Source organism: Lepidothrix coronata, unplaced genomic scaffold (assembly GCF_001604755.1).
Source record: "Lepidothrix coronata isolate B3197 unplaced genomic scaffold, Lepidothrix_coronata-1.0 Scaffold126, whole genome shotgun sequence".
Classification (NCBI taxonomy): Eukaryota; Metazoa; Chordata; class Aves; order Passeriformes; family Pipridae; genus Lepidothrix; species Lepidothrix coronata.
The window spans coordinates 2,448,306-2,509,253 of NW_016690306.1; the positions used below are offsets into that span (position 1 = coordinate 2,448,306).

The 60,948-nt window shown below is 41.7% G+C and overlaps 3 protein-coding genes and 1 non-coding gene across 6 annotated transcripts; 2 read left to right on the top strand and 2 right to left on the bottom strand.

The window, feature by feature from the left end:
• Positions 1 to 5,085: 5,085 nt before the first annotated feature.
• On the bottom strand, positions 5,086 to 21,134 carry DERL1 (derlin 1). Its single transcript, XM_017826418.1, has 8 exons — positions 20,818 to 21,134; positions 18,661 to 18,772; positions 15,472 to 15,536; positions 12,868 to 12,894; positions 10,802 to 10,897; positions 10,078 to 10,130; positions 8,843 to 8,953; positions 5,086 to 7,759 (listed from the first exon to the last, which is right to left on the bottom strand). Exons 1-8 carry the CDS (start codon positions 20,968 to 20,970, stop codon positions 7,621 to 7,623), a joined length of 756 nt encoding a protein of 251 aa, XP_017681907.1. The 5' UTR covers positions 20,971 to 21,134; the 3' UTR covers positions 5,086 to 7,620.
• Positions 21,135 to 21,641: 507 nt separating this feature from the next.
• Positions 21,642 to 46,078, top strand: TBC1D31 (TBC1 domain family member 31). 3 transcript variants are annotated; one of them, XM_017826450.1, is made up of 22 exons: positions 21,642 to 21,718; positions 24,043 to 24,189; positions 24,770 to 24,885; positions 26,740 to 26,918; positions 29,850 to 30,001; positions 30,424 to 30,583; positions 31,155 to 31,355; positions 32,536 to 32,712; positions 33,521 to 33,600; positions 33,706 to 33,852; positions 34,122 to 34,255; positions 35,231 to 35,364; positions 35,956 to 36,135; positions 37,166 to 37,398; positions 38,017 to 38,169; positions 39,349 to 39,484; positions 40,411 to 40,503; positions 42,241 to 42,381; positions 43,229 to 43,423; positions 43,845 to 43,995; positions 44,931 to 45,047; positions 45,733 to 46,078. In XM_017826450.1, the coding sequence occupies exons 1-22, from the start codon at positions 21,642 to 21,644 to the stop codon at positions 45,873 to 45,875; spliced, it is 3,246 nt and encodes a 1,081-aa protein (XP_017681939.1). In that variant the 3' UTR covers positions 45,876 to 46,078. The 3 variants fall into 3 exon arrangements, with proteins under 3 accessions (XP_017681939.1, XP_017681940.1, XP_017681941.1); XM_017826451.1 differs by lacking the exon at positions 42,241 to 42,381; XM_017826452.1 differs by lacking the exons at positions 21,642 to 21,718; positions 24,043 to 24,189; positions 24,770 to 24,885; positions 29,850 to 30,001 and having other exon boundaries at positions 26,781 to 26,918.
• A 1,353-nt stretch (positions 46,079 to 47,431) lies between these two features.
• TRNAM-CAU lies at positions 47,432 to 47,504 on the bottom strand. Its single transcript has one exon. It is a non-coding gene; the product is annotated as a tRNA-Met (tRNA).
• A 1,745-nt stretch (positions 47,505 to 49,249) lies between these two features.
• FAM83A (family with sequence similarity 83 member A) lies at positions 49,250 to 59,762 on the top strand. Its single transcript, XM_017826405.1, has 5 exons — positions 49,250 to 49,353; positions 49,439 to 50,048; positions 52,941 to 53,108; positions 54,575 to 54,699; positions 59,216 to 59,762. The coding sequence occupies exons 2-5, from the start codon at positions 49,470 to 49,472 to the stop codon at positions 59,760 to 59,762; spliced, it is 1,419 nt and encodes a 472-aa protein (XP_017681894.1). The 5' UTR covers positions 49,250 to 49,353; positions 49,439 to 49,469.
• The last annotated feature ends 1,186 nt before the right edge of the window (positions 59,763 to 60,948 follow it).

Sequence of the window (60,948 nt, forward strand, 5' to 3'; positions counted from 1 at the left end):
TGCTCAGGCTTTCTAAACTCATGAGGATTTACAGTCTGCAGTGGCATCTGATGATTCCTGTAAGTCTTTCCTGCCTCTGCAGAACGCAGGCAGTGGGTGTGGGTACAATGCAGTAGAGCTGTGAATATCCCTCTTCTTCCTCCTGTGCTATTGTGAAGTATTAAATTAGGCCCTAACACTTTGAGTGAAGTTTCAGATGAAAAAGAAGGAAGGTAGATTTAAATGCAATAATACTGCTCTTACTAAAATATAAAGGAAAACTAAAACTGGGATTGTAACTACCCCAATAAGAGCAGCAGACATGCTAGGAAGCTTTCACCATGAATGCAGAAACTCTCTCCTCAGAAGCTACAGGTTCTTAAACCTCTCCTGCTCAGAGAGCGGAGATAGAAATCTGTTGACAATGATCCAAGACAGGCATTTTTGCAACATGCAAATCCCATCTCAGACAAGAGTCACAAAATTATTCCTTTATTATTTTATTGCAGTGAGAAGCTGCCACCACAACACTTTTAGAAACAAAGGCTGCAGAAATGTTTTGCCCTAATCAAAATAGTAGGCTCTGATTTCAGCTTTTAAGGTTTTATTTGAGCTCTAAAAGCAAACAGAAAACCCATTGTATCTCCTAAGCTAAATGAAGAGTCATTTTAGAAATAAAAACCTGAAGCATTTCCTCCTCAGCAGTATCACACAAATGAATTACTCCCATGTTGCAAACCCCCCCCACCCTCAACACAATTTCTTTCCAACACTATTCCAGTGAAACCTGCACATGCTGCAAGCACACACAAGTCTGCTCTCCAGCTAAGAACCTTCCACCAAGGTTTTACCCCTTTATTTGCAGAGTAGGAGCCACCTTCCCCTCTTCAGCCTTCGGGAAAAGCAGTTTATATCTTCAGGTTTCCCTGAAACACTTTGGGAAAGGCTCTACTACCCATGAGGGGTCAAACCAGAGCCTCCTCAAAATAATATGGCCACTTCGTCATCCTTGTCTGTCCTACTCCCTCCTGGGCTGTGCAAGCCCACCAGTTCAACACAACTGGCTATAGAAAGTCAAACAAAGCAAGCTCACAGTCAGGTCATGCCTCACACTTTTCTCCTTCCTCTTAACCCAGTACCCAGAGATTTTTTTTCAGTGTGTTTAGGTGTGCTGGTCTCCCTGAGGAGCCCCTGCCCCTGGCTATGTGCTACTTGTACTACTAAAGCCAAACCAGATGTTGACACAGCCAGAGAGGAACATCCGTCCCTGTGAACAAGTGAGGCTGCACTTCAACTTGAACATCGCTAAGATCGAACTGTGGAGTAGAAAAAAAGTAAATATTCCCATGCTGGATGACCCAGAGCACCTCTAATTTCTTCAAAAGTTTGAACTCTTGCAAAATTTTTGCACTCCTGCTTGTAGATCCTGACAATGATCTTCTAAGAATATCAATCCCTTCAAGATTTAATCTGGTTTCTAATTTTACACAACACAAGGGCTGAAAGAACAATGCCACCAATTGCTTAAAGCTTTGGGGTCTTCAAGCTTCTTGATGCTGCCCTAGAATCTTTGCTGTACTTTTTCAACATTAACTGGATTTTAATCTTAAATTACCTACCTTGGGGAAGAAGGGTGAGACAGAACAGAACACAGGAGAAGACTAACTTTCCCCTTGTTATACATTAAAAACCCCAAAGCCTCTAGCACCTGAGCTTTGAATCAGCTTTTAAGAAAATTACTCTGTATGTAAAAGCTCCAGAGTGAAAATACCAAAACATTAACATCAGTTACAGTTAACTCCTTAGTTTAAGCTCCTAAAACAAAAAAGGCCAATGCCCAAGGCACACACATGCCATTTTCTTTTGCAATTGTTTAAATTCTTAACAGTAATAAGCACAGGCAGTTCAGTCAACAAACAACGCCTTAAAAAGACAGCTACAGTGGTGTTGCAGGCACATGATCAAGGCTTCCTTCTAGCCAAAGGCTTATCCCTGAGTCTAGTTGTAGATACAAATACCAAGCAGTGTCTCCCTTTGACCCTCCACCCCCTGTAGGATTAAGGATTCAGTAGATGAGGACAGAGAAAGGCATTTCTTTGCTTTGCAGTCTGAACGGAGACCGTCATTTTCTCAGTCCATATTGCAGAAAAAAAGCACTTTGAAAAACATTCTTTGATCAACGAATACAATCCCTGATTAATGTTTTTTCTTCCCATTCTCAAGTCCACTTAAAAAACAATTTCTCAGCAACTTTAGATTCCTTCCTGACTGATTTAAATTATTCTTCCCTCCAAAAAGCAGCACCTTAGGCTTCTCTACCTCATACATCCACCACCGCCACACACAAACTACTTTCATTAAAAAAAAGAAGCAAAGATGTTACCTGAGTTGCATTCCTCCATCACAGTATTTGTTCCCCACAGACTGGGGCTATGAGCACTCACCTCTGCCCGAGTACCAGGCAACAAAACCAGTTTTGATTGCACTGATCTGAGACCCTCTCTGTTGTCTATGAACAGCTTCATGCACGAAGGGCACTGCAGAGACTGCAAAGGGGGGGCAGCAGCCCCTCCAGCTTAATCCCAGCCTAATCCAAAAGGAGATGCAGCCCACCCAGAGCACAGGGTGGGAAGGACAATGGGATGACAGCCCCCTTCATCTGCCATCTTGACTGTGAGTGAACTCTGTAACCATGGCCTGATGGAGGTTTTACAGCACCAACACTGAGCAGTGCCAGGCAAGCAAGTCTTAACGAAGCCAAGTGCTACAAAAAGCCTTCTCAGTTGGAGTAGGTGAGGGAGCTCTGATTTTAAAACAGGCTGAGGGGTCTGGTACGGTTAACTACTAATTAACCTACAGGTTAATTAGGGCTAACTGATACACTAACTTGAAAGCAAAGGGAAACATTACTGCAAAGAAACTTCCTCCATTTAACTACCTACCTACCTACCACAAGGTGACCTGAACTCTGTAGTGTGAAGGGGGAGCAGGTTGGCTCCATTGGTTAGAATATGGTGCTAATAATGCCAAGGTCATGGGTTCATTTCCCATAAAGGTCACTGACTGAAGAGCTGGACTTGATGATCTTTGTGGGTCCCTTCCAACTCAGAACATTCTGTGAATATCTGAGGAGATTCAACAAGCAGCTTGGCAAGCCCAAGGGTTGGCACAGGCAGCATTCTCACACCTCTCAGGACAATGACAAGTGAATCAAACAATTGATAAAGGGATCCACCCGCTGTCCTTTAATTCATGGCCAGTGCAGGGACTAAATACACCCTTAAGGAATACAAATAAACATGCAGATGCAAAAAGACTGCTTCTGATGGTTTTGATTTAAACACTGCCTCCAATTGCCATGATCTTCATCACAAAGACTTATGGCTGGTTTAGTAGTCCAGAGAAACCTGGCCTTAAAAACTGATTTGATTCTAATGGCATTTTTCAAGTGTTTTGTCCTTTGGAGGAGGGGGCAAAATAAAAAAATGAAGCACTAGAATTAAGGTTTCATCATTACTTTTTGCCCCTCCAACATCAACAGGATTCTGTAGAGGCCTTGCCAGTATCCCATAGTTACAGCTCCTTTTATGCCCTTTTGCTCCCAAGCAGTGTAATCACTCCTAGATCATGTTCCAGATGATAAAAGGGTGAGCCACTGCTGCAAACAGAATTTCTTTCATCACCTAAACAGTGTGCTTGAAAAATACAAGCAGCTGAAGTGTTTTCATCATCTCAGCACATCATCACTTTGTTGATTTAAGTATTTCTGCTTAATATGCACATATTACAAATTTTAACTTAATCAAATCATCACAATAGACTCAATTCTGAACTTCAACTCACACTGTTACTATCATTCGTGGCAAAATAAGAATCTACAGATGCATAAAACAAGAAAAGCCATTTACTAGTGAAGGTGATGGCAATGCTGAGAACATCTTCACCAAAATTAGCGCTCTGCCATACTACAGCAAGTGCAAATTGATCCACCATCCTAAGCGTAGTAACAGAACAAGGGAGAATATGAATCATCTTAATTTTATGGATGCAGAACAGGATTACAAAGTCATTAGGTGACTTGTTATATCAGAAGCTTCAGACTGTAAATTAGTGTTATCTCTCCAGCTCACTACCTTAACCATCAGGGCAAAGCAGTCTTCCTCCCTGATAAGGTACACAGAGATATACAAACACAGAATCTTACGTTGTATTGCAAGCAATATGCTACTCTGAGAATTAAACTCTCAGTTTTTCTAGTGTGACCATTAGATGGCAACAGATCCAGCTTCTCATTAAGTCACTGGCAACACCACATCACCGGGCTGTGTTCAGAGAGGAGCTATTGCCAAGACAAAGCAATAGGAATGAAAGATGAAGCATTTGATTTCATATTCTTGGCTCTTCTGCTGACTCTTTTTGCAGCTGGAGCAAAATCAAAAGGCACACACTTGCCACGCTGTTCTATCTGGTGTATTTAGTATGGACCAAGACTTTCCAGTTCAAGGAGCACAACAAATTCACACAGTGCTTTATGCACCAAATCCATGATTTTCTTTGATCCCACTGTGGTAACAAGCAGGAGAAGTGCAGTCAGATGAACAACGAGGACCAGAGGAGTCATTCACAGGATGCCCGATGTGTCTGTCTCCAAACCAGTTGAGGTAAGAGCCTCAAAAGGAATTCTGGCAGCTTTGCACATCTGTCTGGACAGAGAGGGTATTGCAGAATTCCAAGCTTACCCCTGGACAAGTATGTGATCTGTATCAATCCCACAAAGTTTAAGGGTGAGTAGAAGGACGCTTTCTCCCAGAGAACAAAGGATTAATAATCAAGCATACAAAAAACAGCTGTAAAGTGGTAATAGCCCAGGAAGGACACAGACTGTCAAAACTCATGGTATAAACAGAGGTAAAGAAAATGCCTTTACGATTTTGCAACTGATCAGAGAAGACAAGACTCCCACCCAAAAGCAGGTAATTTTCTTGAATACTTTTATCAACAGCAGGAGATGGTGTCACAGTGCAGCTGTAATACAATCCCCAGAGATGTGCAGATCACAAGGCTTGTCTTAAGCTGAAATATGATTTAACAAAACAGAGACAGTAACAGAGATTAAAATTTTAATTTAAAACTTTGCCAACAAAAATTGATTACAAAAAGGGGAAATTATCTGTACAAAATAAGAAAGAAGGTACTCATTCAACAAGAGACTGCCATTGTCAAATGTATGTGGGAGGACAAACAGTGCTTCAGGTCAAGTGACAAAGTGAGAAAGTAACAAAGTGAGCTTGTAATATGGAATTTGAAAGTGAATTTTCCATAAACAAAGTAAATTGACCTGAAGCAGCTCAAAAGCTAATCAAGGCTTATAAGAAGTCTATATTCCTTGCTAACCTTTTCCTCCTAATTTAGAGGAGGAGGATGTACTAAAAAGCAAAACCCAGCACGGTGCAATGGGCCAGGACAATTACTTTTGCTATGCTTTCACTCACTCAAGCCTTCCTTCAGGCCTTCCATACAAAGATACTCTACAATTTGAGTGTGCCAGGGCTTCAGCTTCACTTAACAATTGGGTCCTGACTCAAAATGAAGACAAATGCTTTGGGCACAGTGATATTACTATGACTAAAAAGACCAGCTGTACCATGACTCCTATCAAAATGATGGTTCTCAGACTGTTCAAGTTCACATCAAATAACAGCCGTTGGTCAATGATAAATTTGTATTTACAACACTGCACTCCTCTTTTCTACCTACCATTTTATACACAGAAAGACACAAGAGCATCTTTAAAACTCATCACTGAATAGACAAAAATGGCAAGTGATTGCTGAACTCCAACTTCCTGTAAAAATAAAACTTAAACACACTACCAGTTTTCTACATTTTTCCACGAGCCAAATCAACATAATTGAGTTGCAGTGAAGAAATGGAACATGCATTTATTTCAAGCAGGCCAGCTGAAAACTGTCAGTCCGACTGCTTATTTTCCACTTGGCTTCCCCTCACATAGTATTTACAAGTTTTTACACCTTCAAAACCCAGCTTTTGTGAAGAAACAAAGCAGTAATAAAAATGTTTCAGCCCAGATTGACTTCATCTACTTACAGTTACCTGAGATACCTAAGTTGGGGCAGAACAGCTTTCTGTGCCCTACCTACCCAGTAAAATGACAGACAAGTGCTAAAGGGCAATTCAGTCAGACTTGAAACTCATCCTAGTGACGATGCTCTCCTTCCTCCAACCATAAAACATTCTGACTTAGAAGTCTTGGTTAAGCTTTGAGTAATTGTGTTCCTATGTGAAGTGTTGGATTTAAGTGAACCTAAGCCTCACCTGGCTCACTAGCAGCTCCATCCAAGGGAGGTCAGGGACAGCTGTCTTTAAGAATGCTGTGAGACATGCACAAGTCCTCCTTACAGCTGGGAAAGCTGGGATAAGTAAGAAGTTTGCTCAAGTCCATGCAGCGAGTCAGTAACAAGCTGGCGTTACAGATTCCTGGATCTTAGCCATGTGCTCTGCCCATGGGAACCCAGTGCAAGGAAACTACTGTACAGAATCATTCCCTTTTCCATGTAATAATTTTTTACAAAAAAAAAAAAAAAGTACAGCTACTAATAAACAGTGTACACAATTTCTTATTTGACGATGAAAGAGTCCTGCAGTAAAACAATCTGTTCTATTGTATCTTGACCCTGCAAAAAATTATTTCCAGCTTTGATTCTTTGATGTCTTAAAGCTTTTAAGAGAAAGATGAAGATTCAGTTAAACAATGCTGCAATCAGTACCCTTTGTATTAACCACAATGATATGTTACATTTTCTAGTTTAAGCAGTATTTATGCTACCCAATTTGGCAATCAAAACAGAAACCTTGAAGCCAAGAATTCACAGATCTTAGGGGAAAAAAAAAAAAAAGCCAGACAATTTCAGTTTTAACAGAACAAGCCTTGTAACATGCTATGAAGAGTTCAGAGATTTCAATTCTGTGAATATCTGTTATTGACATTTCAAACAAAAGCCCTCTAGTTCTTAGGCTTGCCCAGCCCATGATGTAGCAGATCAGACAAATGCTGCACAGCAAGGCAAAAACTCTCCTCAAAACATAGCTTAATAACAGAAATGAAACATTTGCAATTTGCTTTATGAATGCACCAGAGAGATATCACTAAAATAATGTTTCCAAAGAACCTGGGACTTTAACAGAGCTATGGAAAAGGTCAGCTTCCTAAACTTAAGGGCTTGTTTGAGCCATCTGCCTCACACTGGATCCTTATTTTACCATGGTCAACAAAGTTTTAACATACCAGGTGAGACAGAACACAATCAGCTTGTTCCATCACATGATGGAACAAGATAGCTAATGGATCCTGTTGTTACAGACAGACAATACTGCATAAAGAAGGCTTATTTTTAATGGCAGAATCAAATTGGACACTACTGGCTAACCTGGAGCAAGATCTACATTTTTTTCCTTCTGGAGTTTTTAGTTTTCTCTTGAACCAGAAACATTCCTTCTAATCAGTTAAATCCAAGAGTATTACAGAGAGCTCAGTTCTTTAGGCATGCTCTGCACCAGGAAGGGTCGGTTCTACATCCAGTTAAAACCCAAGAGTTGATGTTTTCCAAGGGCAGGAGTTCTTCACTGGTCACCTAGTCGGAAACCTTGGCCCCAGTTGTGCCTTCCACCACCCTGCTGATCTTCTGCAGCTCTTCTCATGCTGGCAGGAGGAACACCAAATCCCGACACTCCCCCTCTCCTGTTTGGCAGCCAGCGGTAACTAGGACAAACCAGAAGAGGAGTTACAGAAACAGCTGTACCCTGGGGGTAAATGACAGACTACTTTTCCATGCACTTCCTTTTAGCTGACAGACTTTGCAATAAAACTGGCTTTTCACAGTAGAACTTCAAAGAATCCTGTCCAAATCTAAGCCCTCAGCACACTGAGAAATGGGAATACGAGGGAACTTCCATTGCTGGGAATCAAGAGAATTGCACATATCCAACAAGACTGATGGCACTTTCAGAGCTGTTACCACCGTGAAAGACATTTTTAAAGACGATCTTGTCTTCTAATCCTTATAGAAAATTAGATTTACTAGACAGGCTTGCAAACATAGAATTAGAATATAAAGCTTCCCTACTGATTAAAATCTGTACACAAAGTATAACTGTAATTCAACAATTTATGCTACGAAGAGGGTTAACTGAGTTTTAGCTAACGTTTGATAGAGAAAGTTTCTAACTAAAGTTTGATAGATTTACAGCCCAAAAGGATGAGGATAAGGACAACTGAAACTAAAAACTTAGGCTTCTGATTGTAGTATTTCAATGCCAAAAAAATGAACACATCACAAGAAAAAGCACTTCAGACTTGCAGTCTCAGTTAAGGTGACTGGTACAGACTGCAAAGCAGAATCATATTATAGTCCTGAACAAGTCTACAACTGACTCCCATTATTGTTAGACATTGCTGAACTGGTAGCTACTGTAATGATACATGGGAATACAGAAAAAAGATGACTTACAGGATAAAACTTTTTTTTTAATACTATCTGATAATTGTTAGGGAGTTCTCTTTATTACAGCTCAATTCACTAGCAGAACTATGACTTTCACTCTCACTTTTAAGAGTGGGCAAAGGACATAAGTCATCCAGAGAGGTAACAGAGAACTCTCACATGGACCGTTTAAAAGAAACTCAACATTTTTGATGACTCATCAGCTCAGTCAACATGATAGTCTAAAGCAGGTTGATTTAGCAAAGTATTTTACACTTTAAAATCCCAGCAAATATATATCTGATGAATCATACAAAAAATTGGACCAAACAAACAGTGAGGTAAAGAATAAGGTCACTTACAGGAACTGAGGTGTGGACAGAAAATTCCTTCCTCCCAAGTCCACTGGATATTTAAACATTAAGAAGAAATACAGGTGTCCAACCAGATTTCCTATCAGCTCATTGATGACTCTGTAAAGCAAAAAAAAAAAAAAAGAATTGTTTTACATGCTGTCTTCTCCAAAAATAAGAGTGATCACCTTGTGTTCACCTGCCATGGGCATTGCCAGGGCTGTGAGACACAAAAAATTTCCCTTCTCTCAGTATTTTGCAGTCAATTCTTTAGAAGGGCCAACTTTCTGTGCCAACACTTCCAAGCCTTCTCTACAGTCTGTACTGAAAATGCAATTAAATACTTATTTACATCAGGGAATTAGACCGTACAGCTATTAGTGCCTAAAATAATGGTCTGCAGAGCTAGAGAAGTTAGTGCTGTTTTCACTGGCCAACCTGTCTCCCGCTGTACTGAGCTGTTTTGTTCCCAATTTTACAAAACCACAGCTGACTGGAGGCCCTTGAGTATCTTCTGTCATGCATAGAAACAGCAGGTATCTAACAGCAAGCAGTTCTCACAAGTGAGGGATGAGTCAGTAGGAGGCACAGCCAGAACAGGGAATTTGGTTTTGCTGTGCTATCTCCTCCTTTTATAACTCAACCTAACTTGTTATTGTCACTAATTGTGTTACAGCGGCACCAAGAGGCCCCAGCCAATGCAGGGCACCAATAAGACAGACTGTGCACAGAGAGGGGATTTCTGCATCATGGAGTTTACTCAAAGAAACCCAAGACAGACCAAAGACTTCATCAAGTGCTAATACAGCACTCTGTGGACTTATTTCCATTTTCACTTGTTTCACAAACTGAAAAAAAATCAGGATAGACAAGACTGGGAGGGAAAGAAGTAACAGCACTGTCAGAGGCAAGCTAACTTTGTTTCTAAAACCAGTAATGATGGCTAGTCACATGAATGACATCTTTCTTTACTGTGTGTTACTTTTATAGCATGGAAAAGGCCTAACACATACAGTCACTAGAAAATAAAACAAACTTATTACTTTCCCTTCATCTACATTCTCTAGTTCTCACATGCACACCTCTTTGCTTTTATCTTAAATCATCACCATGTGACACTTGGCATTATCAGTCACATTATACGGTTTTAAGCTTATTTTAATATTACTTCTAAATTCAGCAGCAAGTTAAATAGCTCTAAAAGCTTTTATAACTTCAAATTGGCCATAGAAGTAAATACGTACGATCCACCAATGATGTAGTTGAATCCCAGAATAACCCATGGAAGGTAACAGGCCTGAAAAGGAATGCAGTGAAGAGAAGTTGTAAGTACAAGTCAAGAGGTAAACCTGCTCTCAACTTCCCACTGCACTAATGAGCATGATCATAATCTCAACGTTTTAGGCATTACACAAATCCTGATCTATTAACTGAAAGAGATTCAACCTACAAGGGAAGATACTCCAAACTGAGTGAAGACTAACATTTTTAGACAAAACATACTCATTTAAACATTATAAGTAGACATGCCTTTTGCCCCCATGTTCCACAGCATGCTTGCATCTGGAACAAAGTCCTAAAGTTTCCGACTTTGAAAAGCTCTTGAAACAATGATCAAAAGAGTTTCAACTATGAGACCTGGCAGAAACAGATAAGGTCACCCAGGAAACAACAATTTAAAGCATTTTGTCACTACATTCAGCTTTTATCTAGGCTAATGTTTATCAGGAATTTTTTCTTTTCGGAATGATGAATTTCAGTTGTCAGGACATCTTTTCAGTAAAGCCACACTAAGTGACACCACACGGAAAACCACGAAGAAATTTGTCTTTGCTGCATCTCAAAGAGTATACAGCTATGTAAAAGTGTGGAACATCTTTAATAAGAGAAAATATTTATATTTTGCCCCTCACCCCCTACATATGCATCTTATGGGCAGGAACCTTTCCAATATCCTGCCTGACATACCTTAAATCTTGTTCCAAACCAAAACGATACAATCATGTCTCTGTTCAGCTGGGCCCACACATAAAGTACTGACATGATGAGTGGAATCATCAGCAACTGCAATGTTAAGAAAGAAATAACAAAGGCAAACAGTTACAAACACTTTCACAGAAACTAAAGAAACTTAAAAAAGGCAGCAGGAGCTATAAGCTTCAAAAGTGGTTTGTAAGCATGGTACGTCAGTAAAGTCTTTACAGACTGCCCCAGAAGCTTTGCCACCATGTGTCATGGATCTGTAAAAAAGCCATTGAGAAAGCTGAGGAGAAGAACCTACTTGGGTCATTCTCTTTTGCAAGACCATGCCAAAGCAAAGGGCTCCAACTTGCACCAAGTGAAAGAGCAGCTGTGGAGAACTCCTTTGCTCCCAGTTGCCTGGTAGGACACCTACAGCAGAGCCAGCCATGGACCGGTGCCACAATCATTTCCAGGGCACTAACCCAAACAGTTACTCCACTGAACTGCCACCTACGAGCACCTCAGAAGGAAGGGGCACCCGTAAATCACCATTTCAGGGCACTGCAGCCAGCCTTGGCAAAGCTGCCTTGGTAGAGCTTGGAGATAACCCACACTCCACTCCAGGAGGTGAGACAGTTTCAAACACTTCCTTACTGTGACTGTATATTAGGTGATTGGACTATTTCTAGTGAAAGAAATACAAAGCACTATTTAGCTATCTGATGATTTCTGAAGGCAGACTGCACCAGCAACATTTCCATGAACTGGCTGAATGCTACGAACCAGCTCCTGTGTTTAGAAGAGGTTGAAACTCGTCCCTTCAGGGGAGCTTCTATCCAACAGGTTCCAGGTTAACGTTGGCACACCACTACCAGCCCAGCCTTCCACAAGCCCCACGCGTGTGCACCAGCACTCTGACTCACCACATGAGCACTTTAGGGTCTTTAGTAAAACTCTTTTCATTTTACTGGAAAAACAAAGGAATATCTAATTTCTGAAAGCATTTGACATAGGAATAGTGCCAGCTATCCTACTCTATCTTCTCAACTTTAAGGCCACTAAACACAATCAAAAAACCCCCATTTTTTTAAGAAAACCATGTTTGTACATCAAACAACTGATTCTCTTTTAAGCAATAGTTTGTATCCAGTTTAAAAAACCCAAACATTTTAAGTACCTATTTTAAAATGTACAAATCAACACAATCAGTCTAAAATTCATACAATGCAGCATGACTGCAGCATGCTTTTGTAAAATTTTGTGATGTCTTCCCCACAGCAAAGAAAATTTTAAGCGCGAAGTTGTAGACAGCCCTTAACAGAACTCAGTCCTGACTAGAGATTTTTGGTTTTGTCTACCAGGAGAGCCTGATAAGTGATCCAAAAATGCTAAAATAATTTTGTACAAAATACTACAGATACTGGTGCAGGCTTTAGGTGATGGGGACAGATAAAGAGAGAACAGCAGAGGCAGGCTGAAGATACTGATACTCTGCTGTGTCCAAGACACATTTCCCAATTTTCCCCTTTAATATCTGGGGTGATAAGAACTACCTCATCAAAAATTTACACCACTATCTTAATCATTCTTGTGAGGATTTTGCACTTCACAGTTCTGATCTCAATCTGAAGCTGTGTTTTTCATAAAAAGATCTTCTATTGGCAAGTAAAAGGCACACTAAATTTGAGAAGATGAATGAGCCCAAGAATCATTTTTAAATAAAAAAGTAAGAATGGAGATCCACTTTCATTAAAGGAAACAGCGCAGAGGTGACATCTTGTGTCCATTTTAGTAAAAGGCTGAACACTTCCTGACTGTACAGTGAGCCAATTTTCATTCCTGGATTCCCTAACTGCGTTAGGTGTGACAGTCAGATCCAGGCTTATGCCATCAGCTGAGGCTAACCTGAACTAAAAAATTAACAATACACACACAGCAGTCCATTCTGATACAAACTGAACCAGTCTAGCTTAACATTGTTCTGCAGTTAAGTCGATAATGCTCTCTATAAAGTTATTAAGTAGTCATAAAGTTCCTCAAAATTATTATTCAAGAAAGGGCACTGCACTTACCTGCATGTCCATTGCCAAGCCAGTTATCTGTCATTGCACCATTAAGGAAAATACAGCAAAACCTGACAGACTAAGATAATAAAAAGAAGGTGCAGACACATTGAACACACATGCAAAGGCCTTTAATGTTTAAAATAGTACTACACAGGAACACTGTTTTAAGTTAAACACTGGGTAAAAAAATAAAAACATCCAATGATCTAGAGACTTACACACTTAGTTTCAGTAATTGCCTTTTGGTAGCCTTTCAAGCTCCCACCTCCAGTCATTACCCTGAGGGGTGACGGATGCACTGGCCTTTCCTCCCTGATGGAAACTGGCTAACTACAAACTCAATCAGTCCTTGCTTGCATAAGAGCACATTACAAGTTTAACCGCTGGATTCTTTCATTACTTCAACACTGAAATTTTGGGTTTCTAGCTAAAGAAATACCAGGTCATGAGAAAACCCCAATACATTGCCAATGAGTCATAGAAAATAAATAATTTCTTGAAGTGCATCAATGCAGGCTTTTAATATTCCTCTCCCACCTTGGAGCCCAAAGGATCTGTTGTAGTGACTGCTGAGTAGAAAGAATCACTGAGGGATTTTGCTATGATCAGAATGCTTTTAGCAGTTCATGAGTACCCATAAAATGACACCCACCCTTTTCCCAGACCATGGATCCAGGTTGCTCTTACATCACATAGGGAACAAGCAACTGGAAGCTTTTAAATGACCAGTTTGAAAGTCAAGTCACAATTAGATTCATTCTAATACCTCACAGTCAACAACCTGCAATCATAAAGAAAACCCTCATCTTTGTAACAACATAACTAACAGCACATTGTTACTGTTGTGGCTCAACAGGACCAGCAGGAATAGCAATTCCCTCCACAGAGTGGAATGCAACTGGAGATAATCTATTGATAAGGCATTTCTACACACTAGCTCTCCTGACTACTCTGATGTCATTGCTCCTTTTTTCCCATGTGCTGTGCCACCACAAATTGCTACAAGGAGGCAGCAACAGCACAGACAGAATGGGAGCATCTCCAAGAATGGAAGTTCCACAGCCTTGTCAGTGTTTGACTGCCCTTACAGTAAAAGGGGGTCTTTCTTACATTTAAATGTGCTTCATTTTGTGGAACTGGTGTCCAGCTACAGAGTCCTCAGCACAGAAAAGACATGGACCTCTTGGAGTGGGTCTGGAGGAAGCCCACAAAAATTATCAGAGGATGGAACATCTCTCTTACAGGGAAAGGCTGAGAGAGTTTGGGACAGAGCATTTTGTAAGGCCTGTTGCAATAGGAAAAGGGGTAACGGTTTAAACTAAAAGAAGGTTGATTTAGATTAGGTATAATGAAGAAAATTTTTACAATGAGGGTGGTGAAACACTGACAGAGGTTGCCCAAAGAGGTGGTGGATGTTCCATCCCTGGAAACATTCAATGTCAGGTTACAGGGCTCTGAGCAACCTGATCTAGTTGAAGATGTCCCTGCTCACTGTAGGGAGGTTGGACTAAGGACCTTTCAATCCAAACTACATATGATTCTATGATAAGACACCCCAGGCTGCACAAGCCCAGCTCTCCCAGCTTCTCCTCATGTGACAGATGCTCCAACCCTTTAATCATCTTCATGACCTCTCACTGGACTCACTCCATTATGTCCATGTCTCTCTTGTACTTGGGAACCTGAAGCCGGATGCAGCCCCTCATATATCTCTCAAAGGCTGAGCAGAGAAGAGCAATCACCTGCCTCAACCTGGGGGCAATGCTCTGCCTAACACAGCCCAGGATGCCGGTGGCCACCTTTGTCATAAGGGCACATTCCTGGCTCACGGTCAACTCGGTGTTCAGCAGGACACCCAGGGCCTTTCTGGGAAGATACTCTGCAGACTGCCAGTCTCCAGTCTGCTCTGCTGCCTGAGGCTGCTCCTTGCCAAGAGCAGGGCTCTGCACTTCCCTTTACAGAGCTTCATTCCTGAGCAGCCCATTTCTCCAGCCTCTAAAAATCCCTGAATGGTAGCACAACTACCTGGTTTATCAGCAAGTCCTCCCAGTTTTGTATTCAAGATCTAAAATAAAATTCAGATAGAACAGCACATGGAAAAAGTGTTTCCCAGCATTCTCAAACCAACAAGCCCATATTTTTCAGGAAGCTGGCTCAGTTCAGGTATCACAACACTGCTTTCACAGATGACTTTTACTCAGCATGTAAAGGACCTCTCCATGAGGTACCTGAATTTCAGGGAGTGGCAGTGATCAGTCCTATCTGCACACAGCAGCTTGAACACACTAAATTCACTCTTAGCTCACACAGCAACCCACTCAGTGAAGTGATACAGAGAACACCACGGAAGCACGAGCAACACACCACATGAGCTGAGCTTTATGTAAGCAGAACTCTAGTCCCCAGATTACATACCCCTATCAGCATGTTTATTAGTGTTCTCCCTGCAAGCCACTACCTTTCCAGGAAGATTACACACTTACAAACTCGCCTGTGAACATTTGCTACATTTCAAAACTGTTCCTTGATAAAACTCGGTCTTTGAACACACTTAAGGCAGAAACAGGAGAACCAAAATATTCTCAAATTTGATGATGAGCAGAAGGATACAACAATGCAGATCCAGTTAAACAGCAGCATGAACATGTAATCTGCTGGCCTTCCATCAAAAGCACCTGTAAACAAAAAGAATTATCAGGAATGGTACTGAAATTTTGATAAGAAATTAAGACAACTTTTTTTACTTTTACTTTTTGGAGTCTAAGAGCAGCTTAGTTATTAACGGTTGCTTTACATGCAGTCTGTGGTTTACAATTTATTTTTTTTTAAATTTTAAAAAGCCTTAGAATAGAACAACCTACAGACTGAAAAATAAGACAGCCTACTGCAGTGTCTATACTCAAAAAGAACACACTGACTCTGGAGATAAGTGGTTTTAACTACATAAGCCTTCAAAATGGAGTTAGACCTCATCCTTCATATGAAACTGCCAGTCAGAAAGACAGAATAAGAAAATACACGTGCACAGCAAAGGCAGAGACATTAAGCACAATGACTGAGTCATGTGAAAAACAGCCCTCACTTAGGAAAATTGCAACCTCTTTGCATCATCTAGTCAGACTCAAGAGATATGACAGTTTTTACACTCCAGAAAAAAACAGCATCCATGACAAGGAAGGTACACATTTGCAGTACATTCTGTTCCTTCTTCTAAGCTAATTTCCCATTTCAAATGTGTCAGTTTTTTGAGGACAGTGGAAACAAACAAACAAACAAAAAAAAAAAAGCAACATTCCCTGCAGGTCATACTACACAAAATTATCTTTAGATGCCCAGTTGGGTTTGTGACCTGGCAGAGACAAGAGTTAAAACAACTCCTTGCAAACATGAAAATTTGAGGCTCTCACTCTTGCAAAGTGTGGCAAAAAGCTGACACAGACCTCGACACCTGTGCAAGACTCCCATCAACTTTCACAGAGTCCCAGGCAGGCAAGGAAAGCCTGAGAATGTTGTTGCAGAAGACCCAGACCAGTGACAAACTCAGTGCACCACAGACAAGCTGAATTACATGCTCATAATTAAACATCAAAAGGCCAAGAAAGAAGGCTATTGCTTCATGTTAGCACTATTTGGCTTCCTACTAGTATTTTACATGTCCCAAAAAATGTAAAGGAAGAAAACCTATTTTTAAGCAATAGCTTTTTAGAATAGCCTATGTAAAACAAAATTACTAAAATAACAATTTTAAGTTTATTATTTAAGTTCAGCCATGCAAATTACATGACATGAAAAAAAAACACTTAGAAAAATATATTGGAAAGTTTTAAAGTTGAAGAAATGCATAAACTGAAGTTTTCTCCTCACTGTTGCTATACAACAAACAAATAGAAACAAGAAAAGAGAAGAAGCTGACTAAGGCTGCAGAAACACCAGCTCAGGAAACCCTCCAGAGTAGGAAGAAATCAAAGCTATTATTATTCCCTTAAGTTTTTTCACTTCTCGTTATGTAGGAGACTGCTAACAAGAATATTAGACAAGCTATTTAAGTTGACTTTTCAATGAATATCTAAGAAAATTGAACTACAGATGCCAGAAAGCTCAGCACAGCTATAGGTTGAGCTCTATTCCACTGGGTCCTTCTGTAAGGCCCAGGGTATAATCCAGTCATCTGGAAAGAGCTGCAGACTCATAATCTCATCATTCATAGTGTTGGAGAGTGAACTCTTCATATTCTTCTTTCTCTGTTGATATTTGTTATGTTCTTCATCAACCCAAACAAAACAAAAACACATCAATCTCCCTTTCCTCGGGAAGCTACAGGTCAGCTTGTTACAAAAGCACAAGCACACTACAAATCCATATGTACATTTTTGACAACTAAATTTGAAGCTGGCATGCAGCACCAGTGTACGCTCAAAAAAAATGTACAATGCTGAAAATAGAAGTTTCACTTCCTCAGTTTCATAGACAAAAGGAGGCATAGACCAAAACTGATTTCCACCTGTAAACATTATCAGCAACTTATATACCTCCCACATGTAGAAGGATTCCAGCATTTTTCACAGAAAGAAAGGCCAATCTAAACAATAACTTAATTTATAACCAGAAAAATGACTGTAATAAAAAAGAAATGCATTGGTTAAAATAACAACACAGCTGACTTTCCAGTTTCAAAATTCATATGTGTTGCACAGCAGGAATTTACTGCTAAAAGAATTTATTTCCTTTCATGAGACCTGTGCCACAGCAGAGACAACTGCAGAATTTTCTAAGTGTATGTCCATTCAGTGATGTCTTAATTTGCATCTATTAACCAGGAACTCTTCCTACACCTGGCTTTGCCTGGTAGAATGTTTGAACTGCCACTCTCACATGTTCATAATCTACTGCAGAAAGGCTCAGAGGAGGAATCATTTCTAGCTATAGAACTATTTTCTTTCACTAAGAAAACAACCAAATACAATCTGGCACCACTCCTCCCTTTCCCTGCTACTCTTCTTAAGACTTAAACGGGGTTCCCCAATAGTCTCTGGATGGCAGGTCTACCAGGGATCTCTTTACTGTGGGACTTTTCAAACATCACCATCAGTTCTAAGACTCCATTAGAATTATACTGAAATTCTTGTTCAAAGGCTTCCAGGAGGAGCTTGGCTTCGAAAACACTTTTATTACTTACTTCAACTGAAACAATTTTTGTCTAGCTTTAATGAATGGTGCAGTGCAAAATAAAACTAGTTTTGAAGCTACCTTGCAACAACAATCACTTTTTTTGAGAGAAATGATCCATTATCTGATCTCCTTTCTTCCACTGAATTTTTCTCCTTAACTAAAAATCCTACTAGCCCCTTAACTTTTCCATGTATCTGTTTGGAAGAACGATATTTCAAATTTCATTTGTAGAAGGTATCTCTCAATTCAACACAAACCAGAAAATAACACAAGAAAGCATCCCTCATAAAAAGAGGAAAAACTGATGTTATTTTCTTCCAATGGATATCACCCTTTATTACATATGCTCTAACATCCTTCTGTGTCAGAGGACAACAGAAACAAGAAAACAGAGGTAATATCATTTAGTCTGTCTCACTCCCTGAAATCCAACAACCAAAAGCACCAGGCCCTCCTATTGAAATAAGTATCAAGTTCAGATCCTAAATGGCCAAGGGAAATCACCAGTCCCAGAAAATCAGTTTTTGGAGCAGTTTCACACTGACCAACGTAAGTTGGCACAGAGATGAGCCACCTGTATCAGCTTCAGGTAGAGCTCACCACATGCACAAAAATTAATGGATAACATACCTGTTTCTAATCGTGATGAATATTGATACAAGAAATACAAATTCACCAAGTAGAGAAATCCTGTTCCAGGTCCCACTGGGAAGAAGAAAGTTGCCGTTATCGGCCGCCAGATCTGTCCAAATCAAAAGAGAAAGATATATTTATATACTGTAGAATGAACTCATATGCACAGGCTTTTTGTTTCCATTCATTATCAATTACTTGGAAGATCAAGGAAAGATTAAAAACAGTTCAAGTATCAATTCCTGCTGCTTCAGCAGTTTTTACAGGTGTGGGTTTTTTTTTAATCTGATAAGCAAAACTGTTAAGATTACAACAGAAATCACACAAAGCTTCCCAGATTGCTTTCATTACATCTTTGCAGTACTGACTCTTAATTTCAGTGCAAAAGGATGCTACACTGTTCTAAAAGCATCCACACAAACCCCATTCTTCCCTGTTGAACAGAGGCCAAGCAACTCACACAACAGTCTTTAGTGTACCATTCCAGACAGCACACGCTGCTCTGAGCATTTTAGACCTGCTATAGAGCCTCCCAACAACCAGTAGTGGACACAGCCAACTGCATGGCAGCACATAGCAAGGACAGAAAGTGGCCATTCATAACTGAGCTCCCTAAGCAGCAACAGTTCCAAACAGAGTATTAGGATCCTGAACATCACAGTTCCAAGAGAAATAACAAAACTAGAGGGAAAACAGTCGTCTAAGCTATTAAATTTTGGGGACGATACATGGATGGCCCCTCCTAGAGCAATCTTTTAAACTTTTTTTTCACACTCAGCCTTTTGCACTGAAGATATAATAACCAAATATAATAGAAATGTAAAGGTCAAGATCTTTCCTATTCCTTCATTTTCTGTTCATCCAATGAGTCCTCTCCTGCTATACACCTGCACAGCAAAACACTGAACTTGTAGCATCACAATGCAAGGATAAATACTATGTCCAGCTTGTGAACACTTTTGACATTGCTAATGCACTCTACATCTGACACCTCAGGGTTTTAGTTGTTAGTTTGTGTGACCCGTACCTACGCACAGAAGCTGACAATCCCAAGCAGAAGCTTTTTCAAATTCCAAGCCAGAAGGTGCAAAAGATGCACTTTTTCACAGAATCACAGAATGGGTCAGGTTGGAAGGGACCACACTGGGTCATCTGGTCCAACCTCCCTGCTCAAGCAGTGTCATCCTAGAGCACATTGCACAGGATTGCATCCAGACAGTTCTTGAGTATCTCCAGCGAGGGAGACTCCATAACCTCTCTGGACAATCTGTTCCAGTGTCCAGTCACTCGCACAGTAAAGTTGTTCTTTCTTCCTCACGTTCAGCTGGGACTTCATGTGCATCAGTTTCTGGCCATTGCCTCCTGTCCTATTGTGCATCACCAAGAAGAGTCTGGCTCCATCCTTTGACACCTCCCTCTAGAAATTTATATGTATTGATAAGGCCCCCTCCCAGTCGCCTCTTCTCGAGGCTGAGCAGGCCCAGCTCCTTCAGCCTTTCCCCATAAGAGATGCTCCAGTCCCTTAATCATCTTTGTTGCCCTCCGCTGGACCCGCTCCAGGAGCTCCATGTCTCTCCAGTAGCTCTGCCCGAGTCCCCAAAGCCACCCGCGGTTTGGGATGTTTGCACAGCTGACTGTCACCTCTGCTCCCGCAGTCACACCCACACGGTCACACAGAGCCACCTGAAGCCACAGCCACGGGTTTTGTGGTCACAGAGTGCCTCGGCACAACAACCAGCGCCAGCCAGAACAACTCCCACAAAAAAATTAGGGAAAAACACACCAGAATGATACACAAGACGAACTGCGGGGCTGCCAGGGGCCACAGCCCTCTGTCACTGTCACTCTGGCAGGGTCAGGCACCGCCACCCGGGCCCTGCGAGCACAGCACGGGCTAAACCCGGGCCCTTAATCCTGCACGGGTTAAGCGAGAAGGAGGGCTCGGCTCCCGCCGGAGGGGCTCTGGCCGCCCCCGGCGACCCCCGAGCGCTGTTCCGGTGCGAGGCCGCGGGGCCCGGGGAGAGCGCCGGCCCCGCCCGCAGCCCCGGCGCGGCCTCGCACTACAACTCCCAGAAGGCCGAGCGCGCGCCAGGCCCCGCTGCCCTATGGCGCGGGCGCCGCGGGGCACGCCGGGAGCGGGAGTGCGGCCCGTACCTGGAAGCGGTGGATGAAGGCGTCGGGCCAGAGGAAGAGGCTGACGGGGCTGACGAGGCCCAGCTTGCCCACGAGCGGCACCGCGATGGAGCCGGCGAACCAGTAGCGGGTGATCAGCGGGATGCTCCGGAACCAGTCCCCCAGGTCCGACATGTCGCCGCCGCCGCGCCCGGCCGCTGCCGCCGCTGCTGCCGCTGAGGCCTCGCCACGAACCGACCGCTGAGGGAAAGGCGAGACGAGGGTCCGGCTGCGCCGCCGCCGCCGCCTGTCGGGCAGCGAGGGAGCCCCGAGCCAGACGTGGCGCCACCGAATTCGGCCGAGCCGCCGCCGCCGCTTCCGGCCCCGCCTCGGCCGCCCGCGGTCCCGCCCCGGGGGTGGAGCGGGAACGATCCGGGTGACGGTGCCGCCGGGTCCACCAATGGCCCCGCCTGGAGCGGCGCTTATGAGGCGGGCGGCAAGAGGAAACCGGCAGCCAGTCCCGCTGGAAAAGCCGTGTTCTGAGTGACCCCGCGCAGTGCGTTATAAACAGCTTTGCCTGCGGGGACGCGACGTTTTCACTCCACTTTATTCACTGCGCGGCGCTGACCGCGCTCCGCTCCCCAACCGTGCGAGGGGAACTACAACTCCCGGCAGGCTCCACGGCCGCCGGCGGGGCTGTTCCATTCGCCGGTAAGCCAACATTTGCGGGAGGGAGTTTCCGCCTCTGTTCCCGCTGCCGTCTGTTGAGTGAAGGGGGGGTGGACTGTACCACTCGAGGGGCGTCCCCCGGCGCGGGCGGGGGGCGGAGCTCCGCGGGAGCGCGCGAGCGGCGGCGCCGGGCGGGGATGGAGCGCTGCGACCTGGGCGGGCGGCGGAGCGGCCCCGTGTGGGCCCGCAGGGCCGGGCCCGCGGCACCGCGGGGGTAACGGGGCAGGGCCGGGCTGGGCAGAGGGGAGCGGCAGCCCCAGGGGAGGGGGCGGACGGGGCACGGCCGGCCCGGGCCCGCCTGAGCGTCTGCGGGCTGGATGGAGGGGCAGCTCGGAGATGCCCGGGTGGAACGCGGGGGAACACGTTCCCCTTGAATCATGGAATTGTCAGGGTTGTAAGGGACCTCTGGAGATCATCCAAGGCAGGGTCACCCAGAGCAGGTGACACAGGAACGTGTCCAGGTGGGTTTTGAATGTCTCCAGAGAGGGAGACTCCACGCCCTCCCTGGGCAGCCTGTTCCAGTGCTCAGGGTAAAGAAGTTCTTCCTCATGTTTAGGTGATACTTCCTGTGTTTTGGTTTATGGCCATTGCTCCTCCTCCTGTCGCTGGGCACCACCACCGAAAAGAGTCTGGCACCATCCTCTTGGCACCGCCTTTGAGATGTTTATTGCACTGATGAGATCCCCTCCTGAAGGCAGAGCAGGTCCCCCAGGAGGCTGTGAAACCCCGTGCTCATGCTGCTCACAGCTTGCCTAGGCACTTACCCCAGTTTCGGGCTTCAGTTTGTTTGTACTGAATGAAATGTCGACGGGAATTCTCAGAGTTTAATCACAGTATGGTGTACAATGAAAACTGCCTGGCCCAAGCTGAAGAGCAGCAGCATGGATACTGCTTTGAGTGCCTCTGCCCTGGGGACTCTGGATGCAACCCCGTGAACTCCTAACTGTTCTCCCGAGTCTGTTTAGTAGCAGAGGAACTTTTGAAAGGCAGAGAGTGGCATAGAGAAGGTTATGGGAGATGCTGTAACTGCACTGATAAGTACTCAGGTTTCAGGGTGGTTTTAGAAGCAGAAGTCGTACTTCACTTGTCATAAAACCCCCCACATCACTAGATGTCAATTATAATTTAAAATACTTTATCTTTCTAGTTTCAATTTTATGGCCCTTTTATTGTAGAAAAGAATGGGCTTAACAGTGAGGTGCAATTAGTTTTGTCTCTAGTTTGTACCGTGGCTGTATGGCCCTTCTTCTGGTGTTCACTCAGACTTTGTATCATACCTCCACAGCTGCATGTGCATGCTGGGTGGCATATTCTGTGTCTTAGAGAGGTGCCAGCATCTTACATAGCCACAGTCACAGCATCCAGCCAGTGCTCTGCAGTCTTTAATCAGCCTGCCAATGTCCTGCAAAGTTTTAGATGTTTAGTTTGACTCTGAATTTATATCTAAGTGATGATAGAAAATAAATTGTTTGCTTAGTAAGCTTATTAAATCCAGGAGTAGCAGATCTCCCAAATCTTACTGTCCTGGTTCCTGGAAAATCCTTGCTCTTGCAGCTTATTCTGCACATGGGTTTCATTTCTGCATCTGGCTCCGTTTTAAGGGACAGCACAGTGCAAGGATAGAAGTGAAAAACCAGAAACTTTTGTTCAGTAATATCTCAGATGAATAGTGATAAATATGGCTTTCTTCATAAAATCGTAGAATGGTTTGAGTTGGAAGGGACCTTAAAGGTCATCTTGTCCGAGCCGCCTGCCATGGGCAGGGACATGTCCCACTAGACCAGGTTGCTCAGAGCCCCATCCAACCTGGCCTCGAACACTTCCAGGGACTGGGCATCCACAACTTCTCTGGGCAACCTGTTCCACTGTCTCACCACCCTCACAGTAAAGAATTCTTTCCTAGTATGTAATCTAAACCTATTCTCTTTCACTTTGAAGCCGTTTCCCCTTGTCCTGTCACTACATGTCCTTGTAAAAAGTCCCTTTCCGTGTTTCTTGTAGGTTCCCTTCAGGTACTGGAAAGCCACAATTAGGTCATCCCAGAGCCTTCTCTTTTCCAAGCTGAACAAACTCAATGCTTCTGGAGACTGTGAAAAGAAGTGATATTAGAACTGATGTACCCCAACATCTAATCAAAGTGGTTTCTTACAGTAATGCACAGCTTCTCTGTTTTCCAGCATGTTTCTTTGCATTGGTAATGACGAGCCAGGTTCCTTGCTGAGAGCTGAACTGGACTTTCAGATGCATTGGTAGATGATACATCAGGATATGTTAGTGTTATTCATTAATAATGCAAATCAGGCAACCAGGAGCCACATAAGAGGATTGTGAATGGTGGATTTCCCCCATCTGCTTTATATGCCTCCTACCTACCTTCCAACACAGTGAATCACTTCCTTTGTAGTATATTTTTTATATTAAAAATACGTGGTTTTATTGAAGATTTTTCACTTAGAAGCATTTTAATCCTAGGTCTTGGAGAAATACATAATAATAAAATTATTCTAAGCACAGTTGTTTTGCTTGCTTTCTTCACAGACTTATAGTGAACATAATCCATAGTGTCCAAGGGTACCATTCAAAGACAATACGTTTTCTGAATGTGGCTTTTGACGGCTCTGGAGATTCTCTCCTCGCTGGGGACCGCCAGGGGAATATATATCTGTTTGACTTGAATGGAAACAGGTAAGAATATTTCTGTCAAGTCATTTTAATTGTCTGAGACATCCATAACCTTCAGGGGTGTGGAACGTGCCTGGACAGGATCCCATAGGTCAGGTCTTAACCCTCATTTTCCTGTGAATGTGGAAATAGATAGTAGTTTGCTCAGAGCTGAAACTACACGCCAGTGTCTCATGTAGCCTCCCTAAATATTATTTCATTAGTTTAGCTGCTCAAAAAGAGCAGAGGCTTGTAACTAAGCAGAACAGCAATTTCATAGAACTTAAGTACTACCCCAAGGAGTTATTCTTTGGTCAGTACGGATCAATGAATGAGCCATGAGTTGCAATAAACTAGTGGGTTTTTATTTGCAGAAATACGTCAACCAGTCTTTTCAACTTTTCACTACTGAGTTTTAAAATATTAGGACTGATTTTTAGATTTATTGTAATTAGATATAATTTACTTACCCCTTTAGAGTTGATTTATTTTTTTTCTCGGTGAAATATATATTGAAACTGATTAAGTTATTACTTCACTTCAAGTGTTGCTTCACTATGAACCAAAGTTTCCTAACACAATGAGAATGTGTATTTTTAAATAGGTTCAACCTTGTCCAGCGAACGATGCAGACTTGCACTGCTTTGGCATTTAATCTTCACAGAAAGACAGAGTTCCTGGTGGCTTTGGCAGATTATTCTGTTAAGTGCTTTGATACAGGTAAGGAGAAATTTGAAGGATTGGTATAAAAACCTATATAATTTTAGTTTTGATCTTGAATTCTTGGACAGTTTTTTTTATGGAAATCATACTGTGTATTTCATGCCATCTGTCCAAAAAAGAAAAGTTTAGGCCCATGGGAATTATAGTTTTGTGGGTAAATGAACCTAAATCCACCCTTTGCTTTGCCAAAGTTCCTTGTTCCCACTAAGTCACCGAGGCATCTGTTTAACTGAAGTCCAGCACAGATCACAGTTATATATGTTACCTTTTTTTTAAGCAGTTCTGTATATGTTTGCTTAGAATGAGGTGCTCTATTATAATAAAGTCGAAGTCAGTTGACAGTATGTTAGTTTAGCAACTGAACCAGTTCTTAATTATATTTACAGTAAAATATTTGAACAAAGTGACAATATAGAATAAAAGAACTGTCAATACTTTTGAGTATTCAAGTAGTTCTCTATCCTTGTTCAAAAGCAATGTTAAAAATTAACTTCACAGGCCAACTGTGTGTCTCTGTCTTGATTAGAAGTTAAATGGTGAAAGGCATTGACAATTCATTCTTCTTAAATTGATCTTTATCAAAAAGTGCAGTTGTAGTGTCTCTCAGTTAGGATTTAAATCTTTTTAAAAAGCTGTAGGAATCACTCATCTGCAATTTGAGGATTTGAGACTGCTTTATCTGTGAAGATTTTAATGTAACACAATGTTCCTCAAAAGAGAGGAAGAATCAGAATTAAGGTCTGAAATCCTCTGCAGTTTTTCTCTTCCTTTCAACTACACCAAGACCAAACTTAGATGTTTGGATGCACTTAGAGCAATATTAATTATTCCAGAAAGTACTGAATGTTTATATGGTGCTGTTTCCAGATATCAAGTCGTACTCAGTAATGTTTTAAAATATAAATGGTATTCACATAAGTCAGTATTGAGTGAACACTACTTGGTGGGCTCCATCCCCTTCTTTAGAAGCCGTGCTGTCTAATCCCATGTCACCCCTCTGGTGATGATAGCTTTAAGCACTCAGTTGTCTGTAAGCACAGCAGAAAGTTTGACTGTTAGTCTTTATGAGCTGCTCTATAGCCATTTCCCATGTTTGATGCCACAGCAGCAGGTCAGCTGGAACAACCCCATGGGCTGTCAGGCAAACCACCCAGTGTAAACTGTATTTGCCACAAGTGCAGTTTGGTTGCTGAGGAAAGATTAGTGGTCATGCAGTCACAACTGAGAGACAATGTAGTCAGAGGAGCCGCTTCCTTAGTATGCAGTGCACAGTATAAAAATGTTTTGGATCCTAAAGGAATTCATGAAGTGTTGTTTTCTGACTGTACCTTTCTGTACTCATAGCCAGTTGCCATTAAACCTTTCTTCCTTGCACCTGTAAATAGCTGCATAATCATTCACAGACTCCATCCACAAGTAAAAACAAGTGGAGAATTCTGACTAGAACATTCAGTCTCAGCTTCTAGAGATTACTGTGGGTGTTCACATCAGATATTCTCTGAGGCATGCTGAACTTACCTGATCACATTGTTCATGGCTTTTGAAGATTGATTTTTAGGCTAAATTAAACAAGTCTGTGCAAGTTGGCTTTCTGTGTATAACTGAGCATAATTTATAAAATCTGTTAGTTGGAGATGTGGAGAAGATTATGCCTCTCTAAGGTGTAATAGCTATGTGAAGACTGATACCTTTATTTCTTGTTTATCGGGCTGTGATGGTAAATGGTTATATACTAGTAATGTTTCTAAGTCTATTCCACTGCATAGTGTTGGCAATACAACTAAGGTAGTAGTTATTTCACTTTGAATTACTTTCATATCCTTTCCATTTTTTTTTCAACAACTTCTGCAGAAACCAAGGAGTTAGTTAGTTGGATGAGAGGCCATGATTCATCAGTGTCTTCCATCTCTGTGCATGGCTCAGGCAGGTATGCTATCACTACTTCCACTGATACAGCACAACTGTGGGACTTGGACACCTTTCAAAGAATAAGAAAGCTGAATGTTCATCAGTCTGTGGGTATACAGAAGGTGAGTAAAGAGCAGTTGCTAAAAGGTGAACCAGCACACTTCAGTAGGTGTAACACCACATAGTAAAATCACATTTGTAAATATTATTTCAAATACGGCTGAATCTTTTCTATCTTCTTTGGGCATATCATCTTAACTGTCATCCTAACACATCACCCAGACCACTGAAATACTGACTCAATAGTTGCAGAGATCTGCTGGGAACTTTTAAGGAACCTCCATCTTTAGAGATACTCAAAACTTGCTTGGATATGACCTTGACTATCCACTTTAACCTGGAAGTTGGAGCCATGGTTTAGATTGACCTTGCTTTGACCTGTGGTGGGCTCAGAGGACCTCCATAGATTGATTCCAACCTGAATGATAGTGGGATTTAAGGGTGTTGTTAAAAACAGTTTTGGTGTCATAATGGTCCAACAGTCACCACCACCTGCCCCATTCAGCTGCTTATTCCAAAGCTGCTATTCTGTCTGCACGCTAAGAACTGAATGTAGGAATAAACAGGGCTGAAAAGGAACTCAGCAAAAAGAAATTGCTGCTTTTCAGCCCAGTGGTTTCTTTGTTTCTGTTTGCTGCACAGACACTTATACTGGGACAGCATGGGATGACAAGGATGACATGTTTATGTCAGGGAGTGGTTTAAATAGGTCTTCCTTAGAGTTACATTGTTTTAAACAGGTCTGCCTGCGCCACCAAATGTCACACTGTGGCATAAGTACTACGGAAAGCCCTGACGCAGAGCCTGGGCATGGCTTGCACACGTGCTGCCCTGCAGTGAATACTCTGACAAACACCACTTCAAACCAAACTTCTCGTCAGGCTGGTCACTAAAAAGCCATGCTGATTTTGCAGAGAACAAGGCTATTCATTTGAGTGCCTTCACTCTGTTCTAGGTCAGGCAGAAGTTCTGACAGCTCAAAACAGTCACCTAGCAATTACCATAAAAAATGATCCATACATCTTTGTTTGTTTGTTATATTGAAACTGGTGTGTAGCACATGTTGCTAAAAGTTATAATATCTCCCCTCCAAAGATGGCTGCATTTCTTTAGTGGACAAGATCTTTCTACTGCTCAGTATCTTTCTTTGTGTAAGCCATGTGTAGGGATTTCTTATGGATAAATGGCTCTTGGAATTTGGTAGGATCGGGATGTTACAGTATGGAAACAACTGTTAAAGCCAAACAAGGGTTGAATTAATAAATTGTATTTGGGAATCAAGAGCCTGCTTTTTTTTTTTTTTTTTGGTGCTGCCATTTCTGATAGGACATTATGCAAATGGTCTGGATTTCATTTTCCTGTCTTTAGAATAATGATACTTATTCCCATGCCATGATTTAAGACATACAGATAAGTAAGTGCTTTATTGAAGATTAGATTTATTATTAGACTGCAGCCCTGACACTCAGTGTCTAAAGCTGGATTCTTGCTCACTGTCTGAGCCTGTGGAGTAGAGTCATCAATCTCATGTGCTTTTTGGTGCCTCTTTACTTAAGCCCAGCTGCACTCTATCATATGCCTTCTGTTAAGTTGGTGTGGGGCAAAGCTAATTTAAAAAGAGAGACCGAGCTGCACAGTGTATGGACAGCAGGTGAAACAAAGGAGAAGGAAGACAACACATCTCTAGTGACCATTTCCAAAGCATCACTGCTTATTCAGCAGCTGCTTGTGACCATCCTGGCGTATTTTTCTACGAGAAAGCAGAAAATTAGGAGCTGTTCAGTAGTCCAGTTTGCCAAAATTTAAACTTCATCCATCTCCATGATAGACATCTTCTCTCATTTCATTGTCTGGTCTTCTTCAGGGTCCCTGAAGGAGGACAGACAGCTCAGTCTGTCTGAAGATAAGTGACTGTGGTAGGTGAGGCAGCTCTTTCCCTACAGGTAATTTTTGCTCACTGTCAAGTGATTAATTTGGCTTGAACATCCAACTTCCAGTCACTAAGATGAATCCCATCCCACTTATCCAGATTTACAGATTTTCAAGGCCCTAAGAGACCATTCAGTCCAAAATTCTAAATTTTGTAGCACTGACTATTAATCTCAGCCAGTGAGTACTTCAGGTAGTCCCTCAATGTTCAAATATCAGAAGACATTTTCAGTTTCACGTTCAAGATTATAGATACTGGGAATTTTCTGAAGCTGCAAGAGCTGCTGCCAAAATAGAACCTCTGATCTAAACCAATAATTTATCATTAAGTAAGAATGTATTTGATGACATCCAAAAATGTAAATAATCCAATTTTTTTTCTTTTGGAAACAGGTTACATATAAACAATAAACATGTTCAAAATAGTTGCAAAAATATTTACAGACTGTTTTGTTCTATCTTTATTCATCCTCACAGTAAAATCTGCATTTCATAGTTGGAGAATACATTGCTAAACATTCTACAATATTTTAAATAGTTGTGTGCAAAACTAAGGAGTTTAAATCTAGAGCTGAATGCTTCAGAGAGTGCATTTGCAGGCTCTTGGTACTGTTTGAATGCTTTTTAGTTTGTAGAAGATGCAGGAAGCAGTTGTTCACTGACCAGTTCTGGCTCATGTCTCCCATCCCCTCCTGCTCCTGCGTTTATGTTCCCACTACTTATATTGCGTTCTCTGTAGCACCCACCAGAAGCCTCCACAACACAGTTTTAACAGTCATAAAAATAACACAGATAAAACTTGTGTCATTTTGGCGAGTTGAACTGGCTTAGCAAAGGATATGACAAGTTGTGAACCAATGCAAGGGAGAGCAGGCCCACCCATCTCTAGGCTGTCCCAGGGGACAGGGCCAGCTGCCTGTGGGATCCAAGCCTTGCACAGTTACAGCAACAGCCACACAGTCATGATTTCCTGCCATGTTTTATTTTGCCATGAACTTTGGTTCAGTTTAGAGTGTACTTCTTTGACAACATTCCATTTTTTTTTCTTTTCCATATTCTTCCAGGTTTTTTTTCTTCCATTGAGTAACACCATTCTCAGCTGTTTCAAAGATAATTCTGTTTTTGCATGGGAATTTGATACTCTTCACTGTAAATACCAGTTGCCATCTCCTGTAGAAGGTTCTGTATTACTTTATAAGGTGTTTGCAGTTACCAGGTAAATTGCTATTTTAAACATTCTAAAGCAGACTGCAAAAATTGTAGTTTTAAACAGGTTCTCCTTTATTTATAATAATTTGTGGAAGTATTGAGCTATATAATAAGATAAGCTTTTGAAGTCTGCTGTAACTGGTACTTTCAGCAATGATCAATATCAGTGTTTATTATAGTCCAATAGCAGTTGAAACAAATAAAGTTGATTTTTAATGACCATTAAAATAAGGTTTAAGCTATCCTTTACCTTAGCAAATGTTATTGTTTAGTAGGTGTTTAGTAGGTCTTTTGGGAGAATATGACAAAATAATGGCAGATTCAAAAGTGACTTGAGGGCTTAGAACAAAATGTACCATCTCTCTCTTTAGCTAATACTAACTTAAATTATAGTATGCTGATGGAAACTTTACCTCATCTGTGATCCAGAGATGGCCGGACCTTTGTAGCTGGTGGAAAATCAAATCATCTTCACTTATGGTGTTTGGAATCAAAGCGGTTGATAAAAATAATCCAGATGCCTGAGAAAGTGCGAGCTGTCCGTCACCTGGAATTTCTCCCTGACAGTTTTGATGGGGGCTCCAATCAGGTCAGTTTTTTTACAAAGCTTAAGACAGGAATATTGGCTTAGTTGATTCCAGACCTATACCTTGAGGGCTTTGGGGGGGGACACTGGGGATATGGGCCTGCATCAAACAAAAGGAAAGTGACTGTGCTCAATCTTTGCTCAATTGCTCTTTTAACTTAATGGAATCTCATTGCTGGATGGAGTATTTTTGTATGGCCAGTCTTCGCGAGCGAAGATTTGGGAAAGGTCATTAACCCTTCGAGCCTGCGCAGTGGATTTTTTTAGGTGAGACACAGCGTGCGCTGAACTGAGCCCACCCTTTAATCCTGAGGTTCATCTGCCGGGGCCGAGCAAGCTTGGACAGTGGCAGTGAGGGTCTCAGGACGTAGGTTTGTTTAGAGTGACCTTCTCTTAGATGGATTGCCTCACAGGGCTGATGAGCTCCATCTGCCCGGGGGGCTGGGAATCGAACCCGGGTCGCAGCGGTGAGAGTCCTGCACCCTAACCACTAGACCACCAGGGGCCCCTGGATGGAGTATTCCACTTTGATTTACACTGACAATATTAATTGAGGAATCCTTTTAACTTACAGGTCCTTGGAGTGTTAAGTCAAGATAATATTATGAGGTTTATCAATATAGAAACATGCAAACTCCTTTTTGATATTGGGAGTCCTGAAGAAGGAATTAGTACAGCAGCAATTAGTCCCAATGGACGGTATATTGCATCAGTAATGGAAAATGGAAGCCTTAACTTATACAGTGTCCAAGCTTTGACTCAAGAAGGAAATAAGGTAGAGTGTTTTACATTTCTTAAAACAGCATAAATCCCCTTGAAGTTAATATTTGTCTTCATATCTTTTGTACCAGCAGTAGTTTGCAGATACATGTTGGAGTGCCATATTTAACAATACAAGTTTAGAAAAAGTGGTTTGTAGAGTTTCCTTCATAGTTCCTCCAGTCTGCCAGGTAATTTGATGGTTTTAAGGTATATAAATCACTGTGTTTCTGGTGTTGGAACAAGGGGGAGATGGTATTTCTTTCTACAACAATTTGCATGCATCAGTTCTTTGCGGAGTGATGTTTGGGAGGAGATGGAAGCAGCATAATTGTGCTGCTTCTGTTCCATTTCCAATAGGAAATGTTTAGCAAGTAATGCTCTCTTAAAGTATGGGCATGAATGGTATTTTTATTACTGGTGATTTTGTTCTTCTTACTGTGTTATTGGATACCAGCATCCATGATTTATGGCACAACCATACCCCTAATCTTTCCTAAATAAGAAACATTCTAAATACCAGTTCTTATTTCATTAAAGTAATTTATTAATGGGAGTTAGGTTTCTAAATCCAGAATTCCACATATCTTTAATCACCATGTCTTTGAAGTAAACAGTAACCAGCTCTGGGTAATGATGGAGTTGGAGCTGAGGAAGGATGTGTAAAGATGTCACACGCATTCCATTTGCACTTTTGCTGACGGTTTGACATGAACTGGGAGATCCACTTTGTTACTTGCTTTCCCAATCTCCAGCGTTGAATTAATTAATGCCTGCCTGACACTGAAGACTAATTAAAGTTTGTAAAGGTCTTCTGTATTCTTTTTAACTGGTGCTATAGAAATGCAAAGTATTTTAATGACACTGAGAAACACACTAAAGTAATAACCTTAACAGTACATGATACACATCTATACTATTACAATTATATTTTAGTGTTTGCTAAGCAAGGAAATAACATGATTGAGTTGCTTTGGAAGTTATATAAACCTTCTTATAGTTAAAGCAGTTTTTATTCACTGACATTCTTTTTCAGAAGTATACAATCCATATATATCTACGGTAGAAATGTGTTTCTATTCTTCTTCCTATGGCCATCAAACTCAGAAATGTGGCATGTAAAATAAACAACAAATTATAGTGTTATGTAATCTGTCTTACAAGATTTTAACCAAGGTATTTGCACTTAATATTAGCCTCCACCATCCATGTTCAAAGTTGTACAAGATGGGTCCAAGTCCACATCAGAGACAAATAAACTGATAATGAAAGTAACTCCAGGAAGGTCAGAGGCGTCTTGGAAGTCTAGAGGAAGCAAAATTCAAACCAGATTGCTAAAACTGCAAGGAAACGCATCCCTTGAAAATAAAGAGGTAGGAAGAAGTTGCAAATATTTTGTTCTCCCATCTGCAGCATTTAAATTTCATTGCCATTTATTTTAAAGAATAAGTTCAGGCACTGATGCACTTGGATGTTTGAGCAGAGAAAGGATTAAGGAAATTTTAGTACCATTTTCTCTCTCTCTTTAGCCCTCCTATACTCCTATAGTATGTGACACAGCCAGAGATGCCTCCAGTCATCTTGTGGTACCTCTGAGGTTGTTCAAGCAACTTGTGACACATTTGGATATTTGCTAGATCTGATCTGCTTCCCTGCTAGCAAACTGGCACCTTTAAAATGTCTGCCTAAAATAATTTCATTTTTATTTATTATTTAGAAGATGAATTACTGTTAAATTTATTTTCCTTCTGTCATCACTGTGCTGTTTTGTTTCTCTGTCTTTATCTTGTGTCTCCTATGTACACACATACATACATACACATATCTGTGTGTATATATCTCCTCCTGCAACATGTCACCATATGATCTATTCTTTATGTCAGTGTTCTTTATGATTTGCTATATCCATCATTTAAATGTACATGGTTTAGTCAGTTAGGGTCTGATCTGCTTCTCACTGAAATCAATGGCAGCTGTTCCTTGAGTTCACGAGACAATAAATGATGTTTTGAATTATCTTTTCTTTGTTGTTGAAATACCTAGGACTGTGTAACAAATAGCAATAGACATTTTATTTTTTTAAAATATTATGTCAGGAACTTCAATATTTCACTACTATCATCAATCAGAGTGCAAAAGAGAGCAAATCATTACATTTATTGTTGATCCCCTATTTTGTAGAATGAATTGCCGGGTGGATTAAACAAGAAGCGTCTGCGGGCCTTATTGAAAGGATTTGGAGAATATCCAGCAAAGTACAGGTATTTTTTTTGTGTGCAAGGTCATGCTTGCACAAAATAAAATTGCTTGTATTTACTGGCCTATGAAAGAGAAGTTGCTTGACTAAGGCTGCATTTTAATTGCAGGATGTTTGTTTGGCGTTCCTTATTACAACTTCCTGAAAACCACCTGGCATTCAGTAGCTTAATAGATAAGGGAACCCACAGTGCCTTTGTAAATATTCACAATAAGTACCCCATCAAAAGCAGAAAACTGCTGAGAGTTCTACAGAGGTAAAATATATATTTGTATTTATTTAAATATTATAGATTTTTATTTTCATATAGTGATCTGAAATGTATCCACTGAGCTGGAATCAGCTGTAAGGAAAATTCTAAAATGAAATAGTAGTGCCCATATGTAATTTTGTTTTGATAACTCATACAATCCTGCATCTGTCTTGAAGTTCACAATCTTTCTATGTTGTGGTTCTAAAATACATATTATATTTTTGTCTGGTTTTATAATGATTTTTCTACACCCTGTTTGCCCTTGTGCACAGGACCTTATCAGCTCTAGCTCACTGGTCTGCTATCTTTGCTGAGACACCTTATATTCCTTTGCTGGCATTCCCATTTGTAAAATTATTCCAGAACAACCCGCTGATCTGCTTTGAAGTTGTTGCAACAGTAGTAGGTAAGCAATGATTTTAAAAACTCAAATATGCTGCAACGTGGTTAAGCTTTCCAATGCAAAAGAGCATTTCCTGCTGAAATGAATGAGGTATTTCCTAAGAGGTCATCAGGCTCTCTTCTAATTAATATGTAGCAACTGTGTGCCTAAAACAAAAACCTCAAATATTAGACTTCCTTTTGCAGTGTATCTAGCAAAAACTTACCAGTTTTAATAGTATTTGTAAAGTCTAATCAGCAAAACCAAGTGTATCTAGCATAATTATATCATAATAATTAGGTCTCTTAGAGGTGGGAAAAGTAGTCACACCCACCTACCCCCTCACCTGCTGCCAGTCAAAAGGGAATGATCTCTTTCAAGGTTTTATTGTGTTTAGTTGTCCTAAGCATGTGGCAACTCAAAACTAGACGTTTGTCTGAACACTAGCTGTGGCTGTCTTCTGAAGAAACATTCTAAATTAAAGTGCTTTACACTTAAATTAATTGTTGCAGCTGCTGCTAAGTCTGCAGAAGATACGTGCTGCCAAGCATACGTACCCACTTTGCAAACACATGCTGTTAGTGGACAAGTATCCAAGTTTACAGAAATTATTCTTAGTACGTTAAAAATTACTTGATCCAGGCTGTAGTTTCATGAGACAGAAATATTGTTTTAAGTATTGCCATTTGCCCCTGATGCCTCAGTCCCACTGCACACAGAGTTTTTTCATTTCATATTTGAGCCTTACTAGTTCTTCAATCTGATTCACAGTGTGCTGACACAAAAACTCATGCCAGTGCAGCTGGAGGAGCAGTGTACTGTGGGAATGGTTTAGGAATAGATGCTAGGAAAGAGAAGAGATGGGAGTATCTTAAGCAGCCTTTGCTGCCTGAAACTACCTCTTAAATTCATGGCTGTTGTAAACAAACTTGAAGGTTGTCATGAGTCCGTCACTCTGGATTACAGCGGATTGTGTTGGGCTTTTTATTCTCTTTTCAGTTAATTTTTGCCAGCACTGGTTTGAATACTTTCCCAATCCTCCAGTTAATGTCCTTAGTATGATGGAAAATGTTTTGGCACATCATGACAAAGAACTACTCCAGCATTTAATAAAATACAATGTGACTTCACAGGTAATATTCTAGCCAACTTTTGTATACAAAAATGTACTGCAGTGAATACTAGGGCACTAGTTTCTTATTTTGATGTAGTTCTATTTTGGGGAAGTTTTCATTAAATAACAGTGAATGATATGGGAGTGTAAAGAATATATCATTGGTTTCCTGCTGTTCTTTCTTGTCTGTGATCATAAATATCATGCACATGCTACTGTAGTTCTTAGAAGTTCTTTGCTTTCAAGTCCACATTGCTTGAAAATCTACTCATAAAATTATAAATGTACCTTTTTTTTTAAGTGAACATAAGTGTGATGAATTGATTTTGTAATTCCTGTTTATCATTAGAGATGATTTTAGCTTCACAAATTTAAACAGAACATTTAGACATCCTGTGAAATAAGAAACATATTTGTAATCACCCCATATTTACTCTGAATATTTATAGTTGGTGATGAAACTTGTCTTCAAATGGTCTGGTTTATTTCCTGTTTCTTTCAAAAATCAATAGATTCTTGGTATAAGGCAAGAAAAATCATATTATATCTTTTAAAGGGATGGTAAAATTGTACTAATGGATTATTTTATCTTTTTTCCTGAATAATTTAGGTTTATGCTTGGCCTCTCCTAGAAACACTGTTATCAGAGGTTCTAACAAGAGAAGAATGGCTGAAAGTCTTTGACAATATCTTCTCCAACCATCCTTCATACTTTCTAATGATTGTTGTTGCCTATATTATATGTTCCAGAGCTCCTTTGCTTCAGTGTAATCAAGCAGTGGATTTTGAGGTAAACTTCTTTATATTCAAGTCAGTCATGTGCAAGGGATGTATAAAACATTGTATCTGTTGTTAGAGAGGTTAGAAGGAGATGTTTCATTTCCACATTAATATATTAATACATGTTTCTGAACAAAGTTATCTGGTACTTGACAAATATACAATAAATGAGTAAAACATTGAGCAATTTCCTGCATTTCATGCAAGGAGAACTTTAAAAGCTTTCATAAGCTTTCTAATGCCACTAAAAGCCATTTTGTAAATTTCAATAGTTCATCAACCACAAAATAATTCTGCCTCTTTTTGGGGGATCTAATGTGGACTTCTGCCTCTGGAGACAATACACAATCGTTCTGTTATGTTGCTTCGTAATCCTGTTTTCAGATTTGCAAAATTAGGCAGTATTATTGAATGTTCTCTGAAGCTAAATGAAAATGTTTCCTTATGTTTAGCCTTACATGGGGGAAGGAGTTTTTTTCTTATGAAAACATTTCTGTAGGCAAATAAAGGGTTCCACCTCTAAAATGTGCTTTTAGAGTCAATTTGACTGACATTGAAGAGATAACATTATTGCTGTGTTTAGTAATGACCAATTTAGATATTTTCTTGGTAAATAAGGTCTTTGATGGGAAGAATAGGCCTGCAAGAAGAGAAACTTCCAATCTTCATGGTTGAACACCAAAAGTCAAGGGAGGTTCATCCAGTGGTGGGAGTGTCTGTTTGGGCAGTGGAACACTCTAAATTGACACTTAACTTTCCAGATCCCTTACACAACAGCCATTTGAAGAGAAGGAAAAGAACCAGAGCATATTTTCACAACTCAAAGAGGTTTGGTTCAAGTCATTTGAACTGGTAATATTTTATGAATTGGTAGGGATAACTAAATAAACCCTTTGTAGATTAACTGTTGAAATATAGATCTTGCTAACTTACCTAATTATTCCCAAAGAGGTGTAATAAAAATAAATATATATTTATGTAAAAATACATAAAAGTGCATAATCTTTTGTAGAATGTAAATGGAAGCATGTCTCTTACAGTATTTCTTTCATCATCGTAACAACCTGGAGATCACAGCTGTGATTAAGGAAGCCTATCGCCTTATGGAGGCTACACCACTAGACATCCATCCACAGCGTATGCTTGAGGACTTTATACCACTTACTAAAGGACAGTATCCTATATTTAATAAATATCCCAAGTTCATTGTGGATTATCAAGCTCAGGAACGGGAGCGGATCAGACAGGATGAAATGGAATACTTAAAAGAGAGGTATTACTGGGAAGGTTGACGACAGTCTCAGACTGGGAGGGACAGGTGGACACAATTGCCTTTGTCTTTTGTAATGCATATGCTTGAGAAGAGAGACAAGAAAGAAGATTCAGGAAGATGACTTTAAGTAGTTGCTAAAGGTTCAGTATTATTTGGTTTGACACATTTTGAAGTCAAATCATCAGTTTTATCTTAAACAAAAAATGTTTGCTAATTCGCAAAAAATATTGGGCCACCGGTGACCAACTTGGAATCTCATAGTCAGAACCTAAACCTTTGTTGACTTTGTGGGGTCCAGCTTTTGAAGGGCCGGGAGTTCTTAGCTTGCTGTTGAAATCAGTGGGTACCATGATGCCAAGGCACCTTTAGAAACTGGTTTTTGTTAAGAACGTGAAGAAGAAAATACCTGCACTCATCTGCCATGCCCTGTTTGTCTCTAACAGTCAGTATTGTAACTCTTCCTCATGTACTTTATCAGTACAAAAGGGATGCCATATTCTGTCATGTTGTCTCAGCATTTCACCAGTTCTTTGCTAATACAGTCATTAATTTCTAAGTAATCAAGTAATTTCTTGATAATTGGCTTGACTTATTAACATATGACCTCCTTCCATTTAGACAATTAGCACATGAATCAGAAGCCAAAGCAGAGGAACAGAAAGCAGAAGATGAAGCCTGGTATCAAAAGCAGAAATTACTTCGAGAAGCTGAAGAACAGAGGCGGAAAATGCTGCTGGAAGAAGAAGAGAAGTTGGCAGAACAGAGGCAGAGGTATTGTAATATAAGAAGCGTTAGGGGTCTGGCTATTGCATCCTGCTATTACATTTTTAACCACAAGTAAAGGAGAAATAACCACTAATTTGTATAAATTGTAATGTGGGATAACTGTGGTCTGGCAGGTCATATTTTGGTGTGAAAATTAAGTGATCTGGGTTGTGTTACTGCCTTGCCTGAGGGAATACAGCAGATTAGAGGTCAAGTCACTTCATATTTTTTTCTTGGCTCCCAGCCTTTTGTCTGGTCTCTTTGGATTGGGAGTACTTTTAAGCAGTCAATTACTGTGTGTTTGCACACTGAGACTTCAGACTTGCACTAACCCACACTGCAAATATGAGAGTTGCTATAGTATCAGTGACTGTATCCAGTCTTGTATTTCTAGTGGATCTAGAAAAAAGACTGTTTTATGTATCAGTTGATGAGCAAACAGTTTTATGTATCAGTTGATGAGCAAACAGTTGTGACAGTAATGAAGCTGAACTGTTAGTTTGTATGTTTTTGCAGTTGTTAAGGTTTAAGAGAATGTCAACATCTCCATAGTTTCTTAAATCAACTAATAGTAATTGTAGAATCAGTTAGGTTGGAAATTACCATTAAGATTATTGAGTCCCACCATTAACCCAGGGCTGTCAAGTCCACTGCTAAACCCTGTCCTTAATCATCACTTTTGGGAGCACATCTCTTAAACCTCTGTAACCACAGAGGTTTTTTTTAAAAAAAGCAGTGAGCTTTTTTTTGCAAAATTTATTTGCAAAATATTCTTCAGTTTATGGTTTTGTTCCTTGAAAGAGTTTGATATTTACCAAATAAACTTAGGACTATTTTTGTGCAGCAAGAGGTACCAGGACAGTGAAGTTATTCTAAGGAACAGTTTCCAGTTTTGGATTGTTGCAATACTAAACTAGTGCTTATTAAAGTGGAACAGAAACAGGTCCCAGGACTTGAAAGCTTAACTGGGGACATTGCCATTAAACAATGTTTGTGTGTCTGTGAATTTAGTTTTGTCTCATAAATGAAAACCAGAAAAGTTACTGAAAGCAACTGTCCTAAACTTTATAAGTTAGAGATGAGTTCACAGTAACTAATGGCTAACTGCACTGTAAGTTTGTGCTCTTTGGTACTGACCTTTTATGTATACAAGTTCCCTTGTTTCTGTTTCTTTTGGCTTTGAAGACTCGCTGCTATTAAAAGAGATCTGAAAGTAAAGGAACTACAACTTCTAGATGCTTCAAGAAGGCGTTTTCTGAACTACCAGCAAGATCAGCTTCAAATGGAACTGAAACGTCTTGATGATGAAATTGCAAGAAAGGTTGAGCATTGCTAAAGCAGTTCTTTTCTAGAAGGTTTAATAGTGAAAATAAATAAGGAAAAAATGCATAACTAAAATTGTAGTTGATGTACTGTGATTTGTGAGGCCAGAGGTGTATTTAGCAAGAGATGGACTGCTTTAAGTGGTAAATGCATAATTTTACAGGGGGTTTTTGGCACTTAGTATGTTCTACTGGCTTGCTTTAACTGGGAAAATTCCTCAGAAAAGTCAGATTCGTCTGATTATTGGCAGTTTTGAAAAATGTAACGAGTTCCTTAAATGGCTGGTGAATTCTCAGCTGTCTGTGGGCTGTATGTCCAGATTGCAAATTAACTCTGCCATTGATTGGGAGGCTCCGCAGTGGCCTCTGGCCAGGCCTGGCTCTGTTTCCATGTTACCAGCTCAGGGACCGTGGCATGCAATGCTGAGAATGGAAGCTTTTGAACCTCGTGGGCACAAATTGAGCCTTTGCAGGGCTGTTCCCTGTGTCTCAGCACCACACTCTGCAGAGCACAGTGAACAGTGCGTGCTTGTTCCCTCAGTCAGGGTGCTGTAAGACTCGTTAGCTCCAGCTCAGCACAGGTTCTGCCAAGTGGCCACTTGCCCACCTGTCTGCTGTCCTCCCCAGCCTTCTGGGTTCAGAGACTCCTTATTCGACTCAGAGCTGCATCTGGCAGGTTATCAGCACTGGTTCAAGCCTGACATTTCCCTAACAAGCTTGGCTGCATGCAAAACTCTTTCTATGCCCCTTCTCCACCTTGCCCTGAGCTTTTGATGTGCAATATTTTCTGTTCATGGTATGAAGGTAGAAGGTTAACTAGAACTTAGGAGAGGGTGTAGCTTGGGGGTTTGCACATTCTTGACAATTTTTTTTTTTAAGGGAGAAGAATTTCTTTACTATATTTTCATGTGTTTCTCTTCTCAAGGCATCCATGAGAGAGCAGGAAACAGCTGCTGCTGTTCAGGACGTAGAAATACGACGGATGGAACTTGAATCACAAAGACAGCTTTTTGAGCAGGTAATTGTTAGGGAGCTATACACATGTTTAATGGTTCTTCCTTTAAAGTTCTTGGATTCAATTATGTTCATTCAACCAGACTTTGTCAGGAAAAAGGAGACCTTTTTTTTTCCTTTTCTTCTTTCATACTTTTATTTTAGAATAAACCCTCTGTTGATAAAAGCGTTAGCAGAACTCACTATTATCTCTTTTTTTGGGTGAAAATACTCGTATCCTCCCTGTTTTATTCTTACCCTGTGCAGAGATATCATTTGGTTGCTGCAGGATTTAGCTGTGTGCTCAGCTGCTTGAGGGAAGTAAGGAACAGGTAAATAAGAAATAAGTCTATAACAATGTTCCTCATCCCAGAAACTCCCACCTTTTCATCTGTGATATCCAGATATATCTACATTTTCTGGAGAGAACAGTATAGCAGATTGAGGTAGTTGATGAAAAACTGTCTAGTTGCCAACAACATCATTAAGCAAAAAGGAAAGGATGGCTTGTTGGGAATGTGCAGTTCCTTTCTGAAATGACTGACTTATAATTCAGAGATCGCTAGTAAATAATAAAGGGCTTTAATCAGTAATACTGTTTAAAGTTAAATATGAGTTAATTATTATAAATAATTATTATAAATTACTGAAAAGGAAGGATGCCAATGGAAGGCTTTAGAAATGTTTGTTTTGGTTAGAAATAGTAAGTTAAATGTTTAGAAATCACAGCTACATGTGCCCATCCTGCACATGTGTAGATCCAATGGAATGAAGTGGACACTCACCTATCTAACCCTTATTTTGAAACATGTGTCTGCTTGTATGTGGTTTTTTAAAGATTTTGGCCATATACTTTTTATAAGACATGCCGAGCATAACTGGGGTAAATTTCTGTTAGCATCTATTTATTAAATACACAGCCAGTTGCATTGTGGCTACATAACACAAACCAGGCTAAGCTCATTTGTATTCCAGTACATGTAAAGTCAGCTCTTTAGGGGAACTAATTCTACAATGATCATCCTCTTTAGTCTAGAAAGGTAGCAGATATTTAACTAACTGAGGATATATATCTGCCCACAAGAATCTATGCAGACAGGCTTTCCCTGCCATGCCCTGAACTGTTTTGCTGCCATCAGTGAGGGGCTTATTCCAGTTTAGAAGGTTGTGTAGCTTTACTTTGCCTCAGCTGCTCAATAGATTCCCACAGGCCTAGGAAGAGGTTATTTCTTCTCCGGAAAATTGTGTAGATTTGCCCTGGTGAACGTGAAGAAAGATGGTGAGAGTTAAAATGCTATTTCTAGATCTGCTGCTGGTTTGTACTACTTTGGCAAATCATCTCTGCATTCAAGCTGCAGATGTGTTTATTATAAGTCCCAGTACCATGAAACACAATTATTATTTGTGAAACATTTTGAGGTTTTGGCTAAAATTTGCCATAAAAGTAGAGAATATTTTCATGATTAATCTAATTCATTTAAGTTGGAATTCTGGTTTTATGCTCCACTGTAATACAATGACTGGAGTTACATCCATATCAACCTGAGAGACCACTGTCATGACTCTAGTGTTAGTGTAATTCCAAGTTAATAAAACAGCAGGAACTATCATTTTCTTGGACAGTTATGATATGTAGTGGGATGAGATGTGTGGATATATTCATATACTAGTTTAATGAAATTTTAATAAATGTTAAAGAGGCAGAATTACAAATGTGAGCTAGTAGCTTAGCAACAGTAATTTTTGTTTCTGTGTTTGGCAGCATCTAATCAAAGATCAAGAGGCAGTTACGAAGGAAATGAAAGAAAAGGTGGATGCCCATCAAAGAAAGGTGGATCTGGAAGATCACTGTGTTCAGAGATTGATGGAAATAGATAGAGAAGAAAACCAGAAAGCTCAGACAGTAAGATGACTGGATCTTAACATGTATTTGGGGTAGCCAGTATGTTATCTAGTACAAGTAGTACTAGTTAATAGTATTATGATTGCAATTAACTAGTTCAAGTTAATACAGAAATATTTTCTAAAGAAATCTAATTTCTAGATACCTATATTAATACATTAGGATGCTATGTTTGAAGTTTTGAGGTTTTCAAAAATATGACTGAAGTGTCCAAACATCTACATAATACTGAAATTCCCTGGATCTGCCAGGAATATTAATTTTTTTTTCACTTCTCAACACTTAGAAGGCACGTAAGTCTCAAAATTGATTTTCAGAATAAGTCATCCTCCTGTTAAGGAACATGTTTTGTTTGTAACCATAATAAAACAAAAGTAAGCCTCAAACGAGCTTTCAGTTGGTAGTACTTGGCAGGAAATTCAGCAGTAGAAGCTGTCTTCTAGATCACAGTAATGAATGTGTGTAGCTTGACATTAGGAATTGTTCAGATTTGCAACCTCAGAACTTGTAACTGCACAGTTGGAAAAATAGTTGCAGCTATCCCACTGCCCATATGCTTGTCATCTGCATTTGTATTTTGTCTAGAAAAAAACATATGGGCCTGAGTTTTTGTAAACAGCATTCGATTTTTGGAAGCAGATGGATGTGGGTGAAAGTATTGGCATTCAGGTATCAGTCTTATGTCAGCTGCACCTGTAAATGAGTGGCATTGCAGGAGCAGCCTCCCAGCAGGGACATCCAACAGTGATACTGGAGAACACCTCAGTTTGTCTTGCCTGGTCTGTAGGTAGGGCTGTGCAACTGGAATAGACTAAGTGGATTGCTGGTAAGGAAGGTGTTTCACTAGGTGGCTGAAGGAAACGTAGCCAAAGCCGAGCAGAAGCGCATTGACACCGACTGGAGGCTGCAGGTGCTGCAGAGGCTGAGGCGCGACGACCAGGACCGTGAGAAGTGCTACGAGGAGCTAGTCAAGCTCCTGCATGACAACAGGGTGAGAGAAGCTGAACTGCTGAAGGCCATGAGGGAGGCAGAAGAAAAAAAGGTATTTGCATTATTTCTTTTTCCTAAGTGGGCCTGGCACACTGGGTAACTGTCTTTTGCCCATAACGTAGAGACCATAAAGCTGAAAGATACTAGAGAAATATTTTGTTAGGAATCTCCTTTCCTGTTTTGACTGGAAGTTTCTGGAAGAACTACAGAAAATTAGTGAGAATGTTTTAGATTTGGGAAAGTACATTCCTATTTCTCTAAGTTCCTCTCTTTTTTTTTTCTCTGACCCAAGACTTCTGCTTTTCTCCAGGTGTTTGATTGAGACATTTTTCAAAATAAAACATTCACACATCTTAGTAACATATATTTTGAATTAAGGGTGAAGTGTAATCTGTAATAATCCAGATGGTTTAACTTGTTGTTTTTTCCTTGCAACACATCTGTTGAAGACATTTAATATCTCTCTTGCACAGTGGGAAGACATTATACAGAAAGAAGCTCAACTAGAGGAAGAGCAGAAGGCAGCTGCTGCAGCAGATGAGCACAGAAAGCAGTTCTTAGATGACAAAATTAATGATGCATTAGAATTGTCTGAAAAGCTGGAAAGGGAAGATGGTTATTTTGGTGAGCATATAGATAATGCAATTCTGTGTGGATGTTGGCATGAAGCATTCAACAACTCAACGCAAACTAAGTGTCCAGTATTAGGGATAAACTTAAGCATAACTCCTTTACATAAGTACTTTCTGGCAGTATTCTTTCTTGAAACCAATATATCAGGCCAGACTTGGAAAGAAATCTCAGTTCAATATCTATCAGATGCAGCTATACAAGTGGCATTTTTGGTAGGGACACAGGTTTACCTCAACTTAAGCCAATCCATTAGAAATCCTCTGTCAAATAAGGTTGTCCTGTGATGATATACACTATTATACCAGAAGTGACTTTTCCAAGTGTTTGTTCACAGAAGAAAATCATATGTATGTGCTTTCAGAACTGGCCAGTACATCTTTCCCAAATGCTGCATTTGTGTGTTTTTGCAGATATTTCTCTTATCCCCTCCAAGGCTCACAAAAATTAGTGATTACTATTAAGGTTAGGTGATTAGTATTGCTTTGGGCAAACATTTTCAGCCTTTGCCCTTATTTACCTAATGTTTTTGGTATGGAGTAATTTCCAAATGCACATTATTAAAATGGGTGTTTCCTTAAAACTGCAAGTATGAGTGGCCATATTCCATGTGATCTTAGTGGCATATTTGTCAGAAGATTAATTATATAGGAAGAAACAGCACATGTAATTTCTTAGAGAGCTGTAATTTCTTAAAGGGAATTTTAAGAAATTAATGAAATTACAGAGCTGTAATTTATTAAAATGAAGTGCAGTGATGCATAGCCTTGACTGATAGGGTAGGAACATTGACTTCTAATTCTGAGCAAATTGTACTTGCCATTAGCTGGAGCTTCCTGAAAAAAAAACTGTTTCACCTCAAGCTAGGAAAATTCACTAGAAACTTACACAGTTTTAATTCACAAAGAATCCTTCTCTCCATTCCACAGAGAGACCGTGTGATTTAAAGGCCAGACGTACAGAGAGAGGAGTAGAAGTTCAGCAGGTGCTGAGGTCTGGAAACATCTGTCTGAATGATTTATCTGCATTTGTGCAATCACCACACAGTAAGTTTCAAAGTTAGGACTCTGTTTTCATTCATGTTTAGTTTCAGAAGCATTACTGGAACACCTCGTTGTGTGATTGAGTCATTATTAGTTGTGTGGGTGTTTAGTGGATAGTAAACCAGTTTATTGTTGTGTTCTATTTCACACCTGAAAAAAAAGTCCTTGGTACCAGCACACAAAGGAAGTGTCTGAAGCGTGTCACATTATGAGAGTAGTCCTAGTAAACCTCAGCTTAGTTTAATCACATTCTGACCTGATCATTTTAGCTATGCTTTTCCTAGCTTCATATTTATGTATGATTTGGGAATGTTGAGAAGATGTAGAGCAGTCTTTCATCGAAATCTTACTGGGAGTTATAGTCAAGAATTAGTCTAATCATTTTTTCTGGGCTGTCCTAGCAACTCTGGCAGTGAAAGCACAATTTAAAATCCTATGCACCTTATGTACAAAACTCTGCAGGCAATGGGAACATGTATCCATGGACATGCTGTAGCCATCCATTAGCATCTGACCTTCTGGCAGCAAAACAGTTGCTGCTTTCAAAGAACTTGCTCTTTGCAGGTCTGAGGGCTGTCTCACATACAGTGGTACTGTGTGCCAGAGATACCTGTTTTCCAATAGGTATTTGTAGTGTATGTGGAAAACCATTAGCTGCAATACTAACTCCGAGTTTCTTGCACTTCAGTGTCTTTAGACAGAAGACGAGAACTGGCACGCCAGGAGCGAGAGCTGATGGCAGAAGTCCGGCGGCTCAGACAAAGGCTGATCTCACAGGCTAAAAGTAGACACCCTCCAGCTCATTTCCCAGCTACAACGTGGACACCGTGACATGCTTTGCTCTGGACCTCAGCTGTACTTTGAAATTATTAATCAGTGAAAAGCTAAATATGTATAGTGTGATTCAGGATGGGTCATAGACTGTTTATTATAACAGCCTTTGGAGATTTTTTTTATATAAATGCTAGATAGAAAATATGTGTTTTGTTTGTAACCTTCTTGTTATTTTTTACTTAAATAATAAATAAACTCAGTTTTTACAACTAGGCTATTGCCCGTGCAGTATTTGTATACTTTTTTCAGGTGCCTGCCATGACTTGAAGACAAACTACTGTTAAAATGTGGTTTTGTCAGTGATGTGTAAGTGGATTCTACAAGTTGCAGCAGGGAAATTTGCAATTAGAGAAAAAAATAATTTCCAGTGAGAGCCAAACACTGAAACCAAGGCAGAGAGGGTATGGAGCCTCTGCTGCTGGAGATGTATGTGATTGTTATACATATGAGCAGGTTCATTTCATGAGAAAGAAGGGGAGAGAGGATCTCAATAAATACATTGCTCTTCATACTGCTAGAGGTACTGACAGTTAATGGTTTTGACCCAAGAAGAGAACATCATATAGTGTTACAGTAAAAAAGAATGAGGCAAAGTAAAATAAAGTGAATAATTCATAATTGCTACACACAGTGCTGAGTAGACTTGGCCCTGTACAAATAAGAGGACTGGGATCCTAATTTGTTCTGCTTCTCCTGGGGTTTTGCTGATGCTCTTTGGGGCAGCAGTGTTAGAGCAGGACTGCCCATGGTGCCCTGTGGGGGCTGAAGCACCGGGCAGAGGGCAGACTTGTGATGATACGTGTGATACCAGCAGATCCTTGTCACTTGGGGCTGGGAACAGTCTTCCTGATTCTCTTTAAATTACATGAAGACCTAAATGCACAGAGGTGCTTGGTTATTCTTGCCTTAGCATCCTCTGAGTCTGGAACTAGAAACAGTCACGTTAGCAGTGACCAGGATTCATGGAAATCTCATCGCAGCCCTGTGGGGAAGAGGCATTGTTCCTTTTCAAAGGAGAAAAATGCAACAGGCGAGGATCATCTCTGGGAGGCAGAGGGGGTACATAAGAAAAATTATCCTTTTCTGATGATTGTCTTGGAATTTACATGCGATTATTTCTATATTTAAAGGGAAAAAATAAACCTCCAGAGTTCTTGGCCGGCACCTTGGGCCATATGTGTTCACGCATATGGTTTGTAAAACAGTCAAAGCTGTAAATGTGCATAAACCGGGATGTTTCCCTCCGGCCGCCCCAGTGCCCGCAGCCGGGGCTGCCCCCGGGTGTGCCCACAGTCCTCCGCAGGACCCACTGCCCCATCCCCAAATCCCTGTACGGGCTCGCAGACGACTCAGTAGCTGGAAACCCTCTGACAAAAGGTAGAACAAACGCGGAAGTTACTCCCATAAACCCGCCAGCCGAACAGACGGAACTGGAACTACAACTTCGTAAATCACGACGGTCACGACACGCCGAGGGGTCCGAGCAGTGTCGGGCGGGTCTGTCGCCGCTAAAAGCGTGGGAAGGCGGCCGGAGCAAAACAGCTGCCCGCCTTTGCCCCGTGTGAGGATCGAACTCACGACCTTCAGATTATGAGACTGACGCGCTACCTACTGCGCTAACGAGGCGGCTGCACGAAAGTGCTCCGGGCCGGCTCTCGCCCCTGCTCCGGCCCCGCACCGGTGACCTCGCTCCCTGCCGGGGCCGCGGGAGGACACGGCACAGCCCGGCCCGCCCCTTCCTTCTCCTACATTGCTCCCACCCGGGGGGGATCCTGTAGAGGCCGTGCGGGGCACCGGAGTGACCATGTGGGACCGCGGGGTGACAGCGGGGATTCGCTGGGGTGACAGTGCGAGTCCCATGGTGACAACCAGTGTGGGTGACAGTGCGAGTCCCATGGTGACAACCAGTGTGGAGCCCCACCGTGGCCATGTGGGGACCGGGGTGACAGCGTGGGACACCGGGTGACCGTGAGGGACACGGGGGTGACAGTGAGGGACCCTGGCCGAGGCGGGCAGTACCATCCCTGGCTCCGATCGGCGTTGGCAGGGCACAGTCCTGGCGTGTCAGGGTAATTAGGTGGCATCATTTTCGGCATAATTGCGCAGAACAGGTCAAGAGATAATTAGCGAGCTTCGGCCGCGTCTGGCAGCTGCGGGCGGATGTTGGAGGCGGGGGGAACGACGGGGTAGTTTTCAAAATCACCCCAGAGCTCAGGACGGCCCCGCCTCTCCTCGGCCCCACGTGGATGTGTCCCGCCCTCCGTGGCTCGGGGATTGAAATCCGAACCATTTAATACCCTTTTTTTCGTATATATTTGTTTGTCTCATCCTTACGTGTAATTACTTTTTTTTTTTCACGCGATAAGGCATCTGACATAGACACGGATCCAGAATCTGGGAAGCTGCGCTGAAAAACTGTGCCTGTGCCACCCTGCGCACCCCTGAGGCTGGGGCGGCAGGACCCTCTCCCTGCTCAGACGTGCCCGCATCCAAGAGCCCAGACTGGCACATCCGCACGGTACCGCGCTCCCCTCTGGAGCTGTGGCACATGGGTGCGTGGACACAGAGCGCAGGGCGAGGGCCAACCCAACCCAGAGAAAACTGTGTCACACGTGCCTCTGCATCCAGGCACGCACACAGGTATGTGCGGAGACCTCGGGCAGGTGCCTTCCCACCCCACCTCTCCTCGGTCAGACCAGCCAGCCCGGCTCCCCCGAGGCTCTGGCCTGTTACCCTGCTCCAAACCTGCTAATGACACAGCAGTGAGCTGCCACGGGGACAACGTGACTCCAGAAGCTGCAGCCTGGAAAAAAAAAAGAAACCAACCAAACAGCCCTAAATGTGCACAATCAAGTGATGACTGTTTGTATTTCTGATGCTTTGAGGCCAGCTCACAACCCTCCCTCCACATAATACTCAGGATGTTTGGGAAGGGGTGTTTTGCTTTTAATAGGATGGCGTAGTCACAAAGCTTTAAAGAAATAGATGAGTGAATTGTATATGGTAATAGCAACATACTACAGACGGGGCGCAGTGACGAAGTTCACATCTGTTTTTAAGCCTGCCTGGCAGCATGTAGGTGTAGAACCAGAGCCCATGACCCTTTTTGCTGTTCTGAAGCCGTGGACATGGCTGTTGTCTCTGTTCCAGTTCAACATCAGAACTGTTTTTTCTCCATAACAAATACTATGGGAAGATAGAGAAGCCTCAGGCTGTTTTGAAGATTGTGCAATGATGCTTGGGAGCCTACCTGCTTTTGCTTGAGTGCTTTCCTCACTCATATTTCACAGGATGCGACGGGAAGGGAAATACAATCGAATCGGACGGCCGTGGTAAATTGGACTCGAATCCTTCGTATGCCCTGGGGCTGAGGTGGGTGCCTCTCAGATAAGCAATCTAATCAGCTTTGCATTTGTGTCCCATCTGGAAACAGATTGTTGCCGGAGTACACCACCACCTGAGAAGCAAACTTCAGGTTTGTTTTGAAGAGAATTGTACCGACAAATTCAGGGAGTGTGAATTTGCCTGCGGTAATAAGATCTCTTTATTTTTATTCACAGTTAATTCATTCAGCCAAGGCAATTTCATGCCATGATGCAGTCCCCAAACGAGGATGATTGCACTGCCTGTCCCACACATATGCATGGTGCCTACCCGGCAGATCGGCTGCTGCGACAACGAGCCATGGCCAACCACTCCAGACACATGGGCAAGATAAGGAAAAGGCTGGAGGACATCAAGAGCCAGTCCCCAAAGGTAACCAAAGTGGATTTCAGCCACAACGAAAGCATACGGTTGGCCACCGACGCCTTCCTGGATGGTGGGACAGACTCTTACCTCGAAACTTTAAGCAGAGAGGGTGAGGTGGATTTCCTCTCCTCCGTGGAAGCTCAGTACATCAAGGATAATGCCAGGGAGTCCTATTATGCACAGGAGTCCTCAGCTGCCGACGGGGCAGCTGTGCCAAAGCAGAACGATGCCGGGTCACTCCCTTCAGGGACCTACTTCCCCACCATTTCTGACTGCAGTGAGCCGGCTCTGCTGCACACATGGATTACAGCAGAGAAGCCCTATATGAAGGAGAAATCTACTGCCACTGTGTATTTCCAAACAGAGAAGAACAGCAACATTAGAGACATCATACGCCGGTACATCAACAAGACCACTCAGGTATGGGGAGAGAATTGCTGTTCCCTCTGCACTTGGTTGTCTTCTTGCTCTTAAAAGATCAAGTAAACATGCTGTTTGATCCAAGGCAGCCTTGTGTGTTGCAGTGTAGCTTTGCCCTAGAAAGTGGCTGTAAAGAGCCTGTTGTTCAACACAGGCAGTGCCTTTTATTTTTCTTTTTTTAGTACTCACACCAACACCTTCTTATGTTGGTGACTTAAAAAAAAGCACTCCCTCTTCTAACCTCCTATTAACCCAGTGGATTGAATGTGCTGTAGAAAGAGCAGCTGGGCTCTGTCTCTCCTTGTGCACCCCCAGCAGGATGATTTGCTTTGTTCAGACTACTGCACCTTTAATAAGAATTAAACCTAAGCGAGCTCTCAGCCATTAGGAGTTGTTCAAGGGGATTCATGGGAGATATGGGTGAAGGGGAGGCTGGAGAAAGGCAGGTGTGTCTGGTATGCCAGTAGCCATCCCCAGAGGAAGGAAATTATTCAGAAGAGATCTTTCATCCCTAGTATGTTACCAGCATCACTAAAAGTGTCATGTGGGCTCCATGTGGAGGCTCTTCATTGTGACTTGGCACACGGGAAAGGTGCAGATGATACCCCTGACTACACACAGATGACAAGGACCACAGAGAGGTGCCAGCTACAAGCCAGGCTCCCCATGCTCTGGGATACCAGAAGCTGAGCAACTAGAGGGGAACAGAAAGCCTCTGACATGTGTGTTCTGGCAGCTTTCTTGTTTTCCTGGAAAAAACATTTGATATTTCAAGTCTGTGTTTGTTATCATCCAGGAGTTTTCCCCTTGTATAAATTTGAGACAGCAACAGCAGTTTCACAGGTGAACGGTCAGGAACCAAACCAGGCTGTAGTGCTGCTGCCCTACAGAAGTCCCACAGACTTCTAAGCCTGCGGGAGACAGGTTTCTTCCGCTTTGTTATTCCCCTGCAAGGGCGTTCTGGGCCTGATAACATGTAGCGTAATGGCAGGGGAGAAGTATCTCTGTTGGTAACTGCTCTGTCAAAGCCTACAAGTGCTTACCACATCAGGGGAATTATAGATCAGTCATTTTAAGTTGGCGGCATCAGAAAGGTGTAGAAACAGAAGAAATGTCTCTGGAATGATAAAATAAGCGTCAGGTAAAATATCAACCCAGAAAAATTTTCTGTCCCAAGAGAAGAAGATTTGTAGGGGAAAAAGTGGGAAATGTGAAATAAATCCATGGTTCGCATGACCTTCTTTATCATCTAATTTACATTACAAGAGGGTGCTGAAGCAACACTTACTAACAGTATAAATTTGTCAGCTGCTCTTTCAGCACAGTTTTCCAATGGCAGTATTTATTACTTATCATCTGGTAAGAGTCCATCCTGGATAGCCTAGTATTTGATATATGCATTAACAACTTGAACAACAGAATAAAGACTGTGTTTGTGGGTCATATCAGACTGCAAAGGATTGGTAAGTGGTACTGTAATGTTAACACATTTGTAGAACTGGTGGAAATCATAAAATGAAATTCGGGCAAAAGAAGCGAGAAGTACTGCAAGTAAGAGAGGGAAGTCAGGTGCAGAAATACAAATTGGGAACAGCTGTTGAAAAAGGAGTACTAGAGAGATTTGTCTGGAGCTACAGTGAGGCTGGATCAGCAGTGTGCTGTTTCAAAAGACCAGGGGTGGTAACAGTAAGTGTGGATGTGAGATATTGGACATAATTGTGCCACTTACCTCACAGTGGCAAGGCCCTTTCTGAAGCACCATGTTTTGGCAGCAGGAGGAGGGTGTGAGATCCTCACTGCCCCACAAGTAGTTTGGCTTGCCTGAAGAGCATGCTGGCTGCACAGGATGTGCTTAGTCTTGTAGGATTTCCTCATGGTGGCAAAGGGAATAAGCTTGTTTTTAGGTGTGGGCATGGGCTTTGGAGTAAGACTCAGTGCAAGTTGGCAGCAATTAGTAAGACAGATCTACAGAGATACTGTAAAATTTGTTTTGACTGAAAATGATATCCTGTGAGCACAGTTATCAAGGCTTCCCTCTCTGATCAGTGGAGAAACAGACACTTCCTAAACATAAGTCATGTATTAGCTGGGCTGAATTGCCCTGGGGAGTGACCCTTTCCATGGCCAATAGCAGATATCAGTCAAGACCAGCACCTTCGTGGGGCTGTGTCCAACACTGAGCATAGGGACTGGAGTATGGAGCTGTTTTTATGTCACATTTGCAGTTCCCTTGATCCACACTGGCTGCAGGCTGTGCATTTAAATAGCTGTGTTTATGCCCAGTACTGAGACTTTTATACACTGTTCTGCCAGTTGTGATTTGGGAAGCATGGATCTGTCGGTAAATTGAAACAGTTTATAAATCAGTATTTAAAAAAAGCAACAGATGGAGCTGTTGGAATCCAATCCATTGCTCCACCATCACCAATGGAGTGAGGATTTGAACCCAGGACTGTTCCAGGTGTAAGTCACAACAGAGAAAGCATCATCCAGTGATTCTTGCTGAACACATGTGCCTTACGACAGCCAGGCAGTTGTTTGGCAAGGGCTGCGGTCTCTTATTTTAGCTATGTCTTTATTATTCTCTGATTAGCATTTCAATATATTTCCTAGTGCTGAAATCTCACCTACAAACTCGTGCGTCATCTTGGGTTATATGTTGTGTGTAATACTGGTTTTATGTGAGCAATAAAACAACGAAGCAACGTGTCTCATCAATTTACTGATTCAGGCACTTAGGGAGAAAACTGGAGCAAATATCCACATATCTCTGAATATTTGTGTTTGTTGGAATTTGTTTTTAAACAAATAAACTGCATGTCAGTGGCCTCATGAGCAACCTGAAAGTTATGTAAATTGACTCTGCTAATGCCTCTGCTTTTTTTCCCCAAGGTGCTGGCTATCGTGATGGATGTGTTCACAGACACTGAGATCCTTTGTGACCTCCTGGAGGCAGCTAACAAGCGCATGGTGTTTGTCTACCTGTTGCTCGATCATGGCAGTATAAATCTCTTCTCAGAGATGTGTGACAAGTTGCAAATTACCGAGGATCTCTTCAAGGTACTGTGGCTCTGTGAAGCTCTTAGGCTCAGATTCATCTGCCTAACTTCAGGCACTCTGAGCTAGAAGCATGGTTATGCTAGGGTCAACCCACCTTGTAATTAAAAGGGAGCAAGAGATCACCTGAGGTAGTATTAGTGCACCTAATTCCTCTCTGAAGATGCCTACATTTTCCCATGGATATTATAGGAAGGTAAGGCATTTCCATCAGGTCTCTAGATGAAACTAGTCAGGGCCCTGAAGTCTTAAAACAGAGCTTAACTCTCCTAGTAGTTGTCTAACATAAGCATTGCAACTGCTTCTGTTTAATAGCTCTGCAGCAGCTGTGGTCTGGCAGCCATGGGAAGAAGGTGTATGAAACTCTTTTGCATGGCAATACCTTGGTGGCACTGGGTAGTGCCTGATAAAACGTGTTAAATCTCTGTTTTAAAGATAAATAATGCCTCAAATTTAGCTGGCTCTTAGCTTATTTTGTCTTCATCTCTGTCAGAGGGAACTGGCTTTAAAAAAACCTCTCCTAGGGATCATTTCAGTGGTTGCTTGAGATGCTGTAGGGCATCTGTGGCATCTCCATGGGGATGGGTGATACCACAGAGGCAACAGACCTCTGGAACAGCAGCTGTGAGGCATGCACGAGGGCTGAGGGCATCTCACGTGCACCAGACACCTGTTTTTCAACAGCTGAATTTCGTCCCAAATATATAAAAAATTTAAATTAATAACAGTTTTTGCATGTTTGTAAACCCCCATTCATAAGGAAGAACAAGCCTGTACTATTTATTGTGAATATGCAGCTACAGCACACAGGCTTTCAAAACAAGCAAGTCAAACCCTTGGTGCCACTCCTTTACTAAGATCTTGATTCTGCAAAGTGTGTGTGTGGCAGAGTCATGCCCAGGTGCCTGGCAAGTCTGAAATGTGTTTCCCCAGGTACAAGGACAGTGCAGAGCATCACATGGGCCAAGCTGACATGTGTACTTACATCTGATCCTGAAGGACAGCAACTGTCTGAGCTGCTCCAGAAGAGCAGCACGTATGTCCATGCAGGCCCAGATGGGTTGGAGGAGCAGAGGTTTTTCCCTGCTGTGTTGTGCCATGGCCAGTGTAAAACAAGAGAGCTCACAGCTAGAGCAGATTGGGGCTGGATGTCAGTGGAGGCAACAAACTGCTCTCAGCTGTGGGCACATTCTGCACTCATTTTGGTTGGAGTATCAGTCACACAGCACAGCTCCATCTGGATGAGCTTCCATGCAGGTTTATGTCCCCAGTGAAACAAGTGAACCCTGTGGCGAGAGACCTTGGCTAGGTTTCCTCTAGACACAAATCTTCAAATATCACATTGGAGAGTCCATGAAGAAATCCAACATTGGGGAAGTGAAGAACTACAGGTGGGGGGGAAGGGCCCTTCACTTCTGATTTTTGATTGTTAAAAAATGTAATTCACTCAATTTTATTTTTATTTACAGAATATTTCAGTCCGCAGTGTTACTGGAGAGGTTTACTGTGCCAAATCAGGCAGGAAATTTTCTGGACAAATAAAAGAAAAATTTCTTATCTCTGACTGGAGATATGTGCTCTCTGGATCTTACAGGTGAGATAAACTATTGCAGTTCATGTCTAGGTACTCTTTTATGATTTTTAATGTTACTTCACAAAAAAGTGCCATGGAAATTTTTGTACAGGTAAGAAGATTTTGTGTAACAAAAAAACCCTCATGTTTTCAAATCTGTGTCATTTTTCAAAAATCCATTTAACTTGCTTTAAAGCTGGTATTAGTTCTTTATGGAGCATGGTTTTTAATTCAAATGTTCAGAAACTAATGTAAGCATCTTTGCTGGTTCAGCCCTGGAGCAGAACCAGAAATGTGTACAGCTTAATATTACGCTTTCCTCATTGTTTGGGTTCTCAGGATACATCTCCATCTCCCTTGGGATCCCTTAATGTATCATATGTCAGTCAGCTTATCTGAGGATTTATTCTCCATATGACAAGTTTAGTGATTAAAGCTAAAACATAAATTCTTCAGAGACTTACTGTTTTTCCTCGTGTTTCATTAGTAGGTAGGCAGTATATATCTATGTGACTGCTGTACCTTCATTTTTTCCCCTTTTTTTTTTTTTTTGTGCTGCTGTAATTATTTCAGGTAGAGGATATAGCATCTCACCACCTGGGTTTTTAGTTAAGATCCGAGATCCTCCAGTCAGGGAATTTCAGGAGACCCTGAGCTTGTATCAAATAAATTAAGTTCCTAAGCATCATGGCTACATAGATAAGCTTCACAAATGACTAAGTGTATCCTAGAAATCCAGATACAAAAATACAAGAGGTGATTATTTAATTAAAAGGATGTGATTGTGTTTCTTAATCCCAGTTTACGATTTGGAAGCTTAAATGCCCCTGGTCTGATAAAACTGCGCCACCAGGAAGAGTACATAACTATAGTAACAAAGGTAAATTTAGGTGACCATGTGGGGATAGGCTGCAGGAGCTCAGGTGTCCACATTCCATTTCCAAATGACCCATCAGACAAAAATGAGTGGACACTTAGGGTTTTTTTATTGACCACTCTTTGGTTTTCTTGTTCCTTCACGTGTTTTTTAATCCCTCACCAGAGATGTGTAGAAATGCAACAGCAGATTTACATAGAGAGTAGAAGTGAAGGATGTGTGGAAGAAGGACAGGGCAAGTTCTATTATCATTAGCCAAGAAGCTTTCTTTTGGCTTCTCTTTCAATCTTGAAAAAAAAAATTAAAAACCCTCGAAGTCCTGTGCAGTCACTTCTGTCTTTCTCTACTGCTGTTGCAATATCTACAGACCTCAAGTACATAATCCCCTATCCAGCAGCAAACAGAGAGGCTGGTGAGGAACAAATCTATACACTATTTAACTTCAGCACGCTCAGCACCAGCAGTTTGCAGATTCATATGGGTTATAGCTGGCTATCAGTGTATGAAACTTCTTGTTAGCACTTACTTTATTGATCTGAAAGATTTCTGTTATGCCTGAATCTTATCCACCAACCTCTTCAGGTATAAACAAAAATGATGTAGAGTAAAACAGAACTCAGACTCTTCTGCAACGCATTTATTGGAAATCAGATTGGAAGAGATCTTAAAACTAATACAAGAGATCTTAAAATACAACAGCAAATTTCACTGTGCACTGCATGACATTTTAATGGTGGGGGGAACAGGCCAAGGAACAGGCCCTTCAGGACATACTGCTCTAAAAAGGGACCTTGGGTCACTGTTTCCCAAAGTGTTTGGGGACAAAATATATTTGCCTAATAGACAATGAAGAGGACTGAAGCTGACTACTAGTTAGAGGCAAAGGAACCACCACTGAGTCTGTGGCATCTGCCGCTCTGGCGTGGTTTTTAAAACCACGTTAAAAAACCATTGCTTTGGTCAGTGTGAATAAGTGTGGTCCTGCTGCACAGGGCTGACTAGAGCTGAGAAACTTCTAAAGGCTCTTCCACACACATGTCAGCACAAGTATAGGGATGAGTAAGTGTTTTAAATTACAGTTTTATTCTCAGTTTTTGTTGCCAGTGTCTATGGTGTGGGGTTAGGATGCAGTATTTCTTTTTGCTGCACATTGCTGCAGTGCTGCAAACACAAGGATGAGAGCATCCCTAATGAGCTGCAGCTGCAGCATTGCAGAGGGGACACTTATAATAAAACAAGTCCAATACTGAAAGGAGAGATGGATTATGATTCAGACAATTATATATGAGAGGATCTGGAACAGGACATAGGTTTTGGGACAAAGCCTTGCAAGATGGCTGAGAAGCATCTATTAATGACTGAATTTGTGATACAGCATTGGCCCCAATCTAGGCATTACTTCTTCTTGCTTTCTCTTCTTCCTGATGGGCCTCATTCAAAGAGGCCTGGTAGAAAAATGATCCTTCTGGGCAGATAGTGACAAAGACTTCTCTGAGCCTTTCTCAGAAGAGCACTTGGAATTGTAAACTAAGGAGGTAAACAGGGCCTAATACCTAAACAATTAATTTTCTCTTAGAATTAAGCCAATGAAAATCTGTTAAGTCTCTATGTCAAGTTCAGCTGTGTTCTTCAGCAAAGTGCACAGCATGTACATTGCTGTGACTACAAACATTTGTCTAAAATCACATAGGTCTCACCTTGTAACTTTGCAGCTGACCTATTTGCCATCAGTTCTGGGAGAATCTTTGGATCCAACTTTCCGTTTACAAGGGTTACAGATAAGATCAATGAACCACAAACTAGTATCTGTCTGTCATGTACTCTGGGAAGTTACACGTGGGAGTAAATTATCAATATTGGGCAGAACAGTTTTTTCCTCTGAATTTTTTGGCTTTTAAAAGCTGTTTACAAATGCAGTTGATGTTTATTTTTGTCTACATTTTCTTTTATACACTAGATGTATCTCTAGCACATAAACCTGCCACTTTACACCTTAGCCCTTTCATGAGTTTGTAACCTTCAGTGTAGATATCCTACACAGTGTGTGTTTTTGTATTTACTCCTGACTTACTGTCTCCTTAACAGTAAGATGAAGGACATGCAAAGGTTTAGAGAGCACTGCTTAGTGAATAAAGGCAATGTTGAGCTGGCTCAGCAGATGTTACACACACAGCAGGGAGTTAGCTTCCTATGCTCTTTACCTTGGCTCCCAAGGTTTTGTCCATATTTGGAATGGTTTGAACAAACTGGATAAGAAGTACTTGTATTCTAGTAGCTTACTGTGTGTTTTCTTGTCCAATCATAAAACAAACAGTATATATTGTAGGGTTGTCCAGTGGCATTGAACTATCGATTTCTTCACTCCTCTCCTTGCTCCTGAAGCAACAGCATAAAACCACTGTATGCCCCAAACCCAACCCTCTTTAGGAATGCTCTGGACAGGCATATGTGAATCGTCTGTCTTACTCCCTTAGCATCAGCTCAGGCTGTCAGTCCCACTGAGATTCAAAGGAGTTTTGTCAAAACATGACAAGAACAAGATTTTAAATGCACACACCTACAGCCAAATCTGGCTCTCAGCAATCCTTGTGCAAAGCCAGTGTAGCTAATAAAGTCACGCAGGATTAACCATGGCAGAGTTTTGCCAACACAATAACTTCAGGTTCAAATCCAGTGCTGCTCCGTATCCTCTGCTGCACAGCTCAAGCCCTGGTCAGCTCAGGGAGTAATTACATTTTATTCTCTCAACTGTGCTCATTTTATTGGTGCTGCTGCTGCTCAGACATGGCAGCCTGCACAGCACAATCAAGCTAGCTTGTGGTTCTGTAAAAGCACAAATTTATGTTTCCTGACTGCATTAGGGAAGCACATAAAAGAAAAATCATTTAAAAGCTATGGGTTATCCTAGGGTGTGTTTCTGGACTACCAGAATGAAAACTATTGTGGTGTTTCTCCCTTGCTTTATAGCAAAGTAGTATATTTTTTTTGGAAAGGCCGTAGGAAATAGTTATAATTTAATTTTCTCTGTAGTGAAGAAAATAAGCATTTGTCAGGTGTGGCAGTTTGTTTTGTGGGTGTGAGTGACAGGGAGGCTGGGTTTTTATGTGTTTCTCTTGACCAATGCAGAAAGATTATGGCAAAATGAAAACTAAGGATGGTTATTTTTCACTAGTCTTTTTGATGCCAGTTTTGAATGGGTAAGAGTTACCAATTGGCAGAGCATTCTGCAGGGTACAAGGTACAATTTATGTGTGTGCAGATAAAACCTGGTAAGACCTGAATTTAAACACTGTGTGTGGAAGAGAGATTCCAAAGACAGGTCTAAACTCCCTTCCATGGAACAGACACTCAAACCTTGGGTATTGTAGCTGACATTTAGCCCTGCAGTGGATCTGGATCGCCACTCCCTTTAGGAGGTTGCGTAACTTTACAAGGTTTCTTGAAGATTTTAGAGGCAGCTGCAATAACAAAGATTGATCCAAGTCAAAGAGCACTGATGTGAACTGACCTGAAATTCAACTGCAACACCATCTTCATCCTGTGTTTAGACAAGAAGCTTCAGCAGTAAAACACATTTGCTTTTCACATCACCCCTGTGGGGATCTCCAGCTCCTCATGGCCGGCATTAACACTAACCCTCACCTTGTCTCTTTCTTCCAGCTTCACGTGGTTGTGTGGGCAGGTTCACCGCAACCTCCTCTCCAAGTTCACAGGTCAAGTTGTGGAGCTGTTTGATGAGGAGTTCCGGCACCTCTATGTGCTGTCCAAGCCGGTGAGGGGCCCGAAGTCCCCCCCGCGCTCCCTGCCCTTCCTGTTCAGCCCGAGCTGGGCCGCTCCGCGCAGCCTCCCCTACAGTGACGAGGGAAGCGCCAACACTCTTTCCGATGCCTTCAGCAGCCTCTCAGCTGGCAGCACCCACCAGACCAAGCAAAACCCACGAACTCTCATATTCAACAGCAACTTCGCCCCCCAGTCACCTCTCCATCGAGTTAATTCCTTCCACAGCTACGTCTCCTTCACGCCCCCCCCTCCGCAGAAGGCCATCCAGGCTAACTACTACCAGCCGCACTACATGGCCGAAAACTCCCCAGTTCCGTATAACAACATGAATGTTTACAGACCTATAAGACTTAGGCAAGAGGAACCAAACAGGACAGGGTTAAGCTCATCCTGGAGATGCCTCCACAAAGCTAACCTGTTTGCATAATAACCACCTTGTTTGGAAATGCGAGTAAGAGTAAACGTAGTGAGGACCTGTTTAGCAATCGCTTGTGTACTGATGAATATAGAAATTCTGCATAATACAAAATGAGGATGATTTCAAGCCTCTTGTTTTGTTGCTTATGGATGCTTCTTATCCCTAATTAAAAAGCCAAGCCTGCTAATGTGTGAACCTCAGGTGCATCATGATCCCAGGAAAAACACATTAAATAATGCTGCTCACAGTGCAACACTGCTGCTGCCTATCACCTGCCCTTGGCGGCATATTTGTGTAGCAGGAGTACAGTAACTGTTCTCCTTATGTCCAGGCAACTGAAAGGGGGTAAGGCACAGTCTACTACTAAGCATTTTATGCACTTGCATAAGGAGACTGAAGGCTGCTATTTCAGTGCCAAACAGAGGCAATGCCAGCAGCAGCAGGCTGCCTTCATGCTGTCATCACATCTTAATTTTGATTTAGGAGGACTCCCTTTGGGCTGGCAGGGAGGGCCTGCCCCAGCACGGTCTCAGAGCTCTCTCTGTGTGAGCAAGGACGTCTGTTCCCAAGGATTCTGGGAAGGGGCCTGCTACCCATGACATGGACCAAGCCTGACAGTTCCGCTTACGGAAGACACCTCATACCCACCACATGCTCACTTCCACTCATTAGCAACATGGGTGTGTTCCAGCACCCTGGGTTACAAACCTCCAATCCTACCAGCTCAGAGCAACTTTCCATATTGTGGAGCAGCTGTGTAGATTCAGACTGGAAAATGAAGCTGAGTTAAAGAAGTAAAGTCCTACTAGTAACACCCCAGGATTGAGTTCAAATTCATTTAGCAGCATGTGGATCTTAGAAATCCTCTCTATGGTCATTTGACTGATCATGATGTTAGATATAATGATGCTTTATTTCTGAGTTCTTCAAGGTTTCTTATTTTTAAAGAGAAACTCGGTGTCTGTAGTGCCCATGGACTACAGCTACAAAGGGTTACAGAGGTTCAGCAGCTTGAACCAAACCATAAAAACTTTCTGCCAAATAATCCATGAAAACAAACGAAGCTTCTGTAAGGAAAAGAAAATTTATGAAACAAAGTTTAAAATAAAGTTGCCAAGATGCCTAACATCTGTTATCAGTAGATTATTTTTTTCACACCTTTGTATCATCTTTAATCTGACTCCAACAGAAAACA

Excerpts from the sequence above, each read along its gene's own strand:
- DERL1 (XM_017826418.1), bottom strand. The coding sequence starts at position 20,970 with ATGTCGGACCTGGGGGACTGGTTCCGGAGCATCCCGCTGATCACCCGC. Across the intron at positions 18,773-20,817 it reads CCTTCATCCACCGCTTCCAG|ATCTGGCGGCCGATAACGGC; the intron begins GTACGGGCCGCA and ends TGATTTGGACAG. Across the intron at positions 8,954-10,077 it reads AACTACATCATTGGTGGATC|AGTCATCAATGAGCTGATAG; the intron begins GTACGTATTTAC and ends TTTGCTTTACAG.
- TBC1D31 (XM_017826450.1), top strand. The coding sequence starts at position 21,642 with ATGGAGCGCTGCGACCTGGGCGGGCGGCGGAGCGGCCCCGTGTGGGCC. Across the intron at positions 33,853-34,121 it reads CTGCTGAGAGTTCTACAGAG|GACCTTATCAGCTCTAGCTC; the intron begins GTAAAATATATA and ends CCTTGTGCACAG. Across the intron at positions 34,256-35,230 it reads AGTTGTTGCAACAGTAGTAG|TTAATTTTTGCCAGCACTGG; the intron begins GTAAGCAATGAT and ends TTCTCTTTTCAG.
- FAM83A (XM_017826405.1), top strand. The coding sequence starts at position 49,470 with ATGATGCAGTCCCCAAACGAGGATGATTGCACTGCCTGTCCCACACAT. Across the intron at positions 53,109-54,574 it reads TTACCGAGGATCTCTTCAAG|AATATTTCAGTCCGCAGTGT; the intron begins GTACTGTGGCTC and ends TTTTATTTACAG. Across the intron at positions 54,700-59,215 it reads GTGCTCTCTGGATCTTACAG|CTTCACGTGGTTGTGTGGGC; the intron begins GTGAGATAAACT and ends TCTTTCTTCCAG.